The 70,803-nt window shown below is 35.3% G+C and overlaps 6 protein-coding genes across 16 annotated transcripts; 3 read left to right on the top strand and 3 right to left on the bottom strand.

Annotated features, from left to right (window-relative positions):
* The first annotated feature begins 19,673 nt into the window (after positions 1-19,673).
* On the top strand, positions 19,674-21,997 carry LOC121243330 (heat shock factor protein HSF30). Of its 5 annotated transcripts, none has more exons than XR_005936110.1 (3): positions 19,674-20,071; positions 20,440-21,367; positions 21,467-21,997. XR_005936110.1 is itself a non-coding variant. In XM_041141439.1 (3 exons), the coding sequence occupies exons 1-3, from the start codon at positions 19,772-19,774 to the stop codon at positions 21,727-21,729; spliced, it is 1,203 nt and encodes a 400-aa protein (XP_040997373.1). In that variant the 5' UTR covers positions 19,674-19,771; the 3' UTR covers positions 21,730-21,997. The 5 variants fall into 5 exon arrangements, 3 of the variants coding, with proteins under 3 accessions (XP_040997373.1, XP_040997375.1, XP_040997374.1); XR_005936111.1 differs by having other exon boundaries at positions 21,464-21,997; XM_041141439.1 differs by having other exon boundaries at positions 20,440-21,223; positions 21,611-21,997.
* Positions 21,998-26,162: 4,165 nt separating this feature from the next.
* On the top strand, positions 26,163-30,436 carry LOC121243329 (cytochrome P450 711A1-like). 2 transcript variants are annotated; one of them, XM_041141437.1, is made up of 5 exons: positions 26,163-26,747; positions 28,100-28,252; positions 28,625-29,408; positions 29,640-29,735; positions 29,856-30,436. In XM_041141437.1, the coding sequence occupies exons 1-5, from the start codon at positions 26,491-26,493 to the stop codon at positions 30,183-30,185; spliced, it is 1,620 nt and encodes a 539-aa protein (XP_040997371.1). In that variant the 5' UTR covers positions 26,163-26,490; the 3' UTR covers positions 30,186-30,436. The 2 variants fall into 2 exon arrangements, with proteins under 2 accessions (XP_040997371.1, XP_040997372.1); XM_041141438.1 differs by having other exon boundaries at positions 26,610-26,747; positions 28,095-28,252.
* Positions 30,437-37,051: 6,615 nt separating this feature from the next.
* On the bottom strand, positions 37,052-40,111 carry LOC121243327 (protein IQ-DOMAIN 1-like). Of its 2 annotated transcripts, none has more exons than XM_041141435.1 (5): positions 39,645-40,111; positions 39,322-39,567; positions 38,365-38,592; positions 38,071-38,184; positions 37,052-37,992 (listed from the first exon to the last, which is right to left on the bottom strand). In XM_041141435.1, exons 1-5 carry the CDS (start codon positions 39,708-39,710, stop codon positions 37,300-37,302), a joined length of 1,347 nt encoding a protein of 448 aa, XP_040997369.1. In that variant the 5' UTR covers positions 39,711-40,111; the 3' UTR covers positions 37,052-37,299. The 2 variants fall into 2 exon arrangements, with proteins under 2 accessions (XP_040997369.1, XP_040997370.1); XM_041141436.1 differs by having other exon boundaries at positions 37,052-37,983.
* A 1,725-nt stretch (positions 40,112-41,836) lies between these two features.
* LOC121243325 (mitochondrial carrier protein CoAc1-like) lies at positions 41,837-47,661 on the bottom strand. The gene is made up of 7 exons (XM_041141432.1): positions 46,781-47,661; positions 45,496-45,581; positions 45,202-45,409; positions 44,414-44,531; positions 43,994-44,178; positions 42,956-43,084; positions 41,837-42,304 (listed from the first exon to the last, which is right to left on the bottom strand). The coding sequence occupies exons 1-7, from the start codon at positions 46,970-46,972 to the stop codon at positions 42,203-42,205; spliced, it is 1,020 nt and encodes a 339-aa protein (XP_040997366.1). The 5' UTR covers positions 46,973-47,661; the 3' UTR covers positions 41,837-42,202.
* Positions 47,662-49,356: 1,695 nt separating this feature from the next.
* Positions 49,357-52,333, top strand: LOC121243326 (cytokinin riboside 5'-monophosphate phosphoribohydrolase LOG8). Of its 2 annotated transcripts, XM_041141433.1 has the most exons (8): positions 49,357-49,977; positions 50,453-50,550; positions 50,656-50,686; positions 50,869-50,968; positions 51,127-51,197; positions 51,275-51,418; positions 51,805-51,882; positions 52,060-52,333. In XM_041141433.1, exons 1-8 carry the CDS (start codon positions 49,864-49,866, stop codon positions 52,150-52,152), a joined length of 729 nt encoding a protein of 242 aa, XP_040997367.1. In that variant the 5' UTR covers positions 49,357-49,863; the 3' UTR covers positions 52,153-52,333. The 2 variants fall into 2 exon arrangements, with proteins under 2 accessions (XP_040997367.1, XP_040997368.1); XM_041141434.1 differs by lacking the exon at positions 51,805-51,882 and having other exon boundaries at positions 49,366-49,977.
* A 5,144-nt stretch (positions 52,334-57,477) lies between these two features.
* Positions 57,478-65,751, bottom strand: LOC121243322 (probable magnesium transporter NIPA9). 4 transcript variants are annotated; one of them, XM_041141427.1, is made up of 9 exons: positions 65,498-65,751; positions 65,065-65,163; positions 64,666-64,864; positions 61,215-61,303; positions 59,463-59,519; positions 59,278-59,336; positions 58,802-58,922; positions 58,360-58,508; positions 57,478-57,992 (listed from the first exon to the last, which is right to left on the bottom strand). In XM_041141427.1, exons 1-9 carry the CDS (start codon positions 65,606-65,608, stop codon positions 57,776-57,778), a joined length of 1,101 nt encoding a protein of 366 aa, XP_040997361.1. In that variant the 5' UTR covers positions 65,609-65,751; the 3' UTR covers positions 57,478-57,775. The 4 variants fall into 4 exon arrangements, with proteins under 4 accessions (XP_040997361.1, XP_040997360.1, XP_040997363.1 ...); XM_041141426.1 differs by having other exon boundaries at positions 64,657-64,864; positions 65,498-65,749; XM_041141429.1 differs by having other exon boundaries at positions 64,666-64,786; positions 65,498-65,748.
* Between the last annotated feature and the right edge of the window lie 5,052 nt (positions 65,752-70,803).

The following is a 70,803-nucleotide window of genomic DNA, read 5'->3' as shown; positions in this document are numbered from 1 at the left end:
TATTTCGGTGGTCGTCATGTTCAACATCAGCCATTCAGAAAGACCAGAGAGAGAGGGAGATGGAGAGAGAGAAACCCTAGTACTTTTTTTAAAGTCTGTTGGTGCCAGGCATTAATACTGAATCTTCTATCTTCTCCTATATGTACAGTACGTCCAAAGTAAGATTCAATTTGATGCTACAGAAACAGGCAAAAGCTGCTATAATATATAATTATATTGCAGCAGGCAGCTATATATATATATATATATGTATGTGAACCATCTTAATTCCTCTGTTCTCCCTCCTCCTCCGTGTTTTTGCCTTCGGTCGATCGTCTTGGATACTGGTTGTGGGGCCCTTGATTTACAGGGTTCGAAGCTGAGACTTGTATCGATGATCATGTATGGGAGGGAGGGCCACTTCCACTGGTTCACGCACTGGTACTGTCAACACTTAGCAACCCCATTAATAAACACATCGACGTTGGAATATTAAGTATAATTCCGATCATTTCATGATTTAGTCAAAAGCATGATCTTGACAATGACTAATATTGAGAAAATAAGATTGGAGTTCTTATTTGATTTCTAAAAACATATATACTAGAAAGTGCAAGACTATAATGAATTATGCTATTTATTATAAATATATATGAAATTTGTAATTCTAAAATGTATAAATCTTGTGCACTTTTATTGAAAAGTAAATAAATCTGAAATTCACATAAAAAATTTATATTTTAAAAATGATGAACTCAAATTTTTTTTAAATAGAGTATGCGAAACTTGTACATACTAATATTGTATTAAACATTATTCATAATGAATTAAATAAAAATAATATTTACAGTTTTATGGTGTATAAGCTCTGTGCACAAATGCACTCCTTTTGAAAAAAAAAAATGATTTCTATTAAAAAAATGATTTTTTTATGTGGATATCAAATTTATCTATTATTTTTTCAAATGAAGTATACAAGACTTGCATACTCTAAAATTGTATCTATCATTATTCTAGATTAAAATACCAATATTTTTATGTTAGCTGATGTAACATATTCCCACGTAACAGTGTGGCTAGTGTGTTAATAAACGAATTTACATATAGATTTGATAAATATAGGGATCTTGTTAATGATGAATTTCAAAAGAGTAATGTTATTTAAAGACCTTTACACACCACATACCATTCAAATTTAAATTTTATAAATCAAATTATACCACGTGGATAATATGTGGTGTAAAAATCTTCAAATAAAATTATTCATTTCAAAATACTTATCGTTATCTGTGTGAATAATCTTCCCGACAGTATTAAATACTAAATAACGCTTGAATAACTTGCTTTACACACACACATGGTATCTCCAAGTATAGATCTAGTATGAACTTTAGGCATTCCAAATCTAATTATAAATAAATAAATATATGGAAGATTATACTCTACACGTTCCAAATCTATCACCCATTTTTTTTTTTTTATATATAATGTAGTGTATCGATCCCAATTAATCAGCATTTTTAACACATTATACTTAAAGAAAATATTAAACTTTGAAAGTTGATTGGAGGACCTACCTAATTAAGTAGAGATGGAAGCCTTTGTTTATGGCCCCTCACCCAACGCCCATTTTCTATGATCCCGTCGGCGCCGCTGGATTTATTTATTTATTTATTTGTTTAAAAAGTTTTTTATATTTATTAGTGTTTGTTTGTTTGTTTGTGCGAGGGCGTCAACTAGGGGGTGAGAGTGACACGTGGGTGACGATATCCAGATGTGACGGTCACTGGTCATTGGCAGGGTATTATTGACGTCATGATATGAGTCATTGTCGGGTGATAAAGTGTGTAAAGTAAGATCCCGAGTGATCCTTAAAGCAGGTGTCCTTTTCATCTACGTCAAAAACGCATCTCCTCTCTTTCCCTACCTTGGTGGCCGAAATACCTTTTTTTTTTTTTTTTTTTTTTTTTTTTTTTTTTTTTTTTTTTTTTTTTTTTTTACATATGATAAAAAATAATGAAATTAGAGTAATATTTCCTTAACTCTTTTTATAATCATATTTTAAAGTTAAGATATTTTTATAAAACGATATTATTTTTGTAAGTTATTTTATAAAAATATTCTTAATTTAAAATAGATTTATGTAAAAGATTGTATGTGTGTCACATTATATTAATTTGATATTTTATTCAACTAAGATATAAATCTCAGTTAGGATAGTAGTTTATACGTCGATCACTTAAATAAATAATTGTTTCAAATTTATTATATTAATCATTCAATAGAGAATGGTAAATTTCATATAAAGAACAAAATTTTTCTTTGACAAATGGTATTATTTAAAAAAATTGTTGGAATATATATATATATATATATATATATATATATGTAAATGTTTGCAATATTTTTTCTCTTCTTATTCCTTTATAATTTGTTTTAAATGAGAGATTAGTTCTTGAAGGTGAGATGTAAGCATAGTTTAATATTGACTTATCACATGTTCCATAGATTCATACCTCATTCAAATTCTTTTTTCACCCTTTTGAGTTCGTATTATGTGGAGAGAGAGAGATAAAGAGAGGGCAATTTGTTTTTATCCTTTAGGAAAATGATCCCGTTGGAGCATCCCGCTCTAATTTTTTTTCCAGTTTTTTTTTTTACGTAGTAATTAAGAAAATGTTGTTTAATAATATTGTGAATTTTATTTGTTTAAAAAAATATTTAAAAGTGTTAAAAAATTGATGTGAAAAAAAAACAATTTTAAATATTTTTATTACATCATTTTTTTAACACTTAAATATTTTTTAAAAAATAAGAAAATTCACAATTTTATTAAACAACATTTTCTTAATCATTACATAAAAAAAAACTAAAAAATAAAAAAAATGGAGCAGGATGCTCTAGTGGGATCCCTAGCATTACCCTATCCTTTAATATCCAGACAAAATAAAAATGAACACACAGACTATACCCAATTGCAGTGTTGAAGTGTGTTCTGTACCCGCCCACTACGAAGGTGCTCCTGTACCTGCGAGGATGGAAGAAAGGTCGGCGGGGTGGTGGCTATGTCACTTTCGATGCCAAAATCAGAATTTTCCAAGGGAGCAAATGAAGGAAGAAGTTATCTAGAGTGATCGAATGTGTAACTTGCCTTTTCTCAATCTCCAATTCCCCTTCGTAGGGTCATGTCCCCTCGGGCTGCCATGCTATAGAATTTAATGAGCCAGCTCCTTGTCGGCAGTTGAATCTCTTGCCGAGATTTCTGCTCGCATACCATGCCAATGCATTAATGTATTAATGACAGTCCCTCCTCACGTATAGTTTAGGCTGGGGCCCTGTCCACATCTACTGTGACCCAATCATTCCTTACAGGAGGTTGGACTAGGCTTCAACTCTTAGGCTCGGAGGCTCTTCAGGCAGAAGCCAGGCCACTAAATAGGGAGAAATACACATTCCATGCAACCCACCTTTTTAGAAAATTGATGTGAATGCTTGGTCATCAAACCTGCAAAAGATAAAAATTTCCCACGTGTGTGAGAGAGAATTATGATAATAGAAATACTATAAGAATGCTTTATACTACACACTTTTATGTAACTAACATATGATTTGTCATTTTTATCATTCTATTTAAACACATATTTAAGCATTAATATAGAAGAATAAAAATAACAAATCACATATTGATCAAATTAAAAAAATGAGTTTGTGACATGTACAACCACATATATGAGACAACTTGCACCTTTGAAATGGCCCCTTTTTTTTTTTTTTTTTTGGGTACATAAAGGTTTAGGTCCAATCACCAGTAAATACGTATGCGCCTAGCATGCATGACAATGTAATTCTTTTGGCCATCACTAACTTTAAAGGCTCAAATCCCCCGCCCATCCTCATCACTTCCATTAAGAGCCGAGGCCTCAACATTCTTGATTTTCAGACCCTAATTGATTTCCATTCTAACCTTTTATTGGCAGTCAATTATTTTTTTTTTTCTGTTATATGCTCCACCATTATTCCATTTTCATTCGACTTTGTGAATGATTCAAAAACTGATAGACAATATTACCTAATCATAATGAGATGATGGTGCAGTATATAGAACTTTTTTATTAAATACAGTGACGTGTAAACATATATATCAAGACAAATGTAGATCTTCATAATAAACTTGTCATTCTTAGCCTCACCTATTTTCTGACATATTTTAAGCATTTATCATTTGAATGTTTAATCCAATGTTTTAATTTTATTCTGATAATTTTGATATAAATATTAGAACAAAATATTTCGATACCGGTGTGTGTATGTGTCATATAGTGTGTGTCTATATATGGAAGAATTGAAGATTTCTAGAATGAATATACGTTGAAAACATTAAAAAAAAGTAGTGACATTGGTGTCAAAAGATAATATTAAAAATAATTACAAACTTGAGTTGAGATCGAAAAAAATATAAAAAAGAGGTTGAGAAATTATTAAAAATAATGAAATTTGAAAAAGAAATAATGATGCGACATATTTAAAGTTACAAACAAATTAAATTATATAAATCACTTTTAGATTTTAAAATCAAATGAATGCCAACTAGATTTGAATCACTTCAAGCACCAGAGGTGTTGTGACAGAAGGGCCATAACGGCATAACCCACCCGTGAAAGCTTCTGAGTGTGGTGTAGCGTGCACCACAACGGTACGCAGTGCTACATGCACCAAAAAGGTGGTGCGGCGCCAGCTAGTTTCTGAACAAAGCTTTGTCTCGACGGTTGAGGGTGAAGGTGCAGCTGCGACTGAGGTTGAGGCTACGACTGCTTGTGGCAGCAGCAATTACCTTGCTGCTAAGAGGCATTGTTCACGTGAATAGTGTCCTAGCTGAACGTTGAAGATGACTCAAAGTCATCTAGGCTTGGGCCATTCCCACTTTATTTTAAAAATAAAAAATGGGCTGGACTGTTTTTGTGGCCTAGCACTAAAGAAGCCCAAATTTTTTAACGCAAAATAAGATATCAAAATGGCATACCTGGGTTTTGAACCCAGGACCACCCAATAAAACCAGGGCGCACCACTGGGTTGCAAGTTTCTTTTGGTTTAAGTGGAGATTATAAATGTATTTATTATACATTTATTTTACAAATAATAATAATTTTTTTTGCATGATTTATATGCTTTGATATATGTTTTTTTTATTCCATAATGTTATATTACATGTGATTTTTTGTATTATTTTAGATTGTGATTACATGTATGCGTGAATTAAACATGTGGATAGATTTTTATTTTATCAACTATGTATAGTAGGCTTGAATGTTTAGACATTAGCCTTTTTTTTTAGTGACAAAATGAAAAGTTCCCACTAAATAGTTTTAGTTAGTATTGTCAGTGTAAATGATAGGTTGAATGAGCTACAGTGTCCCTAGTAAAAACTGTAATGCACTGTATAGCCAAAAGACTACCGTGACCCTAGTAAAAACTGTAAATGCATTGACAAAACAAGAAAAGTAGATTGTAATAGTCTTAAAAGAATCATCTTTGTAGACTGGCCCAACAAGTTGTTGTAGTCTAATTAATTGTCCTTGTAGACTGGCCCAAAATGTTGATGCAGTTTTAGTAGGTTCTATCTTTAAATGTGACTAAAGCTAGATGACTACTTCAGATAGTGAGAGTATGATTGAGATTAAGGAGGATTTGATCTCCCATATAATTTTTTAAATTTGCACAAAAATTTGATTAAAAATTAATAATTAAACATTGTGGCGCAAGAGATGATTATAAAGCCTATCGAATTTTCAATCTTGCGACGTGTTAGTATTATTTTGTCTTCTAGTTTGGATGGACGCGGTAGATTTCTTAGGTGTGTGTGTAATATCTATTTTTTTCTCTTTTTGTAGTGAAATGACATCTAAGAATATAATTACCGATTTAAACAAGGGTGAGAAATTGGATGGGGAGAATTATGACATTTGGCATTACAAGATATAATATGTCTTAGATAAACAAGAAGTCTTGGAGGCCTTAACTCACTCTCTTAATGAGTCTAAGCATGGGGACTCGGACCAACAACAGAGAGATCATGAAGCCTATATTGAATGGGCTAAGAAGAACCGTTGTGCACGCGTTATCATATTAAACAGCATGCACAACGATCTCATGTGTGAGTTCAAAACCTATGACACTGCCCAGAATATATGGCAAGCACTGAAGATGAAGTTTGGGAGAACTTCAACCACGAGGTTGCATGGATTGACTATGAGGTTTGACTCCTATAAGATGCGCTCTGACCACAAGATGAAGCAGCATCTTAAGACAATGTCGACCATAATTCGCGAATTCAAGATGGCAAGAAACAATCTGATTGATGAATAACAAATTTAGACAGTAATACGCTCACTACCAAATTCTTGGGAGACAATGAGTCAGAATATGACACACAATGAGAATATCAAAGATTTTGATGATGTCTCACTTCACTTGGAGCTTGAGGTTGAGCGCCTAGAGGCTGTAAAGCTGTGACGCCCCAACCTCCGCTTGGGATGGAGCGGAGACTTAGAGCATCAGGACATGCAATACAAGGTTATATACCCCCGTCCATGACAGTTAATATGCAATGCAATCCTAGTATGCAACTAGTAGTATGCAATATGCATAAGTATAAAATACGTCAGAATAACTAAAAACATCCAAACTTCATTAGAAATCATTAAGTTCAAAATACGAACGTAGCATAGACTTAGTACAACTAAGACTTAAGTCAAATCGTTTACTTCATGTGATCTAAAGCATGAAGGATTTGGGCTATAAATATCAGGATTAAATCCAGTCTCCTCTCAAGATCCAACTTCTCCTCAATTAGTTGGAACTGCCGCTCCATCTAGCTCATCTCCTCAAGATCTGGCACAACTTCTACCATTCCAAGTGGAGTGATAGTGGTCCTACAAGGGGTGAGATTTACTCAGTAAGTTAAACAACCAGCATGCACAAAGATAAATTAAACATGAAGAATGATAAATATGTAATGCAAGAAGTGCAGGAAGAAAATCAGTATGCATGTCTCCCATCTAAATTCTTCAATGTTTCAGAAAAATGGAGACACATGTTTTCCTTCAATAAACATTTTTGTCATCATTTTTGAAAACATAACTTTTTTAGAACTTTCATCATTAACCTTCACCAATATTAGCAATTCGTAATTATAACGTGTGTTAACGTCACAGTTCCCCACATGCATTGTGACTATCTGCCAGTGACTGTAGTACAACTCATGTTGAAATTATGTTATTTATAGACTAGTTCTCAATCCATTGGTAATATAACATAACATCATAAAATTCATAACGTGTACACCCATCAGCATTAGGTATCATAACATATTGACTTCGCTCCGACGTTCTTTAAAAAGAACTTATTCAAAGCATGTTGATTATTCTTCGTCAATCCAGAGATTACCACTCCATTATTACATACTCTAGAGTGGACAAAGGAGTTCTACTAGAATAATTTCCCATCCTAACCTTTGGAGTCGTGACAAAAATTATTTTTATGCTACGTTTGAAAAATGTATTTTATGACATGTGCATATATAGCAAGTTATCATGTGAAAATGACATTTATATGCAATATGCCAAAAATGGTGAAAATCTCACATGTCATGTAAGTATATACCTAATGTATCATATAACATGATATTTTATACTCAAAATGATAATTGAAATATGAATGAAACATTTATCAATAATTCATAAATAATCTATTAAAGTATAAATTAAAGGTCAACTTACAAATTTCTGGAAAAAATTAAAAAATAACGTCGTAACTGCGTAAATCATGTGTGTACTTAGTTAGGTTTAATATTCTATGGTTAAGGTTCAAAATCAAAGGTTTCAAGAATTATGTATTTACAAGAATACCCCTAGACTTTCAAAAATTATCATTTAGGTCCTAAATTTTTGCTAATCGCAAACAAATTCTAAATTTAACCAAATTTCATGGACTTCATATTTTTGGCATTCTAAAACCACCTATGCCTTTGTATTTTCAAAATTTTAAATGGAATATGCTCAAACAGTCCCAACCCGTGGCATGCATCCTAATTGATGCCTAAGTGTGTTTTCAACTATTGATCCCAATAATGCATGCATATGAGATTTTCTTTAATCACAGATGATTACTAAGATATTTAATGACATAGTGAAGGCTAATTCTTAGATAATAAACTTCGTCACAAGACTTAATCATGGTTAGGAAATCCTTAATCACCAATATGTTTAAAATCGATACATGCTTGATGATCAAAATCAGATAGATTCAAAACTTACCATGGCATGCTTCTAACCACAATTTAAACATTCCATAATCATGTTAAGACAATGATAAATCATATTAAATCATGTTTAAGACATGCCATAGATAAATTTTCACTTAAAATAATTTAATCATTCAAACAATCTCTTAATTGACTCGGTTTTGAACTAAGCATGATAACCTTCTCAAAATTCAACCAAATTTCGTACCAACAATTGGAAAAAAAAACTTAACATTCTAACTAAGATCAAAGGTAAGAAAAATTACAAATTTCATGGCCTTCCAAGCACTCAAGACAACCTTACACAAGAATACTCAAGAACTAACCAAGAACTCACTCAGTTTCACTCTTTTGATCTCTAAGACGGAGAAGTGCTCTCAAGGCTCAAGAAGAAGCTTGGAGCTGAGGTGTGGAGGATATGAGGAGGTGAGGGAGTTATTTATTGGGTTCAAGAGGGGTGGAGACGTTGGCCTTGGTGCAAGGTAATTGGGTGACATGGGAGATGCATAAGTTTGGAAATTTTCCACATTGCTTCTATGAGCTTATGTCATCTTGTACAGGGGGAATAGTGGCCTGAAACCACCATGATTCCATCTCCATAGTAGTTACAAGGGTCCTGTAGAGATGTCCAGGTCGTGGGACATCATTTGGGTGACAGAAAATCCCTTAAACCACTCTTTGAAACCGGTGGATGGAGGTGGTTTTAAGGTGGTAAAAATTCAGTTTGGTTTTGGATGATTTTGAGCAGCAAAACTGAGTCAAAATCCTTCATGATGGTGATGAGACCTTTTGGGGATTGGGTGGTGAAGAAGGTGACATGGGGTGATGGTGCAAACCATGGTAGGAGGCTGGTTCAAAATCAACCCAATCGGTTCCTACCCAAACTACACCAAGGGGCACCCGGTTTGGTTCTTTGAGTTTGTTTGTGCAACTAAATTCGTCCAAAGCTTAAACTAGGTTTGTGAGGGTCTCATGAGGTGTTTAAGGACCATATTACCCTTGAGGACAAACCAAAAAAATATTGAGCCCAAGGGCAAAATAGTCAAAGCATTACAAAAGATAATGCACAAAATAGATAGATTCAAGGTTTGAGCTTGTTATGTCATTTTTCTTAATAACATGTGTGGTGGTTTAGGTAGGGTATTAATAGTATCTAATCATGAGGTGATGAAGCATTAATTCAAGAAAATTTGAATTAAATGGTTTAAGAAAAGGTTAAACACAATTAAGCTTCAAAGCATAACTTAAAGTTCACTAACCTCAAATATGATGGTTAATAGTCTTAGCCAATTTTCAAAACTTAATTTGGGTACTTAGGGTATGATTTGGGCTTAAGGAAACCAATGGTATGATGTATTGGATTTTCAAGTTGAATTGTGAAATAAACTCAAACATGGCTTTGGGTCTTATGGGTTTAAAATGGCCAAGTGTGTGGGTTCATGGCTTATGAGTTCTTGAGCTTGAATGAGATAGGCTTCATTTCCAGATATTTAGGGTTGAAAAAAAAACTCAAGATCTACTAAGATGGGCTTGAAAATGTTTGACTTGGCCTAATTAGGCCATGGGTCTATTCTGCACCAAGTTTGGCCCAAAGGCCTTTCTTATACTTGGGCCAAAACTATCATTGATTTTCAAATGCTTGGTTCAAGTCTTCTTGGGTTAGGCCCATGAATGCTTTAAGGTCCTAAAAAGTCTTATCAAGATCATTATTGGACTTGCCTCTCAAATCCTTAACTTAATGACACTAAGTACCAAGATTAAGGATAAACTCACTATCAACCTTAATATAAGTAACTAACCTAAGATTAAAAGCCTAATCTAAAATGCTTAAGGGTTAATCAAGGATTACTTAAGAGGAGTGTTACAAAAGTACAAACATTCGGTTTATATGACTGAGTTTGGTTCGCGCAAGGCATCTAGGTCTAAGCGCAAGAAGTCCAAGATTGGAATAACTACTGGACAAGTGAAAAAAGTATCAAGAACTTCTCAGTGCAGCAAGAGAGGCAAGCGCATGAACAACAAGTCAAAGATAGAGTGTTTCAACTACAGAAAGAAATGTCACTTCGCTCGTGACTGCATTAAACCGAAGAAGGTGCACTCTAACTATTCTCGCATTGTTTTATTAACTAGTTAGGTGACTCACTAAAAAATGAGCAGCACAAAGGCTATCCCAAGTGCAGGAGGATGTCGCGTAATAATTACGAATAAATTCCTAGATCGTCTCCTCAGGAAAAGTTACTTAAAATCAAACTCGTTTAAAATGGTAAAAATATTCACAAAGAGAAAATAAAAATGATAGTATGTGCAATGGATGGAAGAGTGCAACAAGAATGAAAAAGGGCACTAGTCATGGACAAGATTCATATTTTTAGATTTTTTAGTGTCAAAATGAAATGTAAAAGACTAACAAATTGAAATTAACAATCAAAGAATCAACTAAACTAAACAATCTTAATTAATCTGAAAATTAAAGAATAAAATTGAAATTATTTAAGTCCTAATTAAGTTTTAGGCTACGTTTGGATAGTGAGAATACCTGAGAAGTGTTGAGAATGTTTGTGAATAGTAGTGAAAAATTAATAAAAAAGTAATAATAGAATAATGAATAGTAGGTAAAAAGTAATGAATAGTAAAAAAAGTAGGTGAAAAGTAATAATAAAGTAAAGAATAGTAATGAGAGTACTTGAGGTACTCTTGGTACCCAAACGTAGCCTTAATCAATCTAATATGCAATGGAACTAAGAGATTAATAAAACTAAGCTAAGAATTAAACTAGATTAGAAAGTAAATGACAAAATACGAACTGAAAATTGAAAAGTCCCAAAATCAAGATTCTAGAGTTTATCCTTGTATTCAAATCACAAATTCCTAAAATTAATCCATAACAATTGTAATCACTGTTAAATGAATGCTTACAAGAGTAAAAAAAATAACGACATTAAGTAAAATAAATAGCAAATAAATTGTCCAAACTTCTAAGTCAAAAATCTAAAAAATACTCCATAAACTTTAAACTAAAATTAAATAACTAGTAGAGAGTGAAAGAACAAGCCAAATAAATGGAGATGAAGATGAAAAGCAGTGGAGGAGGCTGGACAGCGGCAGTGGACCCTTCCAGGTTCTTCAACGGCGCTGTGTGTGTTCAAAAATCCCTTTCATTTGCATCCATATGAAAAATAATAAAATACCAAGAAGAAGTCGTGGTTCGTCTGTCCCCCAAGCGAAAGTGAAAAAGAATAAACAAAAATCCTTTTTTTTGTTAGGTCCCACATGCCAAAATTTGAATTTTCCGCCTGATCCTCTTTCGCCCCTTTCCGCGTGCATGCGTATGTTTTTAGCTTGTGTTTCTTTTCATTTTATTTTGCCTCTACCGTGTGAGTCCCTCCCAGGCCAAAAGAAAAAGATATTTTGGGTCCCTATTGACCTTCCTTTTGGTGACTTTTCCTTGAGGAGCCATGAGCCGTGTGTGAGTTGAGAGAAATCAACTTCCTTCCAAAACTTAAAAGTAATGGGTCCTATGCACATATGATTTTTCTCTTTCTTTTTTATGCTTTTCATTTCTTACCTATAAATACAATAGAAATTAGAAATAAAATAAAATAAAAAAGAATAATAGAATATCAAAAATATGTTGTGCATGTAGATGAACATTGTCCATTTAAATCACAAGTTATAAAATTAAGCATAAATCATGCTATTAATCAATTTAAATCACAACTCGGATTTATTCATCTTACTATTTTTCCATCTGAAACCAATAATAATGTAATGAAGTAAATAAAATATATTAGTTCTAAATGTATAAAATATGCAATAACTCAGCTCAATCACCAGGTGATGGTTGCTCATTCCTATCCTGTGTGGACTATTGATTTGGGAGCGACCGAGCACATAGCGCGTGATTAGGTTGGTTTTGTGGAGTGTCGCCAAATTCCAGCTGGGAGTCGTGATATCAAGATGGAGAATGGAGCTAGCATGGAGGTGCTGGGACTTGGTACATACAAGCTGGACTGACGAAGTGACTGTACTCTATTTCTCCACAATGAGATATATGCTTTCAAGATTCAACGAAATTTACTTTCTATAGTTACTTTATTAAGATTTGGTTTTTGGATTGTATTTGAAAATAATGGTGTTTCCTTATATTTGGGCAATATTTTTTATGGTTGTGCTTTTCTATCAAACGATTTTATGATAATGGATTTAGATTTTTCAAGTATGAATGATTTTATTGCTTTTCTTTCTACATTTGATAATTTGGAATCATATAAATATCATGCTAGGCTTGGCCATATATGTTAAGAAAGAATGACTAGGTTAGATGGAGAAGGCCTAATAGACAATCTCGCTAAGGTCATGTTGTCCACATGTGAACATTGTCTTATGAGAAAAACTAAAAGAAAACAGTTTGGAAAAGCCACTAAGGCATCTTTTCCCTTACAATTAGTCCACTCAGACATCTGTGGTCCAATGAGTGTGAGGGAAAGATACATAAGTATCTACTTCATCACATTTATAGATAATTTTTCACGTTATGGTCATGGCTACTTAGGTTAGGTTTGGATAGTGAGTTGAGATGAAAGTTAAAAGTTGAATAAATTATTGTTAGAATATTATTTTTTACAATTATTATTGTTTTGAAATTTGAAAATTTTAAATTATTTATTGTATTTTATGTGAAAATCTGTTAAAGTTGTAATGATGAGATGAGATGGATTGAGAGTATTCTCAATCCAAACTCAACCTTAATCTCCCATAAGTCTGAAGCATTTGAATGCTTTAGGTGATATCTTAGAATGATTGAGAATCAGTTAGACAATAGCCTAAAAACTCTGAGGATTGACCGAGAACGTGAATATCTCTCTTAGTAATTTAAAAGGTTCAGTGATGAAAAATAAATAAAAAGACAATTGATGATGCTAAGCATGCCACAACAAAATGACATGACAGAAATGAGAAATCGAACACTGTTTGAGATGGTTAGGTCAATGATAGCGCAAGCAAACCTACCAATTTCATTTTGGGACATGCACTTTTGACTGTTGCCTACATTCTTAACTGAGTGCCCTCCAAATCAGTATCTTCCACCCCATATGAACTATGGACTGGCGAGAATTCCAATTTGAGTAACTTGCAGCCATGGGGTTCGATGAGTTTTGTTCACGATGTTTCTCATAAATATGGGAAGTTAGGCCCTAGAAGAAATAAGTGTATCTTTATAAGGTACTCAGAAAACTCAAAAGGATATGTGCTAATAAGTGAACAATATGATGGAATTATTACAAAGATTAAGTCATGAGATGTGGATTTCATAAGAGATGAGTTTTCAAGTAGAGGAGAGGTTGATAGGAGTTTAGAACTCTATAAGATTATGGATCAAGAGGAAGGCGCTCCAAGAGGTTTAGTTGAGAGGAAGAAATTCCTCAATCTCCTACAAATTGTGTGAGTAACTTGTCTCTAAGTAGGAGCACACCACTTGTAAATCAACCACAACAACCTCAGCTGCATAGAAGTACGCGTGAAAGTGTTCCTCATTGTCGTTTTGAGATTGAAGTAGAAACTTTCATGCTAGCTTCGCAAAATGATGATGAGCCTAAGACAATTCATTAGGCTCTCTCATCTTCTACTAAAGATGAGTGGATGAAAGTACTAAATGATGAGATAGAGTTTATGAGGGCTAACAGGTCTGGGATCTGGTAGATCTACCATCAGGGCGCTAGGCTATTGAGAACAAATGGGTTATAAAAGTGAAGTGCAAGTTAGATGAATCAATAGAAAGGTAGAAAGCTTGCTTAGTGGTGAAAGGTTATACCTAACAAGAGGGTATAGACTATGAGAAAACTTTTTTTACCAGTGGTGAGGTTTGCCTCAATTCTTCTGATTCTAGCTATAGCAACGTACATGGATTTGGAACTCTATCAGATGGACCTTAAGACATCATTTCTCATTGGAAAACTAGATGAAGAGATCTATATGGATCAACCCACGAGATTTGTGGTCAAAGGTCAAGAGTGCGAAGCGTACAAGCTCAAACGATCTATATATGGCCTAAAGCAATCATCTAGATAATGGTATCTCAAGTTCCATCTAGTAATTGTCTCGAATGGGTTTACGATGATCACGAAAGACCATTGTGTCTATGTCAAAAGGTCCCAGAAAAGCTTTATTATGTTGTCATTGTATGTTGATGACATACTATTGGTTGGAAATAACAAAGAGTTGATAATCGCCACAAAAGAGTGGTTATCCTTCTATTTTGAGATGAAGGATATGGGCGAGGCAGAATACATTTTGGAAGTTAAGATCTTCAGAGATCGATCAAAGAAACTTTTATGTTTGTCTCAACAAATTTATATAAAAAAAAGTTCTCGAGCGCTTTCAAAATAGTGAATGTAAGACCCATTGACACTCCTCTTGCTAGAGGCGAAAGCTTGTTCAAAGATATGTATCGTAAGACTCAAAGATAAATAGAAAAGATGGCTCGTGTCCCTTATACTAATGTTGTGGGCAACCTGATGTACGCAATTATGTATACTGACCATACATATGTTATGCAATTAGCTGGGTGAGTAAAATCCAATCTAACCCCATACTAGCTCACTGGAAAGCAGTCAAGAGAATTTTGAGATATCTCATGGGAACTGCAGACTATGTGTTGTGCTATCAAGGTTCGAATTTGTAACTAAGAGGTTACAGTGATGCTCATTGAGGTAGTGACCTAGATGAGTACAAATCAACTACTTGGTATATTTTTATGCCCAACAATGACATCATTACATGGAGTAGTAAGAAACAACCCTGTATAGCCTTATCCACCATAGAGGCAGAACACATAGCTTGTTCAACACCAGTTCAAGAAGTTGTTTGGTTACTGAGGTTCCTCAAGCATTTAAACATTGATACGAATACTTCAGATTTGGTGACAATATTCTGCTATAGCATGACCACTCTTGCATATGCTAAGGACTCAAAGTATCATGGAAGAACCAAACATATAAATATCCTATATCACTACATCAGATACATGATAGCGCAAAAGGAAATGAATCTGAAACACCTTTCTACGAGTCACATGATTGCTAATCCCTTGACAAAGCCCATAGCAAGAAATGTTTTTGTGGCTCATGTTAGAAAGTTAGACTGCGTAAATTGTGAATGTAATTTATGTTTCAGTTGAGATATAAACATTCATTTGGGATATTAATGCAATATGATTTTATTCAGTTCTTATCTTTATCGTATTGTTTTTCGGATATACACACAAGTTTTGTCAACAGGCTTAGATCGGCTCACCCACACGAGCAATCGCCTCTGGCGCTTGAGTAGTGAATGGAGATGAGACATTGTGTCCCTAGGTACTTGTCTAAGGGGATAAGTTGGTTGACATAAAGATATGTCACCTTAGTGAAAACTAAGATGATGTCTATTGTATTGAGAGGACCATGCATGGGTACCCCACAATTTATGTAGCCTCTAGTTAGCCAGATGCAAGATTTTGACGCCTTGGATATGAGCAAATTGAGGAACTCGGGTTAGATGCTTAAATAGTGGCTAGACTAAGATCTGTACGGTGTTGATATAGACATACACTTTTTGAGGAAGAAAAATCCACCGTAGCACGTATTTCATACTACATGTACTTATTCGACCAAATGAGTAAGTGAGTAAATAATTCTATTCTTTCTCACTGTGTGAGTCTCATATTTGATCAATTGTCATTTATTTACCTTTGACTATATCATAAGATGGAGGTTGTGACGTCTGTTTCTTTTGCATGTTTTTTATAGCCATGATTGAAATGGTCTAACGAAGCATTATTAGGAAAGCGGATCGACCAAAGTTGAATGACATGAGGGCAAAGGGAAGTCTATTCGACATCGTATCTTCGATAGCGTTTACAGACGTCGAACTATAATGCTACACATTGGTAGCGACTAAGGTTATGACCATATCGAATTTTGGAGGTAGTAAAGCGTTGTTCTGAGTTTTTTTTTTCTTTTTTTCTTTTTTAACTCAATAGGGTTTGAAAATGTTTGATTTGATGAGATCGAATGAGTCTAGGACATGACAAGACATTTTAAGAATGTTGCTATGTTGGTCTTCTCTGGGAGAGATTTGGTATAGTGTTCTCACCTTTCTTTTTGCAGGTTTGCTTGGTGGTCGCTGATTACACCCAATAACACGGTAGTTGTACCACAACTTTGGGGTGTCGATTCCACAGAGAGATAAATAAAAAGAATAGTAGAATGAACAAATAAACTAAAGAAAAATATTAAATGATTAATGGAGAACAAAGATTAAATTTAAATGTAAATTAAAGTGAAGAAAAGTGACTAACGAAAAAAGTACTCAAGTTTGACAAATAGTAAAGTGTTGGGAATCCCTTGCACAAATATGGTATTTTAATTATTCTTAATTCATTGAATAACTCAATTGAGAACTCAATTATCAAAATTTCCAATCGGAATGTATAGATTTATAAATTAAAATTAAACCAAATGTAACCCTATGAAAATTCATTCACCACTTTTAAAATATGTAAATTATTATCACTATTGAGAAAATTCAACGACGACAATATACTCAGGAAGTAATATTACAGCAAAGAATTAAATTAATATAGATAAATAATTGATCCAAACATAATCAAAGAGCTAATCCATTCAACAGAAAAAGTATGACTGAATTCATAAACAGAATAAATTCTATGATTATTCGGAGAAGAAAACATCAACAATGAATTGAGAATGATAAAACAAAAGAGTTTTAGTCATTGAAAATCAAATACATAAATCAAGAATAAATTAAAAATGCCATCTAATGTGCAAGTTCATCCCTAACCCTACTTGAGAATTTAGTTACCCATAAATATAATGGACAACAAAAATCTCAAGAGAAAAATAGAGCAAACAGTGGCCATGAAAATTAATTTCAGATCTTCCTCATTCAAACTGAGCCGTCTCCCCTCTTCTCAACTCCCCCATTTCATGCTAATGATATGCTTAAATAGGGTAGGAAAGAAACCCTAATGTCTTCATATTCCCGCACACAAAATCGCCTAAATTTTAGGACTCAACTTGACAGCCATGAACGCGCTTCAGGAGTTCGAACTTGGAAATCCTTATTAGAGACCACTTTGTAACCCTTTAAGATAGATTTCCAACATATCAAGAATCCCATCAATCTAATATTTGAGTGGAAAATTATGATTAAAATACTAAAATGTGTTCATTCTGTCTCCTAACGTATTTTAGACTCTGATCCGAATTACTTTCAAACTTCATTCTGTCTTCTACACTCGTGAAAGCCATTTGAATTTGAATGGGTTTGGACTTGCTTTTTTATAGACTCTGAAATTAAACATAAAAATCTGTTCAGCAGTATCCTAAAGTAAATAGAAACTCAATTCAACAATACACATTAATTTCAATGATTTCTATTAACATTTTAATCCAATAATAAGGTATTTAGAGTATACTTTCGTATACTCATCAGTCGCATATCCTATTTGCTTGTATGAACAAGATTGAGAATATTAAAGAGATGCAGGCCTGTGGTCATGCTCACTGTATGCGAATGGGAGATATAAGATGGAGGGGGTGCCTGCATAGGCAAACTCCTCTTGTCCCGTAACCACATGTTTACATACCTAAGAATTAAAATGTCAAATGACCACTTTATTGCATGGCTTAAAGGCTAGCTTTTAAAGCCAATCGTATGAGATGCACAAGCATAGCTATATATAACTTCCCACAAATAGTTCTCAGATTATTCCAAAAAGAGTATATAATTTCTTTTTTTTTTGTTCTCTCTTGTGAAAGTATCTAGGCTGTAGATTTGTTGAGTGTTACTCTAATTTATTTTACTTAATATATTTCACTATCAAGATGAGACGCTTGAGACTTGTTGAAATATTTGTTTAGGTTAGATAAACTTGTGGAGCAACTTAATAAGTTGTGATTGAGATATTCCTATGTATTCTCTAACAAAAATAATCCAGAATGGAATGCAGTCTAGAATGTACCAAAATTTGACATGAAACGGAATGAAGATATATAATGTACTAGGTACTGCATACATCGAAACGAAAAATCTCAACTAAAACGGATCGGAATTCAAAATTATAATTTAATCTATGAAATTATTTAAAATGACTGAAATTAATAAATATAAGTTAAAATGACTCAATAATATTACATTTTCTCTTATATATAAAAAATCTAATCCTTGTCGGGGGACGGTTTGGTCCATATCATATGATTTCAAGGGAGGATAAGATGTTTGAACTACACCATTAAATTTGTGTCACGTGTTCCATATCTGTAATTCTCATAGCTGATCAATTCCTTTCCATCATTATCTCCGGTTAGAAAAACACGTTTCCAAAATCATATCAACGAGACTATATGTTTACTTGATAAATTCATCTAACCCATTTTAAATTAATTATTGATAAATTTTAAAAAATTAAATCCATGTGAATAAAATTTATAGAATATAACTATTCACAATTCAACTCAATTCAACTCGTCGGTTTCGTTTGGAAGTTAGACTGAACTAAGATCAATTCAATTCAATCTAATTTTAAGTTAAATTTAACATCCAAACACTCAATTTTCAAATCATTAAATTCATTTCAACTCAAAACATTTTTACACGAAGGACCCACAACTTTTTTCAACTCAACACACCTATTTACACGAGGGACCCACAACATTTTTTAACTTTTTATAAATACATTTAAATTCAACTTAATATTCAAATACATTTCAATTCATTATAATTCATAAATAATTTAACTCATTTTAACTTAATTTAACATCTAAACGGACTAAACCCAACCTTTAATTGTAAGGTCCACCGCTCTCAACTCTAGTTGGGAGCTATTGTTAGGTATAATTGATTTTTTTTTTTAATTTTTTATTACATTTATTTTTTTAATAGTTTTAAGTTTTTAAAAAAAAATAAAAAAATCATAATATTATTAAAAAAATATTTCTTTAACCATTAAGTTAAAAATAAATAAAAAATTTTAACAGTAACGTCCAGCGATAAGACCAAGAGTATCATTTTCCTAACCGTAAAACCAACATATCGCAGGGGCATATTCATCCATCCAACGATATTCTTTTCTCTCAGAGACCGAACACCGACGGTTGTAAATTTAATACGTGGCAAACAAAGGGCCCCACAGAACAGTGACACTCTTATCAGTGAACGGCCACAGATTTCAGAAACGTAGAGAAGTTTCTAGAATCTATGGTAATCTTCCGACCAGTGGCAAGCGACAAAACATCCGAAACTTCTTTCGAACTTCCAAGATAAAAACCGACACCAACAAAATATCTCCATTCCTATCTAGAAGTTTCTGCTCCCCCTCCATAAGTAGTCTTTCTACCACCCCCGTCTGCTTCAGAAAGCGGCTTCACACACACTCCCAAAGCTTCAGGCTTTACGCATTATTACGTCTTTTATCACTGTAAGGAGGAAGTTATGGAAGGAGTGATGGTTAAGGAGGAAACGGTGACATGTGCTTTGGGATCATCGTCCTCTTCTTCGGCTTCCAGCTTCTCGCCTCAGCCAATGGAGGGGCTGCACGATGTGGGTCCGCCTCCGTTTCTGACCAAGACCTTTGAAATGGTGGAGGACCCTTCGACGGACTCGATTGTATCGTGGAGCAGAGCTCGCAACAGCTTCGTCGTTTGGGACTCCGGCAAGTTCTCCACCAGCCTTCTTCCTCGGTACTTTAAGCACAGTAACTTCTCCAGCTTCATTCGCCAACTCAATACATATGTAAGTACCCACTCTCCTAATAATTGGGATCATTCTTGCATTCTTTTATTGATGATTTTGCTGAATTCTATGATTTTGCACTTAGCACGTTGTCATTTGAGTAATCTGAAGTTTTTCTGAAGGGTATTACTATTTTGTGTTTGTTTCGATCAATTCGAGTTTTTACTGGGTTTACAAAAGTGGAATGTTTCTTTGCATCAGTTGTAGTCAATCCGTCTTTTGTTCTTTTGGCTGCATGCTGTGATTCTGATCAGATCATTTTCCCTGAAAACGTTTGTCATGTTTACACTTATTCGATTTCCATCGACTATAGGTTAATTAGCTTCGAAGACTGTAAAACATCTCCTTAATGTTAAAATTGGATGCAGGGTTTCAGAAAGGTTGATCCTGATCGATGGGAATTCGCAAATGAAGGGTTTCTAGGAGGGCAAAAGCATTTATTGAAGACCATCAAGCGGAGAAGACATGTCAGCCAAGGTCTACAACAACAAGGAGAAGGGGGAGGAGGAGCTTGTGTTGAATTGGGAGAATATGGCTTGGAAGGCGATCTTGAAAGATTAAAGAGAGATAGAAGCTTGTTAATGGCGGAGATTCTGAAGTTGAGACAGGAGCAACAGAATTCGAGGGATGAAATCATTTCCATGGAGGATAGGTTACAAGCCACTGAGAGGAAACAACAACAGATGATGACTTTTCTTGCTAAAGCACTCAGCAACCCGACCTTTATCCAGCAATTTGCTCAGAGAAGAGAATTGCTAGGTGTTGAAATAGGACGAAAGCGGAGGCTGACTGCACGTCCCAGTGCGGAGGATTTGCAAGAAGAAGTGTTGTCTGTGACGGCAGGCAGTGGTCTGGATGTGGGCCTCACAAGCCAAGAACATGAAGAATTGTCAACAATGGAGTCAGAAATAGAGACGTTTCTCTCATCTTCCTGGGACAATGAATCGAGCAGTGATATCAAGGACCCAATTGCAAGTTCGATTCCCACAAGAAGTGGCGGCAATTTGGATTTTGTTAACGAGACAATATGGGAGGAGCTACTGAATGACGATTTAATTGCTGGAAATGCAGAGGAAGAAGCTGTGGTGGATTATCAATCAGAAATCGATGCAGAAATATTAGAGGATTTGGTTGCACAACCAGCCAACTGGGGTGAGGATTTGCAAGATCTTGTGGATCAAATGGGTGATCTCAGGTCGAAGACACGACCAAACTCATAAATGATATATTGATTGATGTTGTGGTGTTTTGTTTGTTGGGTTGGTCTCTGAAACTCCATTCCTATATCTCATTTAGGTATATGATTTTTAAGAAACTTGGTTTGGTCATTTTGTTGCTTTCCATTGTTTAATTTCTGGGTGATTTGAGGATGATTTATGGTTTCTCGTGCAGCAGGGATGGTGAGAGTTGCTAAGAGGCCAACACATCCAGCTCTCCTGTATCCTTTACTAAGTTTTCCAAGTATTGTTAAACTCTTCTACTGCACTTGAATCAGTTCACAAATTTGTGATTTGTTGTTTCTGTTTATGCATTTTGCAGGCGGACTGGCCATTGGAAATTTCCAAGGAGGGGTTTCATTTACTGATTCTCATCTCGAAGATTTAGTTACAGTCTGCAGCTTATATTTGAAGGATTTGATCCATTATTCCAAACTTTAGTAGTTTACAGTTCTGATTCGTTTGATATCTATGCGTGGCAGACCAAAGATTTCACATTGCAGTCAAAGCGTGCTTGCGGACCGGCACATCAGAATTAGAATCGGCTGGCTCAGATGAGTGGCTCACTTCCATGAGAAGGGAGAATGACCTTTGAATAAGCAAGCTAATAACAGAGTTTCATAGATAACGGAGATGTAGATATCAGCTACTATGTATATAAAGAACTAAGAACTTCTGGTTTAAGTTCGTAATATTGCTTTTATAATCATTTATCCTTCTTTTAAATTAAGTAATTTTGGTTTCTGAGTATGGAGAATAAGCCTGGCCTCTTTAATTGGCAAATGACACCCCACCATGATAGGATTGTTGTGAATGAATATCTTTCAAGATTTGAGTGGTTGATGGGGATTTTCCTAAGTTTTTACACAAAGTAGAGTCCCGATTTTGCCAAATCATAGGCTGCTAGTTTAAAAAAGCAAGTAGTTTCTTGAAAGTCCTATTACTGTGCTCAGAACGGATGTAATACCCAGTGCCTAAGCTCAAACTAGAAGGGAGGCCAAGCCCAAGCCCACGATAATGTCGTTTTGGTACTTCTTGCCAGACCCCCTTTTTTTTTTTTTTTTCCCTTTTATTTGCTTTTCCTTTGGCCTCTTCACTTCTAAAAATTATTTTTTCCCACGTCCTGGTGATTTTTTTTTTCTCTTTCATCACACACTCAGACTTACACTCACCAACGGCACCACTCGTTCATTTCACTATCAGATGATCATGTTATCTTTCAAACTTTTTCTCTCGCTTTCTCTTGCTCTTTTCTTTCTCCGTAAGTTCTCACTACCTCACGATCTAGTCACTGCTTCAACTCTTCTCAGTTGGACTCACTATTTAGAAGTGTTTTTTGTCTCATGCAAACAACAACCACTGTTAACCTCTTCTGCCTCATTCCACCATCTCGCACCATCGTGGGACAGTCTCCCTACTTCTACAACCCAGTCGAGGCTATGCTAAGGAGAAGCACGTATTAACAACTAGTGCCTCCTGATTTTCATCGAGCGCAGATGCAGTATTGGGGTCGCCACTTTCCCCAGCCATAAAGCCACCGTGAAACTTTAAGGATCGCCACCACGCTGCCCTGCACCTTCATAACCAGCTACTGATAAGCTTGGATATGAAGCGTTTTGTTTTTATACATCGAAATAGAGCACTGCTTCCCCCACTGTGAGCCGCAGTTTTACCACCACGTCGCTACCACCCTCCTGTCGAGTTCTAGCATGTTTACACTACCGTCCAAAGCCACCTTCAGCCCATCCACTGTGATGCACTGCAGTTGCACTACACTAGAACATGTTTAAACCACCGTGAAGCCCTCTAGCAACCATTACACATACACTGCACGCTATCTCACGTCGAAACGTCATGAAAATTACTCTTCACCATTGATCCTATCAACCCTACAGAGTATCGCGACCTGCCGCCGTCTTGACACATTCGACCTCCGGCCAGCCCCTACTTGGTCGTGCATCTCGCTCTCTCTCGGTAAAAATATTTTCCTCTCGATGTCAAGCTCTTCTCTGGTTTTAAACTTTCTCCAGAAATGTATATTATTTTGTAAAAATTATTTGAGCTTGGTTTATCTTAGATCATGGCTGTTTATGCATTGGTTTCTTTTTAGAGTGAGGTTTTGTCAATGAGATTAGGTTTTATATTTTTTAAATAGGTTCTATTTTATTTTATAATAGTCTTGAAATTTTTATGTTTTATTTACAGAAATTATTCAAGTGATTTTAAATTGTTATTAAGTAAAGATTTTTAAAAACTTATTTTTAGAAATAAACCGTACCGATGTAATTTATTTTTAAATACTTATATGATCTAGTTTATTTTTATTAAATAAATTTGTTGTTTAATTTAAAATATCTTGATATAATTATATTATCTAGTATTAAATTTTATAGTTTATTTTCAATAGTAAATAAGTTAGAATTTAATATCTTAGTTAGAGAAATCAAGTGAATATTGATGGATTTGGGAAATGATTGTATTTTAGAATTAAGAGAGATTTTAGATTTTTGAGAAATTAAAATGGCTACTTCAGGTGTAATATGAGATTATCTGTTTATTGGAGATTTATTTAAGTTATATGAACTTTTATAGGTGATGATTGACAATTGTTCAGTACTGTTGTGAAAAATTTTTTGAAAAGTTAAGAAGTCCAAGTAAGCGGAGTTCATATACTAGTTTTGTATAAAAGAAATGAAATAATGTTGACTTTGAAAAAAAGCATGTTTGTTTTTTAAAAGAAATCTGAAAACGATCTCAAATGTTTATTCTGCATATGCATAAATTCTATATAAGAAAATATTTTCTGTCATGACTGGTGTAGACATGAGCTAATTTTGTGTATTATATTTCTGAACTATGCAAAAAAAGTGAATATGAAAATCTAAAAGTTTTTGCTATGAATAAATGAAGATGTTTTGGATTCTGTTTATTTTGAACATATGAAATTATCTGAAACTATTCAGTATTTTGTTTTGATATGATGTGTCATATGAAAACCTTGGCATGAAGTTCTGAATCGGTATCTGAATGTGATCTGATTCTGATGATGTTTCGTTCTGTTTTTGTTAAGATCCAGTTACGGGTATAATGATGGTTTATAACCCTACCACAAAGGTGAAACATAGAATACGGCCCAACCACGGGTATAATGGTGGTTTATAACCCTACCACGGGGGTGAGACATGGCATACGGCCCAACCACGGGTATAATGGTAGTTTATAACCCTACCACGGGGGTAAAACATGGTATACGGCCCAGTTACGGGTATAATGGTGGTTTATTACCCTACTACGGGGGTTAAACATGGTATTTGTCCCGATGTGATGCTATGAGATTATATGAATTTAATGTTTCAATTTGGATATGCCAAAAGATTTTTTTTTTTTTTGAATAAGTTTGTTTTTCTGAAAATTTCGCTCTAATGTTTTGTATCAAGTTTGTTTATACATTCTGAAAGTAAATATGTTGTTTCTGCATTCTGAAAGTAAATGTTTTGTTCTGCATATCGAACTTTATAAATGCTCATATTTACATGCTAGTATATGCTATCTGTTTGCTGAGTTGTTGATAACTCACCTTTTATCTCCACAATATTTTTCAGATGATTTTGGATATTTCAGTTGGGGATCAAGATTTTGAAGTTTTGGATGAGATGATTTAAGAGTAGTGGATTAAGTATAGAAAGTTTTCGATAAGTATTGACAATTTTTATTAAGAAACTTTATTGTATTATGATAACTTGGTATTTTGAAAAATTGGTTATATTGAGAAAATTAGTTTGAATCGAAATTTCTTTATGATATTGAGAATTTGGAGTCTATAATTATATTATTGAAATGTGAGAGTAAATGATAGGAAGTAACTCCCCGACTCGTGCAAGATCGGGTGTTACAATGGACCTGCAGTCAACAACTTAGAGTGGGTATCCATGACTTTTTCTTGGTGATAGCAACTGTTAAAGAAGATAAGTCCGATGGGGATGATGATAAAGCAGTGCATTGGTCTTGTTTTTAGCCCAATATGAGTTGAATAAGATCGAAAAAATGGAGTCTTGGGAGTTTCTTTGATCTTAGAAAAGTAGGCATATATCAATGTTGTTAAGCACCAAGGCTAGAAAGGACCAATTGATCTTAAGATGCAATTATGGTGGTGACTGAATGTTATCTAGGAAAAACACTTTGTTTTTATGCCACTCTTTGGATTTCATTTCTTGTTTATTGATAGTACCAAAAAAAAGACTCACTACATGAGAATTTTCTTTTGTTGGATTATTACTAGTTATTAAATATGTATATACAAATAAAAAGAACTATTTTATTTCATAGAAAATTAGAAATGAACGAATGCTATTTGTTTAAGAGCTTTTCTACTCTTCATTTACACACATCATATTTTTTTTCTAAATTTTTTAAATTTATTTTGGTTTTATTCTTCTTAAACTTATTTAATTTTTCAACTCATCATCTATATATCACACATTTAGTAAGAAAAAAAAATAGATTTAATGTATGACGTGTAGAAATGATAAATATATAAAAATTTTCTTTTTTTAAAAGATCAGGAAAACTAATATATATACACTTTTACATTTTATTTTCGCATGTATACAATATTTTTTTTCTTGTCATTTTTGGTTTAGTTTTAAGTATTTTTTAATCAAATTATATATATATTTTTTAAATGATATTTATAGTTCTAGAATAGACAAATCTCGTGTATTTTAAAAAAAATAGATAAATTTAAAAAATTACATAAAATAAATTACTTTTATGAAAAAAAGAGTCGACTTACAAACTATTTCCAGAATTACTTCTTCTTTTTTTTTTTTTTTTTTTTTTTTTTTCTCCTTATCTAAGTTTTTTTTTTTTTTGGGACACTTAGCAAAGTTGGCATCACATATCTAATACAAATTAAAAATATTTTTAAGTTTGTAATGATTACAAATCTTTTGAGGTTCATTGTATGAGCACCATTCTAGAGTCCACGACTGAAACACTAGAGGATGAGCCATATGTTTCCCCAATACAATCATTGGTATTCAGACAAAAGACCAAGTTCTACGCATCCAAGAGGCCGATGGAGACACCCAATCCTCCCCCCACTTACCTTCCCGGCTCGCCTCTCAACCCGGACCCCTCTTTATATAACTCAGCTAAGAGCTTCCTGCAACAGCCAAGAACCTGGCTTTTCTCTCTCAAGAAATGGTTTTTTTGGATGAATACCTTCAAAGATTTGTGGGTTTGGGATGGTTCTGCAGTACAAGTGCTCCTATGGTATCCACCATCTTCACAGTGTTGGCTGTGGCAGTAGTATTTGGGTACTTTTATGGACCTTACTGGGGTGTGAGAAGGGTACCTGGCCCACCGGCCGTGCCTTTTGTAGGGCACCTCCCCTTGCTGGCTAAGTATGGCCCTGATGTCTTCTCAGTCCTTGCAAAACGATATGGTCCTATTTTCAGGTCAGTATAGATATTTGATGCTTAGCATTTTCCTAGGTAATTTATAGAGTTTTTGCTTCAGACCAAAAGACTCATAGTAAGATAAATTTGGATGCTTTAGATAAAAGTTTAAAATTAAATAATATATTAATAAAATAAAATTTTTTAATATTATTATTATTTTAAAATTTTAAAAAAATTAAATTATTTATTATATTTTCAATTCAGTATAAATATTTGATGCCTAGCATTTTCCTAGATATTTTACAAAGTTCTTACTTTAGATTAAAGAAAAATTCTTCCCAACAACAATTATTTATCACCTCACACTTTACACCTTATGAAAAATATCTTATATTGTATAAAAAGTATTCTCACATCTTATGAAAAAGTTAAGAGTAATTTTACATATAATTATAAAGGACGTAAATATCGTATAATCATTTTAAAAAAGAATAAAATTCACTATTAAAAAATTAATTTTTTTATATGGGTCTCATATTTTATTTATTTTTTTTAAAACGATTACGTGGCAGTTGCATAATTTACTGTTGTAAATATCTTTTCTCAAAAATTATGAGTGTGGAGTGTGAAAGTGAATAATAATTGATGTATAGTAAATTCCCAGGCCAAAAATAAAAGTTTTTTCTGCAAAGATCATGGGCGAGAAAACACAAAGTATGGGGGAAAAAAGCAGGAAAATTATATATTTGATGCTTAAACTATCCAATATTTATTTCTTCCCTTTTTTTTTCTTTTTTCACAGGAAAACTTTCCTTTCCAACTATTATCCATATAAATGGCGAAAAAAAAAAGATACTTTCAGAGCATATGACCTTTATGGACAAGGATCCTTTGAAATGGATTGTATTAAGATAAAATATATGATATTTTGGTAGCACTGTTCATACGATAAAGCACAAGGGTCATGAACAGTAACTCTGTTCATAAACAGCATTACTGTTTATGACCCGTGTGCTCTTCCCGTAAGTTTAGCATTAGTGTTATGTTAATACGTAAAAGAACCAAAATATTTTATATTTACACTAAATATTATCAATTTTAAGTGAAATGGAGGGAGTTACTCCTTTCCATTTCCATTGCTATTTGCTACATTTAGGTGGAATGCTATTTTTGAAATAAAAATTTTTCTCATCGGCTATTATTCACTACTTTACACTCCACATCCCATGAAAAACACTCACACAACCTATAAAGAAAAAGAAAAAGAAAAAAACTATAGACGTGGGGTGTTAAAGTGAATAGGAGATGATGCATAGCATTTCTCGAAAGGTTGTTTTATATAGAAAGACTATGTTTTCCATCACATTCTGATTTTTCTACCTTTATAATAAATTTTATGTTTAGAGCAGGTTTCACATGGGTAGACAGCCACTGATAATTGTTGCAGATCCGGAGCTTTGTAGGGAGGTAGGAATAAAGAAATTCAAGGACATTCCAAACAGAAGCATACCTTCTCCCATCTCGGCCTCCCCTCTTCATCAGAAAGGACTCTTCTTCACCAGGTACTTCTTGCAGTACTTAATAAAGTTGACAGTGCACGCAGCAAAATAAAAGTATGCTATGACTGTAAATCTCACACAACATCTTTGACATTATTCCATAAGGTGAATAACTCTTAATTCAGAATTTCACAGCTTCTGTAAAGTGGTGAATCTTGTATCGGTAATGTCCTCAGTGAGCTTATTAGGCTAAAGTAAAACTTACCCATGCAATGGGGTAGGGAGCACTAGAGTCTAGAGCTGTCTCTGGTTTTCTGAATTCGTAACTTGAATACTCTTGTTATTGAATACTCTTGTTTGTATAAACTACAGAGAAGTTCGGAGGCAGCACACCAAAAATGTCATTTAAGATACTGTTGGAACTTGAATTTGCAGGGATGCAAGATGGTCAACCATGCGAAACACAATATTATCAGTCTATCAGCCATCACACCTTGCCAGCCTAATACCCAAAATGCAAGCATTTATTGTATCTGCAACTCAAAATCTTCACTCGTTTAAAGAAGAAGATATCACCTTCTCAAACCTTTCCCTCAAGTTGGCCACCGATGTCATTGGACAAGCAGCCTTCGGTGTTGACTTTTGCCTCTGTAAACCGCAGACAATCAGTGATTCAGTTGACATTGTGGAAAACAGGAGTGATGATAAGGAAGTCTCCGACTTTATTAATCAACACATCTACTCCACAACACAACTTAAAATGGACTTGTCTGGCTCATTTTCAATCATACTGGGTCTACTTATCCCCATACTTCAGGAACCATTTAGGCAGATCCTGAAGAGACTACCCGGCACTATGGACTGGAAAGTTGAGCGCACTAATCAGAAACTGAGCGGCCGGCTGAATGAGATTGTGGCAAAGCGAATGAAAGAGAGGGATATAAACTCAAAGGACTTATTGTCACTCATATTGAATGCGAGGGAGTCACAGCCGGTTTCAAAGAATGTCTTCACCACAGACTACATTAGTGCAGTTACTTATGAGCACTTGCTTGCTGGATCAGCCACCACAGCCTTCACATTGTCTTCAGTTGTCTACTTAGTTGCCGGACATCCAGAAGTCGAGAAGAAGATGCTTGCAGAGATTGACAGATTTAGTCCACCTGATCAGATGCCAACTAGTCACGATCTCCAAAACAAATTCCCTTACCTTGAACAGGCAAGGTTCTTAAAACTCTTTTTTGGCAGTCAAGTTTGAAGTCGTATATGCTAACCAAAGAGTAATATTGGCATATTGCTTGTGTTGTATCCATGTCACAGTTTTTCTCAATATATCTCACCTGCAGTGAACAAGATTAGTCAATTAGGTCAACTTTCCCTCTCCCACACCTCCCAGGTGAAACCTACCCAACGATTGACTCTTATAGTTCTCTTGATTTTCTAAGTGCAGATCATTAAGGAGGCAATGAGGTATTACACCGTTTCCCCGCTAGTTGCAAGAGAAACATCAAAGGAAGTAGAGATAGGAGGTTATCTTCTCCCGAAGGTATAATTTATATATGCTTGAATGTCATACATGGCCTTTATGTATGTCTGCGTACTGTGTGTGTAGACTGGAACTTTGTACATGTGCTTAATTTAATGAAATTCATATTCTGATAAGCAGGGGACATGGGTCTGGTTAGCACTCGGAGTTCTAGCAAAAGATCCGAAGAACTTCTCAGAGCCAGAGAAGTTCACACCAGAGAGGTTTGACCCAAACTGTGAAGAAGAGAAACGAAGGCATCCCTATTCTTTCATACCCTTTGGGCTCGGGCCACGATCATGCATCGGCCAGAAATTCTCCCTTCAGGAAATAAAGCTCTCTTTGATTCATTTGTACCGGAAATACCTTTTCCGACATTCACCCAACATGGAAGAACCACTGGATCTTGAGTATGGCATCATTCTCAACTTCAAGCATGGGGTAAAGCTTAGAGTCATAGAGCGAACGTGAAATTTGTTCAGACATTGCTTAGTAAACTTCAAGCATGGGGTAAAGCTTAGAGTGATGCACCCAATAAGAAAGTTTAGATTGTCTTTGTTCATACGATTGTAACCTCGTATTACCAAAAGATTTATTATGCAGCCATACCATCTACATAAGCTTCCTACTTTTTTACTGTGACTTCTGCTAAACAAAGACGGTATTAATGGAAAGGTCAGGTTGTCGACCGGCATTTTGTGGCCATGTCTTTCTTTGGACAATTCCACACTGTAATGCTCGTCGTATTCTAACTGATGTCAAGGTAACCCTAATTTTGAATCCATGCTACCTGATCAAAAAGACTTGCTTACTTATGTGGAAATGTTGTATTTCTTCGGTCTCTCGATCTTTATTCAATTAGGAAAAATCTATCATATTCTGCTCTACTGATCACACGCCACACGAAACCTACGTGACAAACCGATCCACCTTCTTCCTCCTCTCTCCCTCCCCGATACTTCCTCTCTCGCCTCTCCCTCCCTGAATCAAGTTGCATAGAAATAAACTTCTTCCTCTCTCAAGCCTCTCCCTCCCTGAATCTCGAGACTACCATAACCTCCCTTCAGAAATAAGGTGAAATTCACAAGAAGATAAAAAAACTCCATTACAAACCCATAAGACTGCAATCATGTCTTCTTCTTCAAGTTTCTCATCTCTTTCCAAAGAGAGTAGAACATGAACGGATTCTGAGTTATCAGAGAGCTTGCTCGAGTCAACATGTCGGTGCTCATCTATTTAGTTTCTTCACAAGCTTTCTGATGCGGGAAACAAGCGCTGAGTATAACAGATGACTCCACACATCAAGCCAAAGATCAAGCGACAAAGAATTAGCCAGAAATCAAGCTTGTACCAATCACAAAATCACAAAATTTATTTATGTAGATCTTACCTTTTCTTACTGTAATTTCCTAAAATAAATTTGTATAGGATGTATATATATATATATATATATATACTGGGCGAAACAATGTAAAGTGTGTTGAGTTGCATAGTTGTTTATCCTTGAAAAAAAATTCAGTTTTGCAAGATTTGCAAATATTCAAACTTTATCATGGTATCAGGAGAGTCCCTCTCTCACGAGAATTCGATCCCCAATTCAACACACCGCCCACCCACAATCCTTCATCCTCAACTGAACTTCCATTGATTGCCCTAAACATCTCCTCTCAAATCAACGACAATCTCACCCCTTCCACCTTTTCCCAATGGCGTGCCCAATTTGAGGCCCTTCTAATTGGGTATAATCTCCTAGATTATGTCACTGGTGACAACCCTTGTCCCAATCCCCTTGGCACTTCCACACCCACCCCTCAAACCATTCACTGGATACGGCAGGACAAGCTTATTCTCAGTGCCATTTTGGCCTCAACTGCAACCACCATCACTCCATTTATCTTCGCTGCGAAGACCTCTCGGGATGCATGGCAAAAACTCCATACCATGTATGCCAGCAAATCCCGTACCCGTGCTTTGCAACTCAAAGAAGAAATCACTTTGATCAAGAAATGAGACAAATCCAATCAAGATTACCTGCAAACTGTCAAATGTCTTGCTGATGAAATTGCACTCATTGATCATCCAATCTCTGATGATGATCTCACACTTTATATCCTCAACGGTCTGGGTTCGGACTACCGTGAGATTGCCGCACCGATTCGAGCCCGTGAAAAATCATTGACCTTTGAGGAACTCCACGATCTTCTTGTGGGTCATGAGGGGTATCTGCGTCGTCTGGAACTCACTGCGCAGCAGCTTGTTGCCACTGCGAACTACACGCATCGTCGCTCTGGTTCATCTTCCTCAAATGGCAAAGGCAATAACAAGGGCTTCTCTCAACAGAAGGGGCAACAAGGCCCCTCATGCTCTTCGGCCCACAACAATTATAATGGCCCCCGAGACAGTCGCAAGTCACAAACTTCAAATGGAAGGCCCACGGGTCAACGTAGATTTCAACCCAAATGTAAGCTTTGTGACCAACTGGGCCATATTGCTAAACAGTGCCCTCGCATGTCTTTTGCTGAACCAACTGCAAATTGCACATCCACTTCTCAAAACAAGGATACAAAATGGCTACTGGACTCAGCCGCATCACATAACATTACTGGTGATCTTGCTAATTTGTCCGTCCACTCAGAATATGATGGCACTGATGAAGTTATAATTGGTGATGGTTCAAGTTTGCATGTCTCACATATTGGTTCCTTGGTTTTTCACACACCCACCCGTACCTTTAAATTAAATAATACGTTGTGTGTTCCAAGTATTCGCAAGAATTTAATTTCCGTTCATCATTTCACTACCCAAAATAATGTTTTTCTAGAATTTCACCCTTCTCATTTTCTTGTCAAGGATCAGATCGCGAGGGCGATCTTACTCAAAAGGTGCATGTGAAAATGGTGTTTACACACTTCCGAATTCACTGGTGGACTCCTCTCCACAAATGGTTGCAAATGTGCATGAAAGGACATTGATTGATGAGTGGCACAAGAGGCTTGGACACCCCTCTCAAAAAATTGTCCAATATCTTGTTAATTCCTTTTCACTTCCAATAACAAAAGACCAAGTGTCTCATCCTTGTACTTCTTGTTCTATTAATAAAGCACATCAACAACATTTTCGTTCAAATAGTCTCTAAAGTCATTCACCACTTGATCTCATTTACACCGATGTTTGGGGCCCCTCACATACAATAGGCCTTGATGGTTCCCGCTACTATTTGATTTTTGTTGATCACTTTACCAAATACTTGTGGTTTTATCCCATGACAACAAAATCTGGTGTAAGTAGCATTTTTCCTCAATTTAAACATCTTGTTGAAACCCGTTTTTAAAAAAAAAATCAAAAGTCTCTATTCCGACAATGGTGGTGAATTTGTGGCTCTTCAAAAAATTTTTTCAATACATGGGATTAGTCACTACACTACCGCTCCTCATACCCCTCAACAAAATGGTGTCTCCGAGCGTCGTCATCGTCATTTAGTAGAAACGGGGCTAACTCTCTTACATGATGCTTCGCTACCACTATCCTTTTGGCCTCATGCATTCCAAACGGCTGCTTACCTAATCAATCGACAGCCCACCTCTTTGTTAAATAACAAATCACCATTTGAAATGTTATTTCAACAATCTCCCAACTATCTCAAATTAAAAAAAATTCGGTGTCTTTGTTTTCCTCTTACTCGGCCATACAACACCCATAAACTTCAACCTAAAGCTCTTCCGTGTTTATTCGTGGGATACTCTCAAACACAAAATGCCTACCGATGTCTTGATCTCACCACAAACAAAACTTACCTCTCTCAGCATGTTCTTTTTGACGAAACCAGAAGTCCTCTTCAGCCGAACGATGCTGACCCAACCCGTCGCACGTCTTCGCCGTGTGCTCCTCCCATCTCGATGCTCTCTCTGCCGCGACCACCTCCAGTGTTGTCGGAGTGTACTCCCATTTTCGCATCATCACAAGGTATTTCCCCTGATCTTCTTTTTCGTTCATGCCCTAACTCACACACACACAACTCTGCACAGTCTGCCGCACCTTCTATTGCATCACTAGAAAACACAAGCTTACCTTCCCAAGCCCAAAATCATTCTACCGAATCATCCTTTGCACTGGTTCCTTCTGAAGCCCCAAATCCTCCTTCCGAATCATCTCCTGCACCGATTCAAAATCCATTAGTTCAGGAACCCAATCGGACCCACTCCATGACTACCCGTTCCATGAATAACATCTACAAGCCCAAACAGCTTCACACGGTTACCAAACATCCTCTACCCTCCACCATTGAACCAAGTTGTGTGAGCCAAGCAATTTCTGATACTAAATGGAGAACTACAATGTCTGAAGAGCTCACAGCTCTGATGCGGCATGGTATGTGGGATTTAGTCCCTCCTCCTCCAAGCTGTAAACCCGTGGGTTCCAAATGGGTGTTTAGAGTTAAGAGAAAGGCAGATGGGTCTGTGGATCGTTTTAAGGCACGACTTGTAGCAAAAGGGTATAACCAACAGCCTGGGTTGGACTACAAAGAAACATTTAGTCCGGTTGTGAAACCGGCTACAATACGAACTGTCTTGAGTATTGCTGTGATGCAGGGGTGGTTTTTAAGACAACTTGACGTCAACAATGCATTCTTGCATGGACAGTTGACTGAAGATGTATACATGTCTCAACCTCCAGGGTTCAAAGATTCTTCACAGCCTAATCATGTTTGCAAGTTACGGAAGGCGATTTATGGGCTTAAACAGGCCCCACAAGCCTTGTTCTCGGCTCTTAAGCAAGCAATTATGGATATTGGGTTTGAAAACTCAAAGGCTGATTCATCCCTGTTCATTTATAAATCCAACTTTGTTACATGTTTTTTGTTGGTTTATGTGGATGACTTGGTGATAACAGGCAGTGATAATCAGTTTGTTGGCTTAGTCATTGAGAAACTTGCATCATGTTTTTCATTAAAAGATATGGGTCAGCTGCATTTTTTCTTGGGCATGGAGGTTATTCCTACACACACTGGCTTGTTTCTTCCTACACACACTGGCTTGTTTCTTTCTCAACATAAATACATTCGTGACATTCTTACAAAGAGCAATATGCTGGGTGCCAATGATGTATCTACACCACTGTCCACGACCACTGTACTCAAGCTTCTTGATGGAACTTCTTCAGTTGACAGTACCGAATTTAGAAGGGTCCTAGGTGCTCTTCAGTACCTCTCTCTTACACGTCCAGATATATCTTTTGCAGTTAATAAACTCTCCCAATTTATGCACAAACCCACTGCCACTCACTGGATTGCTGTGAAGAGACTTCTACATTACTTAAAACACACCATCTTTCATGGCATTCACATTCGGAAAAGCTCTAATTCACAACTAATCACATACACTGATGCTGATTGGGCTGGCAATTTTGATGATCAATCTTCAACTTCGGCATACATCAATTTTATTAGATCAAATCCAATATCTTGGAGTTCAAAAAAATAAAGGGCTATTGCGTGATCATCCACCGAGGCCGAATGTAGAGCTCTTGCTAATGCGGCTTTTGAAACTATTTGGCCTAGGGCATTATTCACAGAACTCGGGTTCAATATTTCCTCCTCTCCAACGCTGCTCTGTGACAACTTGGGAGCCATACAACTAAGTCTCAATCTTGTCCAGCACTCTCGAATGAAGCATATTCCGATTGATCTTCACTTTGTTCGAGATATGGTTCAAAAAGGCACACTTCAAGTTCACCATGTCAATTCCCAAGATCAACTTGCTGATCTTCTCACCAAATCTTTGTCAAGGCAACGTACGGAACTACTTCGAAACAAGATTGACCTTGCTGATAGCAGCTCCATCTTGCGGGGGCGTATAACAGATGACTCCACACATCAAGCCAAAGATCAAGCGACAAAGAATTAGCCAGAAATCAAGCTTGTAACAGTTACAAAATCACAAAATTTATTTCTGTAGATCTTACCTTTTCTTGCTGTAATTTCCTAAAATAAATTTGTATAGGATGTGTATATATATATATATATATATATATATATATATATATACTGGGCAAAACAATGTAAAGTGTGTTGAGTTGCATGGTTGTTTATCCTTGAATAAAAATTCAATTTTGCAAGATTTGCAAATATTCAAACTTTATCACTGAGCAGCTTTCGCTGATATGAAAGGGTCGTAAATGTAGTTGAGCCATGGGAGATAATCAGACCAATTAAAAGCACCTAAGAGCTCAAATCCTTCTCTGACAATCTCTTGCAACTCTCTAGCCTTAGCGCCATTGCACGTCAGATTGTATCTTTTTCCAAATACGGTGCTCATAATATTGTCAAGCGCCGCAGCTTAAAGGTAGTTTCGTAAGAAAACACCACCTTGAAGTGATTGCTCTTTGGCGATGGCACGCAACATGTTGTCGCAATCCATCTAGCGTCCAACTTCGTGGGCAGCAATCCTCTTTGATGAAAAGAGGTGGGCTGAAGAAATCCACCACATCCCACATTTTTTTTAATTTTTAAATTTTTTTAATATTTTTTTGAGTTTATTCTTTTTAAAATAATTCAATTCTTCTATTCATTATTCGTATATTAAATATTTGATAAAAGAAAAAAAATTAAAAAAAGTGTGGCGTGTGAAGGTTATGTGAATAGTAAGAAGTTACATAGATTTTTTCTTTTATGAGGTTGAACGTGGAGGCGAAGGGGATGATGAATGGATGAGGGTACTGCATGGCAGAGGGGAACTTGGAAGTAAGGGTCCTACATGGCTCAAAGATTAAAAAATAAATAAAAAGAAATGGAAGAAGAAGAAGAAAAATAGAGTAAAAAATCTGCGAGGTTGAATGTGGAGGCAAACATTCATGGATGCGAGCTGTACTAGGTGAGAGGTTGAGTGGAGGTGAAGATTCATGAATGCGAGCTAACGTGGCGGTGGGTCGGTCGTGGCTAGGTTCTCGTCGGCGGTCCTAGACGGTGGCGAACATGAAGAGACAGCTAACAAAGAAAGAAGAGGTTGCTGGCAGAGAAAGAACGTGGGCATGGGGGAGAGAAAAAAATTCGAAACGGATAATTTGGATATAATTTTACACCATTTAGGTTTATCTAAACACACGTTTAACTCAAAAAAAAAAAAGAAAAAAAAAGAGAGAGATAGATGAATAGAAGTACTCATTCAATTAAGTTCCTAATCAACCACTCAACCAATCTTCCGAAGCCGAAGCCAAATTCTGAAAGTAAACGGCTTTATCGATTGTGTTTTTAACTTTTTCCTTCTAAATTCCCCATCAACAAAAGCAACAAACTGAAAGCTATTTGCTTAACACATTGATCATTTCTCTAGATTGCCGTCTAAATCAATCAATCTCACCCTAGTAACTAATAGCATAAAAAAGAAGTAATAAACAAACTACTTTACAAACAAAGCACCATTTGAAATCAAACCTCAAGGGCTCGTTGGGTGTTTCAATACAAAACAGTTATAGCAGAACGGCTTTTAACTTGAATATACATTCTCAAATAAACAGAATTGCTAGGAACCAACAAGCTGTTGAACTTCTTGAACCAACAGAGACAAATCCCTCTATTTATGGAGGTATGTCAACTTAATCTCAATGAGTGCTTATCTGATCGGCTTGGCAGGTAAAGTGGCTTGGAAAAGTTAATTGAAGAAAGCTCAGAACCAGCACTGCTTTTGGAATCCACAATAGGGAAAGCTGCTGAGCTTTCAAGAAATTGGAATTCATCCATGGACTGCCTTTTAACTCTCTCAGATGAATGACTGCTTGTTTTCTGCTTTGCCTTAGTTGACTCAGTCAGGTTCATGTAATTTGGCTTACTGTTGCTGCTATCTTCAGTTCTCTCTGAGGACAATCCAGTGTTGCCAGAAATTGGTGTTGTCGATGTGAAGATTGAAGAAGAAGCAGAGCTCTCATCATAACAAAATTCAGAACTCGGGCTTGAAGATGAGCGAGTAACTTGCCCAATATGGGGAGGTTTTCCTGAAATCCTGGTGGTGACATTATTCTTTCTGACTTTCACAGAGCATGGTTTCGAAGATTTCGAATGAGTGACCACATGGGAATCTCCGCAACTCTTTGGAGGTGGAGTTGTCACAGAGGGCTCAGGGTGCGATTGTTCCATCAATCTAGTTTCCCATGGCTTGGCTGCCATCCAACGTTCTAACCAGCTCCATCCCCAGCTGTTCTTGTCAATTTCATGATTTTTGAGAAAGCACATAGAACCACTTGAATGGGAATTCGAATTGGGGTTTGATCTCCATTCCTGAAAAGACTCGAATTGACTTGCTCAGATGGAGCGAATTTTTTTTTTTTTTTTTTTTTTTAAATCATTAAGTGTTCATTTTAATACCTTTTGAGCAAGAGAGTATGCAATTGCTCTCTCCCTCCTGATTGCACCTCTTTGCCGCATTTGTAACTTTGCCTTAACATCTTCCAATGTTCCTTGGCTATCACACCATCCTTCCTGAAATTCATGAGGTTCAAAATTGAGAAATCTTTTAAAGAATGCCTTTCTATGAACATATGGTACAAATCAGTTAATTTTTCGTAACCAGTAAAATGAATTTGCAGAAGGATTGATTTCGCTTTAAAGACAAAACCAACAGGAAATGGATCAGATACTTGATAGTTTATTGTACGGTACCTCAGCTTGTTTCAGGAGATCAGCCTTGCTGCGGTGCTCATTGAGCATTTCCTGCACAGCTTGCCCCTCTATGGACATTCGGACATGACGAGCCCTAACTCGGGCCTGAACCCGAACCAGGGCCTGCATGCACCTCAGTGTCACTGCGGCTTGCTTCCTCACCTGCCGACCCCGAACTAGAGCTTGAAGCCTCACCACTCCTTTCAAGGCCCTCAAAGCCCTTCTTGCCTGCAATTTTTATAGAACGTCCACAAAAGAAAACCATCTTCTAAGTACAAAAAGATTTAGATCGCAATAACATACTGCTGACCCTTTGACATCGTACAAAAGGACTTCAAATGATTAAAACATGCAGCTGAGAATTTTACATCAAGCTCAATAGGCAAACGAATCAAACGATTACTAGTCAAAGTGGTACTTAAGGTGCTGAAGTAAACATAACAAAGAACACTGGACAAGACCACAGTCCGGTTCAGATTTAAGAAATAATGCTGGCTGCTAATTCAGGTTTAGGGTTTAGGGTTCATTTTGGGCTCTTAATAGAATAACTTTATGGAGCACATATCATATACTATACTGATCTTACAATACAACTTTGTAATAAAAGCTAAAAATACATCGAATTTCCTTCCATTAAAGCTTGAAATCTGTTGTCCTTTGAACCGAAGACTACATAGTAGTCTAAAATAAAACCTAAATTTAAAACATGAACATATGATACTATATTTCAGCTTCATGGTGCGTCGCTTCAGGTAAACTATTTTCCACTTTTATGTATCAAAGAAGTACAGATATATCAGGTATCCAACCAAAAAACAAAGAAAAAGAAAACTCCAAGGAAATTTTTGGAACTGAAAGAGTCGAACTCATTGTATTTTCAACATTCTTTTCCTTCCCTACATTTTTTCAGAAACCAAAGGTAGAACGAAGGGGCGAAAAGCAGATAGATCCATTTACCAAGAAGCCACGAAAAGCAGTTTGGATCCGTATGGCCGCCCATTCTTGCCTTACAGCCCTAAAATCCTTAGGAGGCGCACGAACAAGTGTGGCCACCGCAGCCATAAAAGCATTAGCCACCGGAGGAGAATCAGAACCCTCAGAAGCCGCTTTGTGGTTTCCTTTGAAACCCTTCCACGAAGACCCCAAGTCCCCAGAAGAACTCCTCCATAGCTTCCATTTCTTGCTCTTACCACCTCCCTTCTCCTAGAAAGAGAAAGTTTCAACCTTTGTGCATCCCAGAAACACATTAGTGTAAAAGAGAAAAGAAAGAAAGAGCTTACATGGTCTTCTTTCTCGGGCTTTTTGAGACCTATGAGAGACTTCACCCATTTCCCCGAAGCACCCATTAGATTTAGTGGAAAGATCTTTGGTTCAGCAGAACAAGAGTTCAAGAACCTTGTGATCCCCGGGCAAACTGAGCTCCCAAAAGCTCAAAGACCAAAGCTTGCTTAGAAAGAGGTGGTGGTGCAATCAATATGAAGATGGATAGGAGATAGTGGCTAATGACCATGCAAAATATTAAAAAAAGAAAACAGAAGAGAGAGAAGAAATTGCTGAAGTCAGAATGAAAGAAAGAGCCAGAGAACAGTGGATTTCTCTTTGGGTGCTGGGTTTTGTGGCCAATGAAATGAGTGAAGCAATGAAGGTTTGAATTTCAAAAGGAACCAACGGACAAACGGGGGCTCATCCCGCTCGAACCAGAGTCTCAGGTGGGGTGTGAAATGGCACTTTGGCCTGTGAGATTGGTATAATAATACAGAATTAGATAGATCCCACTGTTTAACCAGTTTAATGGAAAAAAAAAAAAAAAAAAGAGTAAAAAACAAAAAGAAAAGAAAATTCATGAAAAGTCACAACCTTTAGGAAAGTACGTGAAAAAAAGGCCAAAAAGCAAAGAGACAAAGGATCTTCCCAAGTCAGTGCGGTTAAAGATCTGTCTGCTGCTGTTTTCCACTTTTCACCTGCTTCATACTACAATATCACGGTCCCGTGATGCCTGTTTTTGAAATCGATGTCTTTTTGTATTCCATGTGGGATCAGTTAAAGTTTTATGCTGTTTGATGTAAAGATTGTATTTGATGAAAGTCTTTGAAAGAAAGTGATAAGAACTAGAAAAATTTCTATGGATTTAGAAATCTTTTAAGAGGTATTTCTATTGGAGCTTGAAAAAGTAGAGTATGAAAAAAAACTCTAAATTTTGTGAATTTGTTTTTGTTTTTGTTTTTGTTGATTAGAACTAAAATATTTTGATGATTAGAATTGTCTGTGTACAGATTGTTAGATCTAAAGTAAGAAAATCTTGAGAAAAATCCTAAAAAATTAATGTGTTTTCAAACATGACACTTTGATTAATGCAAGAGTTTCAAATCTTTCTACCCTTTCTAATGGAAAATTAAATTTAATGAGAATTTGGTATATTACAAGTGTAAAAAAAAAAAAAAAAAAAAATAGAATTCGCATTACCTTTTTTTTTAGAATTCTTTTTTTTTTTCTATCCTTTAGCCAACGAATACAAAATTATTTATCTTCTACGCCACTCGCCAGCAGTCAGCAAAAAATCCAAAAACAGTTGAAAACGTGAGATATATGAAAGAAGAAAAGAAAGCATTTATTTACAGACACAAACAAGTCGGTCTGTAATAATTAATTTTACCGAGGTATGAACTGGCCTTTATTTTATTTAGGTTGTTTGTTAGCTGCTGACTTCGAGGTTGGGACATTGTGAGAGACAGCTTTGTTGTGGTTTTGTCTGTCTTCCTCCTGACTCCAGCAATTAAAGAATGGCTTAGCCTTAATTCAGGTTGGATTACTCTTCAAATTTCAAAGTGACATTTCCTTTTCATCTTTTTTGTTTTATTTTTTTTTTTTTGTCTTTCTTCCGCTTCCCCTTTTTGGCATTTTGTCCAATGATACAGCAAGGATGATTTAGATCTGGTATTTGAATTTGTGGACAAAGTTACAAAAGTTTCAATTAGAAGGGATGGAATAGAACATGGATAGATGACATTTGACAAGGATTGATGTTAGAAAATCAAATAAACGAAGTGCAATGTTACTCTCTCGATTCTCGATATTATTATCCTTAATCATACCAACTAATCGATATACATTTTAAGTAAGAGTACACGAAGCGACTATTGGGTTTGTATAGTCTGGTTTTATTGGTGTATCGACCCGAATTAATGACTTGACCCGACAAAGATGCATTATGATTTTTTGGCGGATTTTCAATGGCACTGTTTATGATCAGAAAAAACATTAGGCAAAAAAATTGTTCGACAAGTTGCTCGAGCAAAACTCGAGTAAAGAGTTCGCTCGACACTCCACTCGAATGAAGAACGCAAAAAAGTGAAAATTAATATTTCTACTGAGTTACACTATAAATATGTACTTAATGAAAGTACTACGTGTTTTGAATAGTGAGATTTCACCCCAAAGTATATTTTGTGATTCCCTAGTATAATAAAATCCTCTGCAATTCTATAGACGTAGACACATTACTGAACCACATTAATTTTATATCGTGTGATTGTTTGCTTTTATTTTGTTTGTCGTCGTCGGTTTCTCAACAGTGAATAACTAGCTGATAATACTAATAATACTGTGCAAGAAAGAAAATACTAATAAAAGAAATAGAACAAATAAGTTGATCATCCAATTCCATGATTCTTTTGGTCATAAAGCCAGGAAAAGTGACCTGTTATAGCCTAGAGAATGAACATCTCGAGCTTCTGTTACAGTGGCAATGAGGACACTTGGTGTAGTCTTTCTACTATATTGTAAGAAGATTTGGCAAGTCCCTAAATCGCAATAGTCATGAGACCGATGGACGCATTCTTCAGGCAGCAGATATTGCTCGAGTCTTCGATCGAGGTGGAATATGGAGCCAAAATTTCATCAAGTCGTATGCGGTGAAACCAATTGCAACGGAAGGAACAATCTAGGAACATCACATAATTTGTGTTAGCAAGACGTTAGGAATCATGATTCAAGTAAAAAAACTAGTTCCGTGAGCAAGGTGACCCTGAACTCTTAAGAAACTTTGGTCTTTTTATGATAGTCCACAGTGGTCTCAGTGCATGTGACCTACACCAGAAAAAGTATAGCAGAGCCTAAAATGCTTCTTTGAAGCATTTGAAATGTTAAATAAGCCATCATCATACTCACCTATATAATTGAGCTTTGAGAAAATTACTCTCTGCGTGTTGTTTTCTGAAGTGATAAATTTACCAATGAGAACAAGGCCTCAGTGTCGCACTGTTTCTAGGAGACTCATGAAAATATGAAAATTTCTATGCTCCTACGTTTTAATAATTAATAAGTTCAGTGAAGGGCAAAAGTTGGTATTGTTGTGGTGTTTTTATGAGAAATGCTTCAGAGTCGTAAACACTCATCTGGCTCACACTATTTTTACTTTAATACAATCTCAGGAATAATCTTATGTTCTTGAGCTTATAACAAGTATCAAATAACCACTTAGACCAACTGAAGCCCTAGAAAACTTCAATGTAAACCCAATATCAGATATATTGAAAAGCACCGATCAGAAATTCAGCTAGAGTAGGTTGATTCAATAATTACAAACAATTACCTTCATGTAGTTAATGCTCAGACCAGCAAACAACTGTCTCCATCCTTGATTATGAAAAATAACAGTAAGACCTTCTAATGTGTTTCTGTATCTGACATTTCCATGTACTGAAGGTTGCAGATTTTCAACCTGTAATAGCATCCCACAAGTATTGTAAAACACCAATCCATGTAATTCCGGTCTCAAATTCATTTAACAATTACAACTGCATCACTATTTCTGTGAATTTCAAATCAATGGGCAGCAACAGCTTTAATGCAAGTTGCTTCTTTGCTTGTTGCTTTTGAGTTCAAGCCAACCCATGCATACAGAGTAGAGCTGCATAATTATGAATTTCGAATATTCCACATCGTAACACATCAATTTACCAAGTACGTTGTATCTTGTAAGTAAATTATGTACACCCTATGGCACTCTTTTAAGATGAAACAGGCTTTGGCTCATTTCACCATCCCTTAAAGACAGTAATATAAATGAGAAAGTCCTGGTCTAGTAGCCCAAGCTCTTAATCTACCAACAATGTTTCAGATTTGAAACTTATGGCATGGATTGAAATCAGTCCACTACCACTTAAATGAATTGGAAAACCTACACTAAACTAGTCCATTACTACTTTGTCACCAGCGAAATTCTATGTGAGTTGCGTACCATCCACTCTGGTCAGTCACAATGAAAACAATCTGGATTGTGAATAATATGACCCAAAGCATTTAATTAACATGTCAATTCTAGGTGCCTACCCAAGCTTTGATATGTTGCTTACAATCTAATCAAGATGTAGCTAATGCAATAATTTAAACCCAGAGCGAGGGAGCTATTAACCAGCATCCTTGGCATGTTCACTATATGGCTTGCTGAAAAAACTTGAGCCTTATGATGGATGTCCTAAATTTTCTCACCAGCCTAAGGCAATCCTGACAGAGCAGTAAGGGTAGCCAGTACAAAAAATATACTAGGTTTTTATAACCAGGAGAAAAAAAAAAAAAAAATCTGTACTCTGCTGCTGGTCAGTATAGCGATTGTAATGGAGAGCAATACCTGCATCTGTCTCCTAACAACATCTAGTGGGTATGTGAAGGTCTGCCCGAATAAACCAGCTAGACCTCCACAAGAAAGACGCATCACAATGGACTTTTGATGCTCTTCAGGAGCATGCCTCTTGAGTTCCTCGTATATGTAGAACTTTAACCCAGCATAAGGAAGGATTCCAGTGAGTGTTGGGCCTGCTTAAACAAAGGAAACTTGAAATGAATATTAGTGCACTCAATTTGTTTTGATAAGTTTGCGCTCAATATATGGTAGCACATACGGGAAGAGGAACTTAACATGAGAAATAAGTTGGACAATTACTACCCCACCCCCCCCACAAAACCCAAAAAAAAAATGAAACAACCAGGTGCCTTTATCAAAACATCTGATGCCGTGCAAATATCAATAAGATTGAGAGCACATACTTACCTACACCTCGATAAAGTGCACGCATTCCTCCCTCCTTGTACACGCTTCTGAGTACATCTCTTAGGCCATTATATGCAGGTTGAGCATGATTACTCTTCATACCATAAGAGTCAACAACCTACAAAATCATGAAGTAAATAGGAAGAGAAGGTATCATGCAATGAAAAAATTTTAACCAAGCAACAATCACCCAGAAGAGGAAAAGGAGCAGTAAAAACTAAAACCAGCACGAAGTTCCTTGATAGCTTAATCTTACATGGATCATTAATAATGGTTTGGACTTCAAGCAATGAGTTTCAAAGGCATCTAAAGTAGATACTGCTCAGAAAGGACAACATGATAGGTTAGATTCTGTTCAACAACCATCCCGATTCCCATTCAATTGAATCGGTATGCCCTGGTCCTTCTGAAGCATTTTACAAGGGGGGAGGCCAGAACTTCAAGATTGGAGGGGGCAGAACCAATGGGTGATAGTTCAAACAGCTTAAGGATTGGAGAAGGGATAAGAAAAATGTGTATTTGGGGAGCACCTATATAATTTCTCTGAAATTACCTTAACAATTCAGTGTAAAACGAAAAATTATTATGAAGGTCCTAGGGGCCAAGGAATCATATATGTAGGTCCTCCCCCTAATTAACAAAAATTTTGGAATGTTTTGGTGGTAGAAGGATCAATAATTAGTAAGTAATTTTTTTGAAAGTCAGTAAGTACAACTCAGCCAACACCATAAATACTCCCTCCTCGCTTAGAGAAGACAAAATGTTTCATTATTATGCAAGATAAATACCTGATAAGCAAGTTTAGTACGAGCCAGATCTAAAGGATATGTGCATAAAACTGCTGTTCCTCCAGCTGCAGCACCAGCTAAAAGATCAATAAGGGGCCCTGATCCTAATGCATAATAGTTGTTCAAGATCAAACATCGATACTGCTCATACGCCATGAAATGTAAGGCTGCATAAGGAACAATCCGAATAACACTAGCTCCATTTCCTCTAAAACACCAACAAACATAAGTTAAAATAAATTAAAGGGGAGCATAGACATAATAAATGATTGAATTTAATCTGTAAAAGCTTACTTGTAGAATCCTTTAACGCCTTCGTGCTTCAGTAACTTCTTCAAAGATTGGAACACCCCAAGAGAATGGAACCCTCCTGTTCTTGTCTGGAGAAATCCACATAGATACACAAATAGAAAATGAGGGTGTATAAAAAAATATATATGGTAAACATATATCCAGAAATGGATATGATTTTAATATGTATATCCAGAATGGATATGTAAAGTAAGTATTAAGAAAAAGTAGAAGTATGCAACAGTCCTGAAGCATCATACTTAAGAGTTTAGAAAATGAACAAAAAGAGCCATCAAATGCAGCAAATATTTTTTTGAGGATGGCAAACTTAGGCCTTGTTTGGATGTTGAGATGAGATGGGATGAAATAAAAAATCTGTGAATAGTAGTGAAATGGTTTGAGTTAAGATGTTTGATGTGATTTTGGAAAAGGAGAGAGAAAAAAGTTCAATAAAAATATTATAAAGTTAGAATATTGTTAGAATATAATTTTTGTTTTGAGATTTGAAAAAGTTGATTTTTTTTCTTTTGAGTTTTGTTTGGAAGTTTGGAAAAGTTATAATGATTAGGTAATGATGAGATGAAAAAGTTGAAGATTTGAAATTGAAAAGTGTTTGTATTTGAATGATGTTTATGAGATGATATTTCTTGCCCTTTCAGCCAAGTAGGCCTTCCCAAATACCAGGTGAACTATAACAAAATCCAAATGAAACCCCTAGAATGTGTAGATCCTATGCTGCTCATGAAAGTCAATACGACAAATGCCAAACTACAAACAAACTTTTTATATTATTCAAATAATCATACATATGCACCATTTCTTTCTTATATTATTTGCACACACCAATTCTTTGCATATGTCCCTTATACTTGGGCATTTGCCTATTTTTATGATCAATAAAATTTTGTTTACTGATAAAAGAAAAATTATAGTCTTCATATGACTCATTCTTTCCAAATTATTCCACTTCCTAATAACTTCAGAACCTCATATAACTATATACTTAAATCCTCTCCAAAACCACTTAAAAACACTATCCAGAATGCTAATGTGGAAACCCGACTCATGGCATAGGCTAAGTTGCATTCTCTAAACTTGTTTTTTTCCTTTCCATCTAAGAATGATCCTTTAGGACATAAAACCATCAGATTACATAAGCCTATTGTTACAAAGTAAAGCATATCTATAAGAACCAGAAAATAATCTCGAGGTCATTATGTCCAATTATATTAGAAATAATGAAAAAACAACGGCTTAGAAGAAGGGGAAATTTTTACTAATGCTTCACCTGCAAGAGTATTTTGATCCGTTCCAGGGGTGCAACAGCAGTTTTAGCGAATGCTCCCGCTGCGCCTCCAGCAATCAGCTCCTTAACATAAACAGGCATACTGTCAAGATATGAAATCTCTTTGCGAGCCGATGAACCATCGACAAGCCCTGCGACATTTGATGACAATGTGGAACCTTGCGAAGAACCCATCTAAAATCACTTAAAACCAATTGACTAACAGCCTTTGTAGATTTTCTTATCAGCCACCCTGCAGCTTAAAGAACTCCTTATCCCATCTATCTCTAGGAATACAGAAGGAAAAGGCTTTCTGTTCGAAGGGCAGATAAAGTGGCCTGAGAACACCCAGAAACCAAGCGGGCAGGTTCGCAAGCCAATCTTCCTCTTCAATGACGGCAAGATACATTAACAATGCACAGAGCAACTCGCTTAGGTAGATCAAATATCCAAAAGCCCACCTTCAATTATAACAAAGCTCCACAAACACCATTACCCACTTTAAATTGATCAATATAAACCGATTTTCTACAGAAAAACGAAAACTGATATTTCGATCAACACCCGCTTGAGAACAACCAATCTAAAGAATACCCACTTGAATTAAAGACCAAATGATCAATCCCCACTTGTAACCAATCAAAAATTATCGATGAATAGGATAGGTAAAGGACGAGAGCGATCGATAATGTCATGAAAACCCACCAGGAGGAAATGCTTGGGTAGGAGGAGAACAGGTCTGTATAAATATACCTTATAGAAACTTGGAGCAAAAACAAGTACCCGTTCTCCTTCGCCGCCCGAAGGAGGAGGTTTCCTTGAGCTTCTTCAACGAATGGCGATGTAAACTTGTACTCGTCCTCTGTTTCTGTTTCGGTTTCATCGACCTGAAACGCGCCTATTTTTACGAATTTAAAGTCTTTTCTGTTTTTCATCCCTTAGGAGAAGTTTTACGGTACAGCTCTGGTGCAGCTACTTCAGTAGACCGTCAATGAAGGACCATCAATCATCTTGACTCGTGGCATTCGTACCAAACGTAAACCAAACAATTTAAATAATGTAATTTTTTTTTAAAAAAAAATAGAAAATATAAATTTAGAAATAATAGGAAAAGTAAAATAAATAAAAAAGATTGTCTACTCATGGCCTTTATAAGCCACGTAAACCATCCAATTTAGATCGTTGATTCTTTTTAAGTTTTTTTCATTTTTAAATATGTTTAATTTTGTTGTTTTTTTAGGATTATTTTATGTTGTTTTTTTTTGGGAATTATATATATATATATATATATATATATATATACACACACACACTACGTTTTACATGGATCTATTACTAATGGAAATCGCAAATCCTTATAATAGATAGAGTTTACTTTATTTTAAAAGTATATCATTCAATCTTACTTTACAATTTAAGTTTTTATTTATCTTCTTTTCTCTTTTTGTATTTTATTTTTAAGCAATATTAATTGATTGAATCTCGATTAAAACAAATTTGAATCTCTCTCTTGACAAAATTTTATACGCCGTACCATCTAATTATATAAGATGTGACATATTTATTATTATTAAATGATATATTAATGGAATGAAAGCTAGATGATCTTTATCATCATTATTCATTATCCTAATATGTTTTTAATTCGACTTTCTTGATACATTAACATGCATTAGAGGCCATGAGTTTCCGCTACTTAAAAGTTTTGGCATTTTTCTCAAGCAAGAATGGATTCTTTTTAGTAAAGTTCTTCTTTTTATAATGAAAAAAAAAAATCATATATAACGTACTTTTATGTGATCAATGTATTTAGATGACTGAATAAATAGGTATATTTTTTCTAATTATATAATGAAATAAAAAAGAGCAATGTTAGATACAGTTTCTATTTAGAGACTGCAATGCAAGCCTAGGCTATTTTAATTTTAAAATTTTTTAAAATTACAAAACTATCCCTCTTAAAATAATATTTTCTCTCATTTAATAATGTACCTGCACATGCAAGTTATCTTCATCATTGAAAAGGTAAAAGCATCATGAAGGATGAACTGAAGGCACCACTCTATGGTTTTAGAATTTTATAATTGGCTATGAATATTAACTAAATCAAAATAGCAACAATTCAATATTTTTAAATTTTAAAATAATAATAATATTAGAAGGCTTACAATATTTTAACAATATTTCAATTCTAATAACATTTTATTCAACGGATAATAATGATAGAGTTACTATTTTTAACCACCCATTTAATACTTTCTTTATTTTTTAAAATTTTATTATTATTTTCTTTTACTTAATAGTTAAGGAAGTGAATATTTGTGAAATTGTATATTTTAAAAATTTTTCTTAATAATTAAGGATGTTAAAAAAATACTTAAAAATAAAAATAATAAAAAAATAAAAATTTCAAATATACCATAAAATAATAAATGAGTGATAGAAAGTTGTAAGCCTATCATTATTTTTTATTTAAAATTATATAATTTCATATCACTGTCCAAATCGGACGAATAACATCATGATGCAACAGTATCTAATTACAGATGTTGTTGTGCATGAGTCAAATCCAATGGCTAAAGTAACCTTGTCTTCTCTTTGCCGAGTCCTTCACTCCTAACAAATCTATACTCTCTTTTGTAGACTAAACAAAAAAAAACACTACTTTGGAATGGAGAGAAACAAAGAAATATGGTTTTTAATTGATGTATAATAATATTTATTTGTTGTTTTTGTACCTATTTATCATTTTATGTTTTGTGTGATATTGAGTTATAAAGCCGACAGAGAGAAGTTGGATTGGAAAGGAAATGTGTACATGTCGGCTTCTCCTGCTCCCATTCGACAAATATATAAGACCCATTTACTTATCGAATTCAGTTCCTGTTTTTATCAATTTAAAACCAATCCAAATAGCCTTCTTTTGAAGTTCTTCTTCGTTTTTGTGTTTGGGTGACATTGATTTTGATGAGTTCTGGGTTTTTGCAATTGAAGTAATATATGGTACTGCATAACAAATTTTGCCTTTTTGTTTTGATTTTGTTATTTTAATTGTTTGGGACTGGATTGGAGAAAATCAATCGTGAATGGAAGAAGGCAACGAGAGAAGCAAGTTCAAGAGGGTTTGTGTCTTCTGTGGGAGCAACTCTGGCCACAGAAAAGTCTTCAGTGATGCTGCTCTTGAATTGGGCAATGAACTGGTTGGTTTCCCTTTTTCTCTTTCATCTCTTAAGCTTAATGTAGTCTCAAGCTTTGGCGTATGTGTCTAGAACGTGTTCGTTTTGATGATATTGTATTCATCTTTAGGTGCTGTGTACCGGGTGTTTGATGTTTTGAACTGGGATTGTTTTTCCTGTGATAATGGAAGTTATGGAACTGTATTTTGGTCTTGGCCTTAAAATGGCGTCTGATGATTTCAGGTTTTCGTTGGGAGTTGAAAAATCAAAGTTCCATATGGTGGTTGTTTGTTTTTGGTAATGAGATTAGTATTGGGTTCTGGGTTCTGGCTATACAGATCATTAATTTGTCCAACAGATTGATGAATTTGTGGATTTTGCATTGCACGTACCAAACTGTGTATTTCCTGTCTGATCATATATATGGGCATGTTCTTAACCACTATCCTTGATTGGGTTACTCTTGAAGGATTATAAGCTTATGGGCATCTAATAACAGGTGCAGAGGAAGATAGACTTGGTGTACGGTGGGGGAAGTGTCGGGTTGATGGGTTTGATTTCCCAGAGAGTGTATGATGGAGGTTGCCACGTTCTCGGGTATAAATGAAAAACATGCCTTCAGCATTACATTGCCTGTGTCTGTCATCTATAGTCCCATCATTGGATCTATTGATAAAATTCTTAATTTCATTTCATGTGCAGGATCATTCCAAGAGCTCTCATGCCTCTCGAGGTATCATCTGTTAATGCATTGAATCAGATTTCAATTTTTAGCAGCCCTCTAGGGGGAGAAATTTTTATCACGTCCTACCTGATCTCAGCTCTAGTCACCTGCTATGAAAAGTACTTACATATGTTGGTAGTTGAAAAACATGTTCGCATGGTCATTAGTATGTTGTTGGTTAACACTGACAGATATCTGGTCAAACTGTTGGAGAAGTAAGAACTGTTTCAGACATGCATGAGCGGAAAGCTGCAATGGCTCGAGAAGCTGATGCCTTTATTGCTCTTCCTGGTAAATCACCTGGAAAATTCTCAGCAATAGTCAAAAGAAAACAAACAATCACCTTGAGTGTTTTGTTCCATGAAACCGTTGAGATCTTCCTTCACAAATCAAAATGATTACTCTCTTAGTGCTTAATACCCACATATCTTTTCCTTTGGTGGTTTTAGGAGGATATGGGACAATGGAAGAGCTGTTGGAGATGATAACATGGGCCCAACTTGGAATTCATAAAAAAACGGTAACCTACCAATTTGGTGTTTGAAGATATAGAAGAATTGGAAAATTACCATTGTAACTGAATGTTGATTTCTATAGGTTGCTCTGCTAAATGTTGATGGGTACTATAATTCCTTGCTGGCATTATTTGACAATGGGGTCAAAGAAGGATTCATCAAGCCAGGTGCTCGGCATATAGTCCTCTCTGCTCCAACTGCTAAAGAACTATTGATTAAGATGGAGGTATAATTACCTAAATCATCTTCCCCCCATAATTAATTAGGCTTATTGGATGGAAATAAACCCCTCCCTTATTCTTTTCTTCTCGAAAACAAAAGGAAAAAATATGAGAGACAGTTGTAAATTTAAATGCAAGGTTAGCTTCAAAACCTAGTTGTACTCATAGACTGCTTGAAATTATTATTGTAAAAGGCACACCTGACTAATACATGGATTTGAGTCATGTTATTTAAGTGAAACACAAATTTCAGATGAGTTAGGACATATAGAGCCTCCAGATGACATGGCCTCCTCTTATTCATTGTCTATATGTATGAAGAATAGATGCAGCATATTTCATTGATCTCCCCTTCCTTTTTGGCTCTCTCTCTCTCTCATTCATTTGTTAGGCTTATTGGCATGGTAAACATCCTCTTATTAGGGAGACTTGCATGAAATGTTGTTTCAATTCTTTGACAACACCAAAGGCATGTGGTCTGATTGCATAACCTCCTACCTCTAAAATAATAATTTGAAGTTCGAAACCTCCATCTTTCAAATATATCAAAAAATTCTCTGACAGGGAAATGATATTGAGGGAGCTAAAGTCTATTTATTATATCCATACATAATTTTTTTTTCTTTTTATATATATGCTTTTGCAGCAATACACTCCTTTCAATGAACATGTTGCTTCTCATGAAAGCTGGCAGATGGAACAGCTTGGTAATTATCCCGGGCAAGAAAACGCACAGTGATTGCTGGTGGTAGGTCTTTCTGCTAAATTGATTCCTGATGTGATTCATCATCATTTATGTGGAAGAATCTATATAGATGGGACCATTTATTGTTTATTTCTATGTACTTTTGTCGTTCTTTGTGACCTGAATTGTACTAAAATTTTCCTTAATGTTTTATTACAAACCATGGTTTATGGTCGGTTGAAAGTTGAAAGTTGAAACACTATTCTCTAGTCATATCTGGTCGTTACCACTTTGATAAAGGGGCAAAGATACTTTGAAATGGGAAGAGATGGTATGCAGTAGTACAGAATCTTCTCTTTTAAGTGGTGATCAGAGGTCCCACTATAATGGGCTAATTGGACTGGACACTTGATTTGAGGACAACTTGGACTTTTGGGGGGAAGTTATTGAGTTCGAGCAACTCAAAGATGACTTCATCCTGAGGTCTGCTGATGGTAACATAAAAAGGAACGACAGTTCTTAAGCACACTCTGTCGGTAACTTAAAAATAATTTCATTCTAGGCGCATTTTTGGTGCATTTTTTCTGTGACTATTTGCAACTTGATCCTACAGCATCCCTCCAGCCTTGAAATATTTTGATAGTTACATGCAGCAAGAATTCTTTTGTACAAACCTGATCATATGGCCCTTTAAGAAGTGCTGCTCATAAAGTTAGATTTTGCTGCCTTTCTTAAAACTTAAAAAGAATCAGAAAATGTTGAGAGAGCAGTCACTAATTTAGGTATAAAAGTTTATGCCTCGTTTGGCTACGCAGTTCAGACGAGATATTTTGTTAAAAATTGAATAAAATATTGTTATAATATTATTTTTATTTTGAAATTTAAAAAAATTGAATTGTTTATTATATTTTGTATAGAAATTTAAAAAAATTATAATAATTATATGAGATGAGATGAAAATTTAATTTTATGTAACCAAACCAACCCGTTTTCCTTTTGAGTTCATATCTGGTTCATATCATACTTCAAGCAATAAGATGGTGATACCCACTAATTGGTATAGGGTAAGTCAAGAGAGAACTGACATAAGAGTTCAAATTCTCCAGGGATTCATCCTCCAGTCACACCCACGCATTCAATCCTTTTTACAACTTCTTATTTTTATAATTCTCTTTTAAATGGAAGATAATTATGCAAAATTTAAAACTCAAAACAAAAAAAACTTGTATGTTTGATGAAGTGGGGCTATTATATTGGTTTATGTAAAAGGGTTATAAAAGAGTTGTACGAATATCACCGTTTACCGACCGTCGAAGAAAATTGAACAGCCCATCAGAAATCATTTTAACTTATCACTGATAACTAAGATTCTGTTTGGATATAAAAAGTATTTCGTTTCATCTCATCTCATCATTATAATTTTTTTAAATTCTCATACAAAATATAATAAATAATTTAATTTTTTTAAATTTTTAAATAATAATAATATTAAAAAATAATATTCTAAAAATATTTTATTTAAATTTTCACTTTCATGTCAACTCATCTCATCTCAATTTATTATTCAAACGGCATCTAAATAAGATAGTGGGGAAGTTTCAGCTTGTTGGGAAGTCGTTAAATCTGAAGTTTCTTTGTTACATATAGCAGTATTTTCCTGAAAGTAAGAAGCAATAACAATCTAGGTAGTGAAAACTTTGGAGTCCAGACCATAAAACTTTTCATCTATAAATAGTATTCACGATAATTAAAACTCGTCCCTGGTCATAGGGACCCTACTGATCTGCCACTTTTGGAAGTCCCTACTCTTGGTCGTGTTTGTACCTTTTTCTTTGAGCTTGGCCATGTATGTAAGGGTCGTGATAGGGTAGTAACCTTATCCTCATTCTATATGCCAAGCTGTGACTCATGCGGATCTCTCAAGGTCACCAACTGAGGGGTCCTGATGTCATGGCCATCTTCTCTGTAATGAGTCAGGACAGTCTGGTTCTAAACTTCTAGGGCCTTACAATTATTTTTTAAGAATAACTCTTACTGTAGTTACAAAGTGATTATATAAAATTAATTTTATAAATTGACGTGACTTGATATAATTTGTCAAATTGTAAAATTATTTTTATTATAAAGTAGATCTAATGGATCAGATGAAATTACGTTAGTTTGTATAATTATTTTTATATAATTCTTTTGTGGATGTAATAGTCTTTTTTTTCAAAAGATATTATGGCTTGTATAAATTAGGTACAAATTCACTCGATAAGTTGTAATGGTATATAAGTCTGACGTGTGATTTCTACCAATTTTGTACTTTATACATTCATAGGTCTCATTTGGTTATAGAAACGGTTCCATCTCATCTCATTTAATTATTATAATTTTCAAATTCCTACACGAAATATAATAAACAATTCAACTTTTTCAAATCTCAAAATAATAATAATATTAAAAAAATAATATTTTAATAATATTTTATTTAACTTTCATTTAAAATTATCTCATCTCATCTCACTATCAAAACATAGCGTAAAGTTTGAAAATGTGATACAAGCGATCCAATTGAAAAATTATAATTTGATCTGTAATAAATTATCTTATAGATCATATCTTATAGATCACATCCTATTATGTTAACGCTTGCAAATTGAAGAATTCCACCTAATAAAACAATAATCACCTTGACTTGTAACATAATTATAGTAAATAATGCACAACTCCATCATCTAATCTTTTGCAGAATGGTTTGGCTCCATATTACCTTGATGTGTCCCATCAAAATCATGAATTTTGTAGGATACCATACGATTTGGAATAATATGGCATTTTGTTCTGCATTTTGATTTTTTGACACTAGTGGTAGGATTTTTTTCTTTCCTGGTGATGGTGGACCTCTGCATCTGGTTCATCATGAATATGAGGAGGAGGAGGAAATGGCTGTAACTTCTCTATTGGCCCCCCACCCTTCTGTTCGTTCCTTATCCCAAGTGGTTTCTTTTTAACGTTTGAAATTCATTAAGAGATCGCTTGTTTTAAGAGATGAAATGAGATGAGATGAGATAAAATTAAAGTTAAAAATTAAATAAAATATTATTAGAATATATTTTTTAATATTTATAATATTTATTTTATTTTATGTAAAAAATTTTAAAAAATTATAATAATAAAATAAAATAAAATAAGATATTTCTTCGAAACAAACTAGACTAACTGTTTGGTAGATATGTACCATGAAGTGACTGCAGAGGTATATGACCATTAATGTTTTGTTTTTTTGGGTGGCGGGGCCCCCTCAATAACTTTTATTAACTTAAAATCAGGTCTTGTTCGCCTCAAAAAAAGTCAAATAATAAAAGGTCTTGTTTCCCCCCCAGTTTTTGTCCTTGTCGTTCTTGTCATTGTTACCATCATTTTGCTGTCTGTCATCGAAATGACTAAGGCCCGTTTGGTTGATAATTCAGTTAACATCAATTTAATTTAATTTAATTTAATTTTAAGTTAAGTTTAATATTTAAATATTTATTTTTTAAATTATATACACGTGGGAATAAAATTGTGAGATTCTATCATTATTTTATTTTCATATGAAATTTATAATATTTTTCAACTTCTCATAATCTAAATTCATCTTAACATTTAAATACATTTAAATTTATTTTAGGTGGACTCCACAAAACTCATTTCACCATTTTAACTCATTATTATTCATAAAGAGATCAACTCAGTTCAACTCAACTCAACATTCAAATACAGTCTAAATGCCTCAAGAGAGAGAGAAGTAAAAGGGGAAACAAAGAGAAAACATTTAGTTTGGGTATTGAGGTGTATATTGAGAATACCTCATTATTATTTATTATTTTATTATTACTTTTCACGTATTTTTATTACTATTTAATATTTTATTATTACTATTTACTATTATTTACTAAGGCCCGTTTGGTTGATAGATTTGGACTTCATTTGAATGTTAAATTGAATTGAATTGAATTGAGATGATAAAATATTATTTTTTAATATTATTATTTTGAGATTTAAAAAAGTTAAATTATTTATTATATTTTTTGTTGAGATTTAAAAAAGTTGTAATGATGAGTTGAGATGAGTTTACTTACCAAACGAAGCCTCAGTTGACATCAATTTAATTCAATCTAATTTTAAGTTAAGTTTAATATCTAAATATCTAATTCTTAAATTATTAAACTTATCTCAAGTTAAAACTTCTTTACATGTGGAATCCACAACCTTTTTCAATTTAATACTTTCTTTACACACGGGATTTACAATCTTTTTCAACTTCTCATAATCTAAGCTCATCTTAACATCTAAATACATTTAAATTCATCTTAAGTAAACTCTACAAAATTCATTTCACCATCTTAACTTACTACTATTCATAAAGAACTCAACACAATTCGACTCGACTCAACTCAATTCAACATCCAAACGCAGCCTAAATGCCTTAAGAGAGAAGTAAAAGGGAAAACAAAGAGAAAGCATTTAGTTTGGGTATTGAGGTGTATATTGAGAATACCTCACTATTATTTATTATTTTATTATTATTTTTTATCTATTTTTTATTATTATTTAATATTTTATTATTATATTTTACTATTATTTATATTATTTACAGAATAATTAAAAATACATCATTACCTAAACGCAACCTTAAAAGAGGTGAAAATCTCAAGCTTTTTGTACTATCAAGGACAAAAGATTAAACATGGAGGAGAAAGAGCAAAAAAAAAAAAAACTTGTACTGTCAAGGACTAATAATACAGCCACCCTTCTGAAGCGGTGTCCGCAGCATAACTTCTCCAACAACCATACATGATTATGCTTTGTAGCTTAAAATTGGAGAGAAAATGAAAAAGAGGACTGTGAACGCTTGATGAATTTCTTCATTTTGTTCTGGCAGATTAGGGCTCTTTCACTTAAAAGTACTGCTTGTAAAAGGGAATATCATATCTACAGGGTAATGTAAAGATACATCCTCGACATTTTGACATGATAATATTTAATTTTAAAAGAATTTTAATTCTAAATTGTTTTTTCAAATCAAATATTATCATGTCAACGACGTGACCACACCTATAGAAATAATGTAAAAACTATCTTGTCATTAGAGATTAGGCAAAGATTATCATACAAAACTCAGAAATGTCAATATTTATGATATCACCATCCCAAATAACACAAAATAATTGAGACTAAGGCCTAGTTTGGTATTCTCAGATTACCTCACTACTATTCATTATTTTATTATTACTTTTCACCTACTTTTCACTACTATTCAATATTCTATCATTACTATTCACAGAACACCTGAGAATAATACCTCACTATCCAAATGCAACCTAAATGGAATGGAAAAGAAAAGGATACGAGTTTCAAGATACAAGGATTTTAAATCAGGCAAAGCATGTCAAGGAGAAGGAATGACCCACAAAATTACATGCCCTCTAAAATAAGCAAGCAGGATCGTACTATACACCCCACCCTCAATAAAGAACAACTCAATGTCATCTACAAGCCCATCAACAAGAGTCTAAACATACACACGTGATAATCTTCTTACTATTGTCACTTCGAGTCTTCTTCAGGAAGAGGTTATGCCAAATGATGCAATGTTGCCGCCTAGATAACAGCACCTGGGTTTGTATCCCTAATATTGGCTATTGTCAATTCAAGCCTTCTCTTTAGGAGATGATACCAAATGATGCAATGTTGCTGCCTGGATGACAGCACTTGGGTTTGAATCCCTAACACGGACAGATCCAGATCTTCTAGCATTGAAATTCCTCTCAACACCACTTGGTATGAGATGTCGTAATGGCCATGGAAGGTGTCTCACCAGCCGTGATGAACTCACGAGTAAAACCACACCAATAATGATAAGGAACCTGCAGTAAAGAAATGAAAACAGCAAATAATAAACATAATGGCACCCAGATACGGAATACAAGGACTCAGATCCCCATATCACCTCAATCCACAAGAACCAGGTGCCGCAAATTGAGAATAAGGGCTTGTATTATTAATGGATCCTTCGAATAATGAGTATATAACCAGTAATTAATGACCAAATGTTTCAAACTGCATATTTTTACCTAATTAATTTTGACTGATAACTATGACATTGAGAAAGTGCCAGGCATAAATTGAGATAAATTGATATTCACTGTGTATCAAGCTTTAACAAGGTTTGGTTTTAGAAGGTTTCTTCTGTAGGCACATTGAATTACAAAATAGTGCAGTATTTTAAATTACCATCCAAGCAGAAGTGAAACACGAGCTGTTGGTGCTTCAGGTAATTGTTCGCCTAATGCAAGCATACCAGCAAGAACACCAGTCACAATTGATGCCACAGCAGCACACGTGGCTACTACAATTGCTCTCCCATGCTTTAGACCCCGAGTCTGTAAAACTTGAACGAAGAAGTATGTTATGATAACGACTGTTTGTGCCAATTTTTTACAGAATGCCACTAGTTTCAATTAAAATGGTTCCTCCTAGGCAAATACAGCAATATGGACAGCCAAACATATGAGAGAACATTCAACCAATTCTCTCCCCAAAACAAAATAAAAGGTACACACATGATGGTATGTTGTAGAAAGTATCAATTTGGCTAAAAAAGATTAAATAGCTCAGATACAGGTCCATCAACATACCGAAATTAAATTGTCAATTTGTCAACCATTTGAAGTACCTGATAATAAAATCCTGTACCACTACAAGAAACACTGATTGAAATGCATATTGGTACCAGCATCCTGTGGAAGCCCTGCTCCAAAAATACAAAGCCCATCTTTGAAATTACAGATGCCATCCTGCAATCAGTTGTATTAAAATTGCTCGATAGGTTTTAAACAAATGAATTTGCTTAAGAAATCCAGTTCTGCTCCTGACATAAATTCAATTTCATGTCAGAAAATGATTTGAACACAATTATTGCCTCAAATGGAAAACTATATAATGTGTATTATGATCTTTCAATAAAAGAATGTACTATTTGATTTAACAAACATCACAAGAGAACGAGACAAGACACTATATGTAAGTTGTAAGATGAAAAATTGTCAATAGTTCAATCATGCTTTACCATGTTAGCTCTGTCAGAAATCACACAAAAATATGAGCAGGAAAAAAAATAGTGCAAAAATTTAGTTCGAGAGGATATAGTACCCGAACAAAATGCCAGATTCCAAACCATATATAATTTCTTCAACAACTTCATATTCCATCTGGATCAAAAGAGTGTCAATAATGAGACAAGGGGTGGGAGTAGAAGAGTTGTGCTAATAGTAAAAGAAAAGAAATTAAAAAGCATATCTTGCTTAATGTGAACATCACTAAAGGGGAATTTTTACCATCTCCTGTTCTTTTCGTTGCCGTTTGTAGATACGAAGCCACCCATTAAGAAGTACCTAAGAAAAAGAGTTCTACAACGTTTACAATGATCCCATAATTGAAAAATCCTACCATGCTTACAATGATCGCATAATTGATAACAAAACCACATCCCAAGTATCAGCATTATTATGACAAACCTCGCCCCACTGCTATGTTACAGATAAATATACCATCAATTGAGGTCTTCCAAGCAAAGAGCAATGCATAAAACTAATTATGTCCGTCAAGTCCAAGTAGCCAAACACTAGTAACATAACTAAAGTATTCACAACACTGCACTTTGCACCAAGTCAGTAACATTTAAAGCAATAAAACTAGGCCTCATTATGGAATGGACTACAGCAATCACTCATTCTGAATCTTGTAGTGTCGTTGATTTCCAAATGAAGTAAACATCATCATTTAATGTATTGATACACCTACAACCATTTTTACAACCCTTTATACAAAGATGTTTTAAAGTGAGGGTATTTTTTGTAAAATGATGTTACTTGTATCAGTTATTTTACCAAAATACCCCTCATTTAAAACATGGTTGTGTAAAGGGTTGTAAAAAAGGTTGTGTGTCTATCATTTTCCAAGAGGGAATAAAAACAGAATAAAGGGACAGCCTAGTGACAACATAGGCCAATGTCATTGGCAACTGTACATCTTAAGGTTATAGCAGTCTAAATGCATGGACAATTGTTGCCACACTTATTATTAGCATAATTTCTAACGATCTGAGGAAAGCCCATGCTACATATCACTTCAAAAGGACTGGTCAAACTGGAGCTCATTGGAATCATTATAAAAGCCAAAAAAAGGTTCTCCCAGATAATGTGGAAACCCATTTACTACCCTTCTATACTCAATCCTGGACCTTACAACCTTCCTCACTCAAATCTCTTATGTCCTCGTCAGACCATTCAGCTCAAGTCCCACAACTCTAGCTGGGATTTACTGTAATATCATTTGTAATCATTCAAGGAAAGTCCAAGCCACATCAAGGTCACAATTGGAACATTATTGAAACCATTATAAAGGCTAAGAACTTCTCCATCCTAGACAATGTAAAATCTCATTCAGCACCCTTCTGTACTCAATCTAGAGTGTTACAAACCTTACTGTTGGTCCTACTAAAACAAGATGTCATCATTAAGGAAACATATACTACATGTTACTACTCTAATTTCACTTATAAAAAAAAAAAATGTTACTACTCTAATTTCATACTAGGTATCTGCAATAGAGTTCGTGAACAAAAATTAAAATCTAGTTTATACTTTATATTGAATGCTGAAAAGGGTCTGTGCAGACAACACTAAGTACTTTGGATTTGAGGTTTTGCTTGGTTGCAAAAAGCATCACATCTTCAAATTCCAAATGTAATGAATAAATTACCATGTCTGGCATGATTGTTTTAGAGGTCCATGAGCCAGGTACCTAAGACACATGTACAGTTGGCAGCAATTCTATGCAAATTGCACCAACAACGAATTGAGGCAATAAATTGACATGAGACCTTACAACAACTTCATCCAAACAGGATTCTTATGAAATCCAGAAGAAAATCCTCTTCAATTTCAAGTTTTGATACCATAATCTTGTCACATGAACAGGAGTTGACGATTTTCTTTTTCTTTTTTTTTTCTTTTTTTTATCAATGAGTTGACAAACTCTTAAATGTCTATACTTAGCTCAGATCGTGCATAGGATAAGGTACCTACAAACAAGATGGCAACAATGAATGCCAGCCATGGTAAATGAAAAATAGATATGACAGTAGCCTCTTGCTCCTCACCTCCAGCGCCAACTCCTGTAAATACAAAAAAACCATATACAACTTAGAAATGCTCAATGGGACGGTAACTTGGAATGTCACTTTTACTAGAAATGCTCAGGATTGGGAATTTGATGAGATGGCAGCCTTTTTTAGCCACTTGTATTCAGCAAAGGTAGGAGGAAATGGGGGAGACCGTATGTTGTGGATTCAAATGGGGAGAAAATTTTTTACCGTTAAATCTTTTTACAAGGCTTTGACAGTACAACAACCCACCTTTTTTCCGTGGAAGAGTATTTGGAAAGCACAAGTTCCGCCTAAAGTTGCGTTTTTTATTTGGACAACTGCGCTTGGAAAGATATTGACGGTTGATAACTTAAGGAAGCGAGGCATGATGGTCATGGAGTGGTGCTACATGTGCAAAAGAAATGGAGAATCAATAGATCATTTGCTTTTACATTGTGAGATGGCGGGGGAATTATGGACTGGTATCCTTGATAGAGCCGGACTGAGTTGGGTAATGCCTAGCATGCTGGAACAGGAGGCATAACAGTGCACAATTGGCAGCAGCGTGGCGTATGATAATTTTGTGCTTAATGTGGTGTCTATGATCAGAAAGGAATGATAGGTGCTTTAACAACAAGGAGCGTGCAGTGGGAGAAATATGGAATTTTTTTGTATTCTCTCTTTTACAGTGGATTTTTGCTATTGTATTGAAGGGTGGAGTGTCCATGAGTTTCTATCTTCTTTTCAGCTCGCTAGAATGTAATTAGGTGTCTCACTTTGTATACTTCCTATGTACTTGGGCATTTGCCTAGTTTCATTCTATTCAATAAAGCTATCTATTTACTTATAAAATAAAATAAAAAAACTTATACCATACAGGTAAAATCAATAAAATAAACCAAATAAAAAATTATAAGTTGGTAATATTATTCATGAAAAGCTGTGAGGTTGATGCCCAAGTTTTTATTGATATAAGACTTCCTTACTTATAAAAAAAAAAAGTACACATGTAGCATACAGGAGATACTCCTAAACAAAAGAAAAAAAGAGCAAGAAAGTCCTGAAAACTAGAAACATGAACATTCATCCGAAGATAAAGAGTATTAAGTAAAACATCCCTAAGGATGTTGAAAGCATTAGATAATTAGATCACCTGAATATTTTTTTAGATGCTTTTGGTGACAAGCAGGAAAAAACTTGGTGGGAAAAGCACATATTTCTCTCTCTGTCTCTCTCTTTACCAAAACCCTCTCCCCATTCCTTAAAAGTCCTCCCACTGAAGGGAGGAGAACTACACTAGATCTGGCCCCCTCCCTGCTCCTCCCTCCTTCCCCTTGGTCTTTTACCCCATTTCTCCTACTCTTTCAACCTTTCTCTTAGATACCTAGAGGATAGATCTAGGGCTTTCCACCCACCAAACCACCACGCGATCACTAAGATTAGAGTCGCTGCCCTTTTCTCCACCATCACCAGCCATCAACTACCCCAAACCACCGACGTGTGGCTGCCACGCATCATCAACGGCACGCATTGCTGCCACACGCCACCTCCAAACTGTGGTTTCTAAACCTCCTTTGACCAGGATTTTCGTCACTATCCTCTACTAGATAGTCCTCGGCTCGTTTGTTGGCCTATTTACCCTTTTTCTCCCTTTCTCCTCCATTTAAACCCTTTGCCATTTTTAAAACCTCTGATCTGCTATCGTCTACTCACCCACAACCACCAAACACCCCTCCTCTAGTTTGGCCATAAGCTCCTCCATCACTCTCCACTGCCAGTCATTTTATTTCAACGTGTGCATGGTCCACACCCAATCTATTTGGTGGCATGTAGGGCCCACAAACCTCCTTCTTTGACAGTAGTTCAAAAGTTTTAGTTCTCCTTCAAGGGACAGTCCTTTGTTTCTCTTTTGCAGAAAGCAGGTAATCGTAAAAGGAGGAATCCGCCTGAGGAGGGGCTCGTGTCTGATTAGCTAATTGGTGAGGCAATGGCTTACCAAGGCAATGATCAGTAGCTGGTCCAGGAGGATGATCAGCCACATTGGGACTAAGACACGGCCCAGACTCCTACGGGAGGCAGTAGTGGGAAATTTTCCGTAAGGAGCAATGCCGCGTGGAGGTAGAAGGCTGTCGTGAACTTCTTTTCCTGGAGAATAAGCAATGACGGTATCTGGGCATGCTTTCTATTCCAAGGATATGGAAAATTAAGGCGTGGGAAGCTCCACCGGAATCTCCGAAGCAATACAGTCCAATGAAATTAAGTAAAAACCCACCTTTTATGACGAATCTTTTCTTGGCTCCACCAAGAATAAGACCCAGACCATATTTTTTGCCTCCATTGCCCTTTTCTAATTGTATTTCTATGCATTGTATTCATTGCAGTGAGACAATTGTTGGGTCCCCCACCCCCTCCTTTTGTATTTCTCTTGTTAATTTAATGAAATGTTGGTTATAATAAATTAAAAAAAAATATTAGAAAAAATTTGATGGTTTAGGGATAATAAAAAAAAGTGAAACCAAAAGGAACAAGAAATCATCAATATTCACACACACTAAAGCATCATGTTGCAAAATATATTTACATATTAATTTGAAAAGGAATATATCCTTTAACATTTACTTGATATAATTGTCATCAGGTCATGATTCTAATAAATATGAGAACCATCGAGACCAATTATGTTTTTTAATATGTTTTTAATTGGGCACATTCTCGGTTCGATCTTTCTATAAGTCTTTCACACAGGTGCAGAACACTCAGTTTCCATGGAGGAGGATCTGGCGTAATAAGGCACTTCCTAAAGTGACTTTCTTTGTCTGGACAGCTTCTCTGGGTAAGATATTGATGACAGATAATTTGCAGAAACGCGGGGTGATTGTATAGATTGGTGTTGTGCAAGAAGAGTGGTGAGACTGAGGATAATCTTCTACTGCATTGTGAAGTTGGTAGAGTACTATGGGATGAGGTGTTTTGCAGATTAGAGTTAGCGTAGTTATGCCTGCCACAGTGTAGGCGCTTTTGGCTAGTTGGACAAATTTAGGAGGTATTCCACAAATCACAGTTGTGTGGAGATGGTTTCTATTTGTATTCTGTAGTGCTTATGGCAGGAGCGAAATGACAGGACGCTCGAAGACAAGGGGCACTCATTTGAGGATCTTAGATCTCTTTTTGTTAGAACATTATTCCTATGGGCCATACCTATAGATTTTAATGGTCTAGCCTTCATGATTTTCTTGTTTCCTTTTCTTCATCCTAGATAGGTGTTTCCTTTTGTATACCATCTTGTATACTTGGGTTATACCTATTCTATTAATATAATCGTTTACTTATAAAAAAAAAAATATATGATTTTTACTACTATAACCATAAAGAGCTTAAATTACCGATAGTACCGATGCCCGCCAAAGTAATGCCCACCCAGTCAATAGCATTCATGACTTCCTTCAAATAAAAATGGGAAAAGACAGAAAGAATAGCAAGTCCGCAGCCAGAAACTGGTTGGATAACAGATACCTGAGAAGACATCATAAAGAACGAAGCCAAGGTTAAAAAATCGTCCAAGAGCAGCATAATATGCATCCAGAAGTTCAACTGCAGCAGCACCGGTGGAAAAGAAATCATCTTTGATATTTGGTAATTGGATGTGCGCATCCAGAACTTCATCCTCAACAAAATAACAATAGCATTGGCAGCTTTCTATTTATATAATTATTTATTTTTCTGTTGGGAATACTGAACAGTGTCATAACGTAAATGATAAAGATACGAAAGCTTGATGTAGATGCACTTACAGGGGCTTGAGATAGTGCCCTCAACATCAACAGTGCTCCAAATATATCCATTAGAAAACCAACCGCCCAAGTTTTGTTGAAAGCATATGCCCTTATCACCTATAAACACAAACAAATGTACATTTACACCAGCACCAATTATCAATCAATAGGAGGGCGTGCAGGACGCTGTGTTTGGTTGCATGGATTCAGAATTGAATCTCGATTCCGCAAAATAGGACATGAAATCAAACTGTAATCATGCATCAGATTTTTACAAAATTGCATCTTTTCACATTCATCTTGGTTGAATTTTTTTCCGGGATTTAACATTACCCACCATAACTCAGATCAATTAAAAGAAAATAAATACAGAATCACAGAAATCAATAATGGGGTGGTCAGAAAATCTAAATAACGCAAAGAAAAAAAGGAGCAAAGGTTGCGGGCGTGCCTTGAACTTGAAAGAGAGGGGGGGAAGAATGAGAGTGCCCTTTTTCTGGAGGACTTTGCCGATGTTGTTACCGGCGGTCGCAGCTAACGTCAAAAAGATCGATTCCCACATCTCTCTCACTCTGAAGAATCACCGACAAAGGTTTCCAATTGGGTCTATAGCAAGCGATGGCTTTTCTATTCGGTTGTTGGTTACTGCGCTCTCTGTGTAACGGCACATGCTTGTTTCTCACGTATTGATGTGCATAGTATTTGAATTGTGAATGGAAGGCATTTTATTTGATTTTCTTTAAGACGATTTTTACTGCATTTTTCCAAATAATATATATTTTTGTGGGAGGATTTAACTTAAAAATAAAGTTCTTTATCGAAACGTTACAAATTAATGTTCATCGATCTATATTTTGTCATCATATTATTAAAAAAAAAAAATTTACGAGTCTATTTTTTTGTACACTCAACATACCGCTGATATGAAAACAAGTCATATTAATAAATTATTAGCAGTTTAACTTTTTAAAATTATAATAATTATCATAACAAATGTTGTATTAACAAGTCCACTTATGTAACAATGCTTTTATTATTATTATTATTAGTTCTTACCACTAGTATGTTATGTGCACAATTTTGTACTACAAATAATAATGGTTGATATTGCAACAAACCCAAAAGGAAATTAAGTGGATTGTAACAATGTTAATATAAATAAATATATTTACATACACACATATATAGAAAGATCATGCTAGCGGGCCGCTCAATGTTTATCGCTAGGCATACCACTAGTTATAAATTTTTTCTTCTTTTTTTTTTTAAATTTTTTTAAGTATTCTTTTAACATTCTTAATTATTAAGAAAACAATATACAATTTCATTAATAGTCACTTCATTAACCAATGAGTAAAATAAAATATTAAAAATTAAAATATATGAGCGGTAAGTTTGAGATACTACTCCGATGCCGTAGTGCCACATCTGTATAATCAATGGTCAAAATCAATATTGACCTAGAATAATAGGTCAAAATATTTTTTTCATATATGTTCGTGGCATGACACATGTCATAGTTTATAGACAGTTCAGTTTAGATATTGAACTGAGTTGAATTTTTTATAAATAATAATAAATTGAGATGATAGAATGAGTTTTGTGAGACCCACTTAAAGTGAGTTTAAATATATTTGGATGTTAAAATGAATTTAGATGTATTTATAAAAAATTAAAAAAGGTTGTGGGTCCAGCATGTAAAGAGGTGTTGAGTTGAAAAATGTTAAGTTTCACGTAAAAAAATTTTGAGTTGAAATAAATTTAGTGATTTGAGAATTGAGTGTTTGGATGTTGGATTCAATTTAAAATTAAACTGAACTGATATCAATTTAGTCCTATTTCCAAATGAGATTACGAACTCTACATGTTTGTATTTCTCTCTAAAGTCTAAACTGTAAAAGGAACTTGAGGCATAGAATTATTCGAAATTCTAAACTGCCATTGTATTTCAATAATTTTTTTGATTTTATCGTTAGGTTCTAGATTTAAATAGAATTTAATGAACATTAAAGCCTTTAATTCATGCACCTTCCACCGCCTCGAGATTACAAAAAACCCACTTTTGGTACCAAGTCATTAAAGCTTAAACAATAAAAAAGAGGGAAAAATCGGATCTTACAATAGATTAGAGATGGCTTTCTCGTGAAAGGAAGAAAGTGGAGTGATTGGGCACACCTACTCCTCTCGAGTAGGTACACCGGACAGGTGGCATGATCGAGTCCAATCACTCTATCTGATATCGATTCGAATTTTGCTGATGAACAATATCACATCATTTATTGTAATATTTATTATACTTACAAAAAATAAAAATAAAACATAACAATAATTTTTGTGTTAATTTGGCTTATATATTAGTGGTGTATTGAGTGAATAATCAACAATAGTGTTTAAAATGGAATTTTTCCAATTATTTTCTCAGTCCCAAGAAAAAAAAAAACCAAAAAATTTTAGAGATACAATCGAAATGATTTGTACAAATTTTAATAGACAAGTTCCACGTAAGTCTTTTATAAAAAAGTGAACTCCACATGAAAAAGTATATATATATATATATATTTTTAATAAGACCCGTATTTTTACAAAAATTTATATAAAATTTATCTATTTAAAACTTGTAACTAACATTAGTCTAAACCATCCCCATTACATGCCGTGTCATGAACTTTCAGCACAAGGGTGTAAACTGTAAAGCTTTGTAGGTGGCATGACATGGAGACAACCCAAGTCTTTGACTGATGCAGCCTGCAAGTGTCGTTGACAGGACTAATCAGAGTATCTAGATCTTGTGGTTAAGTTGTTTTCACGTTCTACGAAATTTCTAGGTGACAATTGTAAAGGCAAAGACTATGGACAGTTCTTCGAGAGAGACGTGTTAGACCCCAGAGCACGGAGGGAATCTATTCAAACTTTGATAATATACCATTTACTTGATCGGTACACCAACCATATAGATGGAAAATCCAGCAAAAGCCTCTTGGAGTGTTCTGAAACCAAGGGCTCTTCTACCATTTGTGATTTGGCCAAATAAAATAGAAGAAAAACTATGAAAATACCATAGCTGATAGTTGCAAATTCAGTGGCAGCTAACTTGATTTTAACATGAATGATGCGAGCTGACACAAAAGATCACACCCATTATAGAGTTTACACAAATCATTTTCTTTAGCTAAGGATGTGCTCAATCTCAAAGGATTTTTTTTTTTTTTTTTTTTTTAATGATGGGGGAACCATCCCACGGTAGAGTCCTTAGAACTCACACATGGAACCTAAATTCTCGGGGAGACTAGCACAGAAACTCACCGCCATGATCTCCCACTTAAATCGCAATTTGATCCCAAAAAGAATCGAACAAGTGACATGGAGCTCATGCACACCTGTTCGCCCTTACCAACTACCCACAGGTGGGTGGTGCTCAAACTCAAGTCGAACGCAAAACTTGAGAAGAGAAGATAAATTCTTAAGATTCTTGAACTCAAAAATGTTACTACACTAGAACCTCAGATTCTACTCATTGCTTATTGTTACTCTCAATAGAATGAGAGAGAAGTTCAGGGGAGAAAATAGCATGAAGAAATCTGAGGCAATTACCACATAGAATGCACAGCCGGATTAAAAGAGAAAAGCTCATGGAAGGAAAAGGCGGTTTTTAGTGAGGGGTGATGATACAGAGAACCTCCAGAAGTAACAACAACTAAGGACTAATAAAGACTCATTCTAGCTCTCCTAGCATGTCGCTGCTTCCACTAAAATCTTCAATCAGAACGTGCTAGTGAATTCTATGACACTATAAATGGTGGCTTAAATGGTTGGATGGCCTGGGCGTGATAAAATTCTTTAGTTGGCAAGCTTTACCAGTACACTGGAACATGCTTTTGGTAAAAAGGGATTCTCTAGTGGATGATAGAGCAGGAGACAGAACAAAGTATATGGGTCCATGTATACTTGAGTAGAGAAAGCACTCCATTAGTTAGTAAAAAACAATGAATGCCATAATTGAGAATACCCAGCAACTGGTGTTAGGTATAAGATTTTAACCACACAGATTCAATGGAAAAAAACACAACAAATCTTATTGACTTCTGAAACAAATTTATACAAGTGCAGTAGCTTACTTTAGGTAATTACATACAAAAGGAAACTAGAGTTATGCGAGAATAAATGTACAATAAATGAAAAAGATTTACATTGAATTGAAACGGCTATATTGCTATACAGGAGCTTGAAACTGATTCTGCTGACTTTGGTGATTTGATCTTGATTCACTTTTATTGGAGAGATTGTTGCAATCTTCCTTAATACGCCCCCGCAAGATGGGGCTTCCATCGGCAAGGCCAATCTTGGATCGAAGAAGTTCAGTGCGCTGCCTAGACAATGGTTTGGTCAGCAAGTCCGCAAGCTGATCCTGAGTGTGAACATGTTTGACAAGGAGAGTCCTTTTTTGAACCAAGTCACGGACAAAATGGAGGTCTATTTGAATGTGCTTCATGCGAGAATGATTGACTGGATTAAAGCTGAGATGAGTTGCACCAATGTTGTCACATAACAAGGAAGGAGGATCTTTGAGAGGAAAACCGAGTTCATTGAGAAGTCCAAGTAACCACATTGTTTCCGAGGCTGCATTTGCTAAGGATCGGTATTCAGCTTCCGTAGATGATCGTGCAACAGCCCTTTGTTTCTTTGAACTCCAAGAGATAGGATTGGTGCTAAGAAAACTGATGTAAGCTGAAGTAGAAGATCGATCATTGACATTTCCAGCCCAATCGGCATCGGAATATGTGATGAGATTCCAATGTGTGTTCTTTTTGAGTTGAATACCATGGAAGATGGTTTGCTTCAGATATCTAAGTAAACGTTTTGCTGCTGTCCAGTGTGTAATGGTGGGCTTGTGCATAAATTGAGACAACTTATTAACAGCAAAAGATATATCGGGACGAGTAAGTGAAAGGTATTGAAGACTTCCAATAACTCGTCTAAATTCAGTACTATCAAAAGGAGCTGTACCATCAATCAATTTTAAAGAAGTACTTGTAGATAAAGGAGTGGACACATCCTTAGCACCAACCATGTTGGTTTTGGACAGCAAGTCACGTATATACTTATGTTGGGACAAAAATAGACCTGCATGTGTTGGGATAACTTCCACACCCAGAAAGTAGTGAAGAGATCCCATATCTTTCAAAGAAAATCTAGCACCAAGCTGGTTAATGATAGATTTCACAAAGCTGGAATCATTGCCTGTAAGAACAAGGTCATCTACATATACCAGAAAATAGCATATAATGGAGCCACTGTGATAAATAAAAAGGGACGAATCAGCCTTGGAGTTATGTAAACCAAGCTGAAGAAGAGCATCCCTGAGAGTAGCATACCAAGCCCGAGGGGCCTGCTTAAGGCCATAAATTGCTTTACGCAATTTGCACACATGATTTGGTTTGGAAGGATCCTTGAACCCTGGAGGTTGACTCATATACACATCTTCAGTAATGTCGCCATGCAAAAATGCATTATTAACATCCATTTGCCTTAAAACCCAGCCTTGCATAACAGCAACAGTAAGGACAGATCTAATAGTGGCTGGTTTTACAACGGGACTAAAAGTCTCCGTATAATCAATCCCGGGTCTTTGATTGTACCATTTTGCAACAAGACGGGCTTTGAAACGATCTATGGAATCATCAGCCTTTCGCTTAACCCGAAAGACCCACTTACAGCCCACGGGATTTGATCCAACTGGTGGGGGAACTAAGTCCCAAG

This window comes from Juglans microcarpa x Juglans regia, chromosome 8D (assembly GCF_004785595.1).
Source record: "Juglans microcarpa x Juglans regia isolate MS1-56 chromosome 8D, Jm3101_v1.0, whole genome shotgun sequence".
NCBI classification, from domain to species: Eukaryota; Viridiplantae; Streptophyta; class Magnoliopsida; order Fagales; family Juglandaceae; genus Juglans; species Juglans microcarpa x Juglans regia.
The sequence above is the reverse complement of the archived record's forward strand: the minus strand, read 5'-3'. Positions and strand labels throughout refer to the sequence as shown.

Excerpts from the sequence above, each read along its gene's own strand:
- LOC121243330 (XM_041141439.1), top strand. The coding sequence starts at position 19,772 with ATGGAAGGAGTGATGGTTAAGGAGGAAACGGTGACATGTGCTTTGGGA. Across the intron at positions 20,072-20,439 it reads TTCGCCAACTCAATACATAT|GGTTTCAGAAAGGTTGATCC; the intron begins GTAAGTACCCAC and ends AATTGGATGCAG. Across the intron at positions 21,224-21,610 it reads TGCACAACCAGCCAACTGGG|GCGGACTGGCCATTGGAAAT; the intron begins GTGAGGATTTGC and ends TGCATTTTGCAG.
- LOC121243329 (XM_041141437.1), top strand. The coding sequence starts at position 26,491 with ATGGTTTTTTTGGATGAATACCTTCAAAGATTTGTGGGTTTGGGATGG. Across the intron at positions 28,253-28,624 it reads AAAGGACTCTTCTTCACCAG|GGATGCAAGATGGTCAACCA; the intron begins GTACTTCTTGCA and ends TTGAATTTGCAG. Across the intron at positions 29,409-29,639 it reads AATTCCCTTACCTTGAACAG|ATCATTAAGGAGGCAATGAG; the intron begins GCAAGGTTCTTA and ends TTCTAAGTGCAG.
- LOC121243327 (XM_041141435.1), bottom strand. The coding sequence starts at position 39,710 with ATGGGTGCTTCGGGGAAATGGGTGAAGTCTCTCATAGGTCTCAAAAAG. Across the intron at positions 38,593-39,321 it reads CTGCTTTTCGTGGCTTCTTG|GCAAGAAGGGCTTTGAGGGC; the intron begins GTAAATGGATCT and ends TAAAAATTGCAG. Across the intron at positions 38,185-38,364 it reads ATCTCCTGAAACAAGCTGAG|GAAGGATGGTGTGATAGCCA; the intron begins GTACCGTACAAT and ends CATGAATTTCAG.
- LOC121243325 (XM_041141432.1), bottom strand. The coding sequence starts at position 46,972 with ATGGGTTCTTCGCAAGGTTCCACATTGTCATCAAATGTCGCAGGGCTT. Across the intron at positions 44,179-44,413 it reads TGCACTTTATCGAGGTGTAG|GCCCAACACTCACTGGAATC; the intron begins GTAAGTATGTGC and ends TTGTTTAAGCAG. Across the intron at positions 42,305-42,955 it reads TGAGCATTAACTACATGAAG|ATTGTTCCTTCCGTTGCAAT; the intron begins GTAATTGTTTGT and ends TGATGTTCCTAG.
- LOC121243326 (XM_041141433.1), top strand. The coding sequence starts at position 49,864 with ATGGAAGAAGGCAACGAGAGAAGCAAGTTCAAGAGGGTTTGTGTCTTC. Across the intron at positions 50,687-50,868 it reads GAGCTCTCATGCCTCTCGAG|ATATCTGGTCAAACTGTTGG; the intron begins GTATCATCTGTT and ends TAACACTGACAG. Across the intron at positions 51,419-51,804 it reads AACTATTGATTAAGATGGAG|GCTTATTGGCATGGTAAACA; the intron begins GTATAATTACCT and ends TTCATTTGTTAG.
- LOC121243322 (XM_041141426.1), bottom strand. The coding sequence starts at position 65,608 with ATGTGGGAATCGATCTTTTTGACGTTAGCTGCGACCGCCGGTAACAAC. Across the intron at positions 59,520-61,214 it reads TCATTGTTGCCATCTTGTTT|GTACTTCTTAATGGGTGGCT; the intron begins GTAGGTACCTTA and ends TCTTTTTCTTAG. Across the intron at positions 57,993-58,359 it reads GTTTCACTTCTGCTTGGATG|GTTCCTTATCATTATTGGTG; the intron begins GTAATTTAAAAT and ends TCTTTACTGCAG.